This window comes from Durio zibethinus, chromosome 26 (genome assembly GCF_047325235.1).
Source record: "Durio zibethinus cultivar Kanyao isolate XHJ-2024 chromosome 26, ASM4732523v1, whole genome shotgun sequence".
NCBI lineage: Eukaryota > Viridiplantae > Streptophyta > Magnoliopsida > Malvales > Malvaceae > Durio > Durio zibethinus.
Window position 1 is genome coordinate 9,777,991 of NC_143187.1, and position 72,089 is coordinate 9,850,079.

The window sequence follows — 72,089 nt, forward strand, 5'->3', positions numbered from 1 at the left end:
TACTCCACCATTTGGGGTAAATTAGAAAAAATTTCTCATCTAGAAATTTTTTAAAAATTTACCATTTAAATTTCTAAAAATTTCATCATTAGATAATTAGTATTTATTCTTAAAATTTTTATTTTGTAAAAAAATATTTTAATTTTTTCTAAAATTTAATCATGCAAAAATACTTTAAAAAATAAATAAACAAATAAATTAAATAAATTAAAATTAAAAAAAATCTAAAATAAAAACGACTCAACTCAGTGGCTGGAATAGCTCGGTTGCAGAAAAAAAAATAGCTGGAATGGCTCAGCTGACTAATTGGCTCAGCTTGAGCCAAAGACTGGGATGTGGGTCAAAAACGGGTTAGCACTAGAGGTTGAATCTCTAAGTGATAAAACACACGGATCCTCAGCTGAGCTACAAAACAACGTCATTTTGGTGGGATATATAAAGGTGAAAATCCTCTTTTTCTTTAGATTTCTCATTCTTTTCTCTATCTTTTTTTCTTTTTTTTCTTTTTCTCTCTCTAAAAACTGATAAACATTAGTTGAATCTTCATCAAATTTTAGAAAATCTCATCGAAATCTGGGTTGAGTCATCAAAAATTGGTCAAAAAATTCAATCTTCCCCGGAATCTTTAACTGAATTCTAGAAAACTTACCGAAAAATTCAAATGTCATCGAAATCTTCACCAAAATTTGAAAAAAAATCACCGAAATTTGAGAATATTTTAGAAAAATTTCAAAAAAAAATCTTCTTTTTCAAAAAAAAAATCTTCAAAAAATCTCGTATTCTCTGCCTTCTTTTACATGTATTTTTTTCTTTGATTTTTTTTGTATGCTTTACTATTTAATGTGGATCTATATTTATAAAGTTTAAAATATGATAACCTTAAAATGGAAAGAAGTTTCGATTTCTTTTAAATTTAACCTGTAGATTTTCAGTCTAACCTAAACTTAGACAAACAATTTCATTTGAACTTAACCACTTGATTTCTTTTTTATTTGTCATTATTTAATTAACAAATAGAATCCCAGACAGATTGGGATGTTTACAACTGCCCCTCTTTGTGTATTTTCTGTGAAACAAGAATTGTGTAAAAACGTGGATAACCTAATCAAGAATAAAGTCGATACACTTTTTTTCTCTTTTTTAAAGCATACTCAGACTTTTTGAATAACATAAAAACTCTTATAAACAAAGGCTCCATAACTTTTGAGAAATAAGTAAAGCTCATTTAAGCAAAGGCTTAATGACTTTGAAAAGAAAATAAGGCTTTTCTAAACATAGGCTTAACAACTTTTAAAAATAAATAAACTCCTCTAAGCAGAAGCTCAACAACATTGAAAAGAAAATAAGGCTCCTCTAAACAGAAGCTCAATGACTTTTAAAAATAAATAAAGCTCTTCTAAACAAAAGCTTAATAACTTCTAAAAGTTAAATAAGACTCTTCTAAATAGAGGTTCACGACTTCTGAAAAATAAATAAGGTCCATTTAAATAGAGGGTCAACAACTTTTAAAAATAAATAAAGCTCTTCTAAGTAAAAACTTAACAAATTTGAAAAGTAAATAAGGCTCATCTAAACAGAGGCTCAACAACTTTAAAAACTAAATAAAGCTTCTTTAAGCAAAGTCTCAACAACTTTAAAAACTAAAAAAAGCTTATTCAAGTAATGACTCAACAACTTTTAAAACATAAATAAAGCTCCTTTAAATAGAGGCTCATAATTTTTGAAAAATAAATAAAGCTCCTCTAAATAGAGACTCATGACTTTTGAAAAATAAATAAGGCTCTTTTAAACAAAAGTTTAATGACTTTTAAAAATAAATAAAGCTCCTTGACAATCATGTCCAGAAGTTTTATAGATCATCAGAAGAAATCATAAGAGATTATGCTAAGAAGTCTTACAAATCATTCTTAAAATAAAAGAATGCTCCTTTGAGCAAAAGCTTCACAACTTTTATAATTATTTTTCTTGAAACATCATTTTTCAATGATCAAAATCTTACCTTAGAGGTCTTTTTTTTAATGAGAATTTAAAATTTTTTCATTGGAAAGTTTTCATATTTCTTTTTTTCAAGTGGGATCTTGAAGTATCCCTGTTTCATGCACTAGACATTTTTAAATGCAATGTACGTTATGTACTAAACATTCAAAAATGCAATGTATGTTATACAAATGTCAAGCTTTCCTTCAAAAGTTTAAAATCTTTTGTCATGAAAATTTTCAATCTTTCAATAAAGTCAAAACTTTGTAAAAAATATCATGATAATGATGCAAATGCTTTCTTAATGAAGCACATACAATAGTCTAGATTCTCACAATACTATAAAAGAATACATGAATCTTTTATAAACATTATCATTCATTAATTACCATTTCAAATTATGACAAATATAATACAATTATATATTTTCTCGATTTGTTCTGGAGATGCAAAAATAAGAAAGTATAAGGTGAATTGGGATAAAAGTATTCAATACAAGAATGAGTCTATACAAAATAAATGGGCAAAAGAACAAGTTCAAAGCATGTCATTATAAATGGTATTGAATGGTTCCACAATGTCTGAACAATGCATATTTAGATAATTCTTAACATTAATCCAGAATTTTTTTTCAAAAACTCATTCCATTGACTTTCAAAATCATTTTGAGCTCATTAAACTTTGTCCTAGCTTTGAAGAATCTTCAGATGTCTTTGATCTTCCATTAATTTGAACTGTCTTTTTAAATCTCAGCTTAGAGATTTTTCTACCCAAATCGTCGTTTCAAGTTTTCAATTTAAGTATTTTTTTCTCTCATCTTACATTTTTTTTATTTTTTTCATTTTAATATTTTTCATTTTTTTCATTTTTCTCTTCATTTTTCATTTTTTTTCATTTTTTCTTTTTTCATCCATTATTGATATCTTTCGCACATCAATCTCTAAAACAACATAGCATGATTTTATTATTCTATCACAAACATGCCTTAGCCCAACATCTGATCATTCAATTCGAGCATTCACATTTGATCAAAATAGATTTTTAAAGGTTGTAAGTAGGCTATGATGAGAGATCATAAAAGAAATAGATAAAATAGGCTCAAAATATATGTTTAAAAGGTTAAAACCAAAAGATCATTTCTAATTATTTGATGTAACTTGGCATTTTGCCCCATTCCACATCATTTCACTACTTTTTCTTTTTTCATTCATCTTATTCCTCACAAACAGATTCTTATTACTATGCCCTAACTCATTTGTGGCATTTATTTTTTTTATTGTGTAAAAGGGTTTTTTTTTTTTTTTTACTCTCTATCTTTAAGACCTTTTATGATCTTTTACCTCTTTTCTTTTTCAAGTATGTTCTTCTCACAATTTACCCCCCAATATGGAGGATGATCTTTGGTTAAGGTTCTTTAAAAAAAGGTCCTAATAGCTTAAAAAAGGTAGTAATTGATGGTTTTACGAATGGTAAAAAAATACGATTATTTTTCATCTCAAACGTGAATGATTTCTTTAAAAATCATCTATTAAACAAAAATAAACTCATGGATCTTTATAAAGGATTACATATTTTTAAGATATATCTATTTCATATCTACTAGTAGCTTACTTTTTTTGCTTAAATAGTCTTCACAGATTGAATAAGTTTTCAAAATTAAATCCCAAAATTATTATTATCATTGTCTAAACATTCATCATTTGAAATTTAAGAATGAGAATAAAAAGATATAACAAAACATAGAATAATGGTTTGAATGAAAGAGCAAATGTAATGAAATTCATCAACTTATCTTTTATTAAAATGATAAAAAAAAATTTATTGCATAAAAAAAATCCTAACATTATTCTAAAAGAATATCAAAATGACAAGCAACTTTCAACTAACCTTAACACCCTTGTCCTTTTCAAAATTATGCCCTCATGTGATCAAGTGAAGGGTTTATATTGACATCTGGCCCTCTTGATTCGTTGAAGCTCACCAAGCCTTTCCAGATCAAACACTTTCTTGATGCTCACTTAGAACATTGACATTGTAATTAGAAAAAAGATTACCACTAACATTAGGTGTTGATATCCATTATGTATCAAAATTTATCATTCCATTTTTTATCAATCATTACACCTTATGCTTTAAGACAGTGTAATTCTCTGTTAAATAACTAGTAATTTATAGTGGCAATCACAATGAGCTGTAAGATCATACCACTTGGATAGGGTGGCTTAAGCAGCTTTAGACAACTGAAGGTAATCAAGTGGTTGTTATAGAGCTCTCGATATAATTTCATATAAGTCATAGAGATTGGGTCAAATACGTATTTTCTTGAGTAATCCGTACCTCTCATGAACTAATTGTTGGGCTAGTAGGATAAATCTGAGATCTTATAGGAGGTTGAGTGTTAGGACTATACATGATAGCTTGAGGTTTGAAAGTGAGTTAATAAGTTAGTGGGTAAGATAGTTGTGGGGTAAGCTAATATAGGTAGGGTGAGGTATTATTCATTGTAGGATACTATAAAGAGTAACCTTATAGTGGATAAGATTGATAACCCCTGAACTATTACCTATCAAAGCTCATAGCTTAAGCTTCATTCTTTGGTGCTTTCTTGGTGAAAGTTTTTCCTCCTTTTAACTTACCATTCTTAATGGTATTTTCAATGATTTTGTCAAAAATCACCATGTCAACAAAATTTTTTATCGTATTTTCTATTAGCTTTCATAATAAGAAGATTTTAAAATATTCACAAATAGTACTATGATCTCTTTCTCAATTAAAGAAGGTTATACTTGAGTAGCTATATCTCTTCACCTCTGGACATACTCCTTAAATGATTCAGTTACCTTCTTTTTCATATTTTACAAAAAAAAAAAGACCATGAGCTAGATCTATAATATATCAGCATTGACTAATAAAGTCACGAGCCATATCATTCTAGGACTGATTATGAGTCCTATCTAATTGGACATATCACCTAGTAGTAGAGCCAGTAAGGTTATCTAGGAATACATATATTAATAGCTTCTCATTATTTGTATGGGTAGCTATTTTTTTACAATACATAGTAATGTAAATATTTGGGCACTTTGTACCATATATTTTTTAAACTTCGAAACCTTGAACTTTGGAGGAATAATGACATCTAGGACTAAATAGAGCTAAGCAGCATCCATGAAACCATAAAAACTAATTTTCTCTACTACTCGTAACCTTTTCTCGAGCATATGCATCTTCTTGTTAGCTATTGAGTCCTTGAGTGACTCGTCCTTTGGTTTTAATTTTTTTCTTTTTGGATCATCCAGATTAGGAACTTGGATTGGTTCTACTATCTTTTTAGTAAAAATAAAATTTATGTAGCTCTGGTAATGCCCTAGGTTTGAAACTGATGACATTTCAGGGTATGTACACCCAACAGGGTATATGAATTGTTGTGGTGGTGCATCTTGTATGGATTGGGCTTGATGCAGCCTATAACCAAGAGGATATAAAGGTTAGTTACCTTTTGTGATGGATGGTCTTGTTGGCTAGTATTTCTTCTATACCTTTGCCCGTATTCAATTTATTCAAAACCTCTAAAATCTTACTTAACTCCCCTTCAAGCTTTTCTTAAGCTCTCTCTATCTTTTCGAGATGATTGAAATTTTCTTGTTCTATTTGTCTGGCTCGAGCTCTTATATTGTATTGGTGAGTTGATCGTATGTGATTCTTGCTTGATGGAGTTATCATTGAATCTTGAGTACTATAATTATGTCATTATTAGAAATGTTATGCCTTATGTTTGATATTTTGATGCATGAATGTAATGTACTAATATTTTCCACATAACTTTCATTGATAAAAGAAATTTCAATTCAAAATTTTATAAAATTTTAAAACTACATCCTAACAAAGCCAAAACAATATTCTAAAGTCCTAAACGTCAATGTAATATTTCTTAAACATTACTCTAATGCCTCCTTATAAATTTTTTAACTTATTGGTAATGATCTTGTGCCTCATCTAGAAAGTCAAGTAATCGCTACCCATAAGCTCCTCTTGGTTGCACCATGGCCTTCAATTCTTCCATTTATTCTTTCATTTTTGACGCTTTATCTGTAACAATGCATAGTTGATCGAACAAATGCCTTAAATGTTTCTATTTTTTTGTGTACATGTCCTTCTATAGCTTACTCTATTTAGCATATTTCTTGCATTCATTAGTCAAGGCTTCTACATGTGTTATGCATTGATCCACTATCCCTTGTAGCATTTGGCTATGTCGGTGCACCCTAGCAGTGGCCTTTGTCTTTCTTCCACATTTACTTTCAATAATTCATTTTCTTTTAAGAGTCGGGCAAGTTTGGGTGTGACTGATAAATGTTTCTTGTCTAGATCATTAAATATGGCTTTCCACTTATTCTTTTGCTCATTGAGGCTCTAGATTTTCTATTCTTGCAGCTTCAAACTTTCTTCTATTTCTACCTTCAATCACTTATTTTCTTGTTTTAGCTTATCTTTCTCAATTTGGGATTTTCTTTTAGCCATTTCCACTTTGAGCAAAAGATCATGAGGAATCGACTTTGAGAATGGTCAACTATTTATTCTCGAGGAAGCACAATGTCTTTGCCCCTCATTATATGCCACATAATATATTCTGGGGTAACATTATAAGTAAGCCTCCCATGGTTAACCCTGATGGTTTGTTTTCATGCCTTTTTTATCATTTCAATCATTCTATACACTTTTTTTTCAATGAAAAAAATTTCACTAGTTAAGTCCATAGGTTTTCAGAATAAATTGCTCACATTCGGATTGTCTTCTTGCCAAAATTAGGGAATAAGTAACAATACCCCATAGGTCTAACAAAAAAACCCAAGGTTGATTCCCACAATTATATAATATTGTCTCATGATGCATCTAAGGTGCTCTTTAAATTATCTTTTAGCTATCAAGTGCACAAAAATATGAAACTCATTCTTCTTTCAACTTTACTTTAGGCCATGTGTTGCAACAAAACTTTTTTATTGAAACACTGAAACAAAGGTATGGTTTACGAAACTTGCTTTCTTCACATTCAATGTGACTCTTTTTCCATATATAAAGCAATTGTAAACACCTATTAAACTGACATTTACCATTTCTATGATAGTAGTTTAAAGATCGAATTATTTTTACTAAAATGGTTGGTATTGCATTAATTTTGTATTTTAACTGATCGACAAAGTCTATTATTGCAACATCAACATATCTAATGACTTTTGAAAAGATTATCGATCCATATAGAGCTATAACCATGGCTACTAACCCTTGATCATTATCTAAATGCCCCTAGATAAATCTCGTAAAAAACCCCATATGATAGCTTTACTTTCACCTTTTATCTTGACATATGCATCAACTTGAGGCAAGCTAAGTCCCAACATTTGGACAAGCTTCTTATGATAACCCACCTTATTTGATCAAAAAATCTTATCTGGGTTTGACAAATTAAAGCAAAGTAAGACCATGTACTATTCAGTTATTGGCACTATATCTGTTTCATTGAAAATGAAATATCTATAAAAAGGATCCCAAACTTGAAGGATGGCTCTGATCAGATTATTGTCCACATCCACTTGGAGCAGTGAAGCTATGTCTCTATATTTATTCTCAAATACTTTCTACCTTATTCTACTCATGCATCCCCAAATATTACTTAGGTCAATCAAGTCATTTTGTTAGAGATCAAGATGAACTTTTTTAGGCAATAATGAGATAAAACCCTCAGGCAAGCAATTACCCTATATTTTTTTTACTTTTCTCTAACTTGATTTTCAATTGATGAGGAGATTCATAACAAATTAATGTAGACTTTAATTGTATTTGGCTTTTCATGAATATATATAAGATCTGATTTATCAATGACTAATATGTGATAAATATTTCCTATATTAGAATGATGCAAATGAGAATGATAATATAATATTTAAAATGATGCAAATGCATAAAGTCAAACAAACAAAATGGTTAGATCATAAACTGTTCATTCTTGTGTTCTAATTTCAAGGTACATCTATCAAAGGGTAAGAATGGCTCTATCTTAAGGCTGACCTCTTAAATGTAAATTATATGCTGGGTTAAGTGACTGTGACCACTAAAAGTTCTCAAATTATTCCTTGCATCATTGTTCATTACAGACTAGTAAGGTATTCCATTCCTTACACATCATAAGTTACTAACAAAAATGATTTAATTTGAATGAGAGTATTTCACTAATCATTACAGAGATTATCATCTCATGAAAGCGTAGGTACTTTACTTCATTCTAAGAGAGACAAAAGCCCTGGTATAAAGCTAATGTAATGTTAATGCATGTGATAATATGTGTGAAAGAATATAAAATTTTCAACCCTTTTAAATTAAATGAGAGAAAAAAAGGAACAACGTTAGTAAACAAATAACATAATCATTGCACTTTAAAACCATTATATCATAGGATAAGATAAATTTTAAATTTATGGCCTGACTCTTTATTGCTTTCCTAGCAAAGTCGTCAAACTATCATAATATATAGATCCAAAAATCTATAGCTAGACTTAACTTAAAGAGTCACCACCAATATTTTTTAACTAGGTGTGATTGGTCACCTAATGAATCTATCCTTTTAAAGAGCTCCTAAGCTTGATTAAGGGTCTCTAAAAGAATAGGTTCTGATCTACTAATCAAAACAAAGTTTGGGAGTTCGGTTACATATGAAAAATGTTATAGCACCTCCACATGCCCATCTAAAGGATAGTACCATTTTATTTTAAATTATTCTAATGTCTTGATTGTAATAGTCTTAAATTTTAATGTTAAATATTAAAAATAATTCTTAAGATTTCTCTATTAATCTAATAGACTTCTTAAAAATATTTTCTCACCTCAAGAGTATTTAAGAGTCCTATTTATTTTCTTGAAAAGGTTTCATCGTCAAAAAAATATTTAATCATTTTTTGTTGTTTTATTGAAAATATTTCTAATTCATCCACCATTTTGACCAAAATTAAAAATATCTTCTCACCTAAAAATTTCTTAGATAATCAATCATTTGCGATTTCAAAGATTTTCATTCTCAAAATTTTTTTTTATTTTTTATTTTTATTTTTAAAATTTTCACCATTTAGGTCAATTTATAATTTTCTTTTTGATTTCTAAATTTTTCACAATTTGGATCTATTTAAAAAAATTTTTTATTTCTAAATTTTTCATCATTTAGATATATTTAGAAATTTTTTTTGTTTTTTTTATTTTTGGAAAGAAAATAATATGACAATTATTTTTTGAAGTTTCATTTAAATTCCTCTGCCATTTGGGATATATTTAAAGAAATTTCTCACTTAGAGATTTTTTAAAAAATTTACTATTTGAAATTTCTAAGAATCTCATCATTGGATAATTGTTAAATATTTTTAACCAAAAAATTTTGTTTGAAAAAGAATACAATTACTTTTATTGAAATTTTATCTAAATTATTCCACAATTTGGGACAAATTTAGAGAAATTTCTCACCTAGAGATTTTATAAAAATTTATCATTTTGAAATTTTTAAAAATCTCATCATTCGGTAATTAGTATTTAATTTCAAAATTTTTATTAAATTTTTTATTTTTTATTTTTTTGATTAAAAATAAATATTAATTATTATTATTGAAACTTTATCTAAATTATTCCACCATTTGAGATAAATTAGAAAAAATTTCTCACTAAGAATTTTATAGAAATTTACCATTTGAAATTTCTAAAAATTTTATCATTAGATAATTAGTATTTATTCTCAAAATTTTTTATTTTTGTAAAAAAAATTTTCTAATTTTTTCTAAAATTTAATCATGTAAAAATACTTTAAAAATAAATAAACAAATAAAATAAAAACTTTTTAAAAATTTTGAAAACAGAAACAACTCGACTAAGTGGCTGGAACGGTTCGACTGCAGAGAGGGAAAATAACTGGAATGACTCAGTTGCAGAGAGGGGAAACAGCTAGAATGGCTTAGCTGACAGCTTAACTCGGCTCGAGCCAAAAACTGGGATGCAGGTCAAAAAGGGTCAGTGTTACAGGTCGGACATGCAAGCGGTAAAACACGTGGATCCTGAATTGAGTGAAACACCAAAACGACGTCATTTTGGTAAGATATAAAGGGTGAAAATCCTCTTTTTCCTCAAATTTCTCTTTCCTCTTTCTTTTTCCTCTTCTTTTTTCTCTCCCTCTCTCTAAAAACTAATGAACGCTGTTTGAATCTTCACTGAATTATGAAAAATCTCATAGAAAACTAGGTTGAATCGTCGAAAGTTTATCGAAAAATTTAATCGTCGTTGAAATCTTCAACTAGATTATGGAAAACTTACCCAAAAATTCAAATGTCACTGGAATCTTTACAGAAATCTGAAAAAGTCACCGAAATCTAGAAATTTTTCAAAAAAATTTTCAAAAAAAAATCTCTTTTTTCAAACAAAAAAAATCTCCAAAAAAATCTCATATTCTCTGGCTTCCTTTGCGTGTATTTTTTTTTATTTCTCTCTGTATGCTTTTATTGTTTGATGTAGATCTATATTTATAGGGTTTAAATTTGAGAACCTTAAATTGGAAATGAGTGTCTATTCTTTTTAAATTCAACCTTCAGATTTTAAGTCTAATTCAAACCTAGACAAACAATTTTATTTGAACTCAACCACTTGATTTTTTTCATTTTTTCATTATTTAATTAACAAATAGAACTCCGGATAGATTAGAGTGTCTACAATCCTAAATTTTTTTTAATTGATGATATTTTATAAATAAAAATAACAATCATAATAATATTTGTTTCATTTTGCTGCTAAAGATATCATTTGTCATTTGGATATTTATTATTAATAACAACTAATGAAAAATTATCATAATATATGTCAAAGAAATTATAATAATTATTTAGTAATTAATATACGTAAATTCTCTTCATCTAAACAAGTGAATTTGAACACATGATGTCTAGGAGTATAATCGATCTAGTTCGAGCCAATACAATACTAAGCTCGAGCTTGACTCTAAATTTGATGTTCGAAACTTTATTCGAACTAGATTGAATTTTATTTTTTTAGCTCAAGCTCGATTCGAGATAGAAATCGAGTTATTCGAACTTGTTCAATTAGATTTGATTAGTATATAAAAATAAGTTATATTCTTATATTCGAAAACAGTTTAATTATTTGTGCTCGAGCTTGAACTTTATATTTTATCAATTAAAATAATTAAAATATAAAAATTCGATTAAGCTCGTGAATTACTTGAGTTATATATAAAAATATTCGAATTTCATTCGATCGATAAGTCAAATTACTCGAATTCAAATTTAACTCAATTATAATCGAATCAAATTTAAATTTTATTTAAATAGAATCTAAATAACTTATAAATATTAATGTATTATTTACATTCTTTCAAGTGCGGCTACTGGTGGACACTTTCACTAACGAATATACACTATGAATGGGGCGGCGTTTGCCCCCAACCTGTGGTTAGGATCAGAGCCTTAGGTTTGATGGGTCCTTACCACACAGCATTCATAATCGGACAAATTCCTCATCGAAACTTAGGCCTAAACCTAATTAAGCTTTATTTTTTTAATAGGTATAATAGCAGCCTATGAAGGAGACTCATTATACCTATTTTGTTCTTAATGAAATTATTTATCATGAGTTTATCCATAATTTTTTTAATTGTCTTTGTGAAAAAATATAAAATAAAGTTAATCATATTTTTTATATCTAAATTTTAAATATATATAATTTGGTATCTAAAAAAATTAAAATATATAATTTATGCTCTAAATTTTTAAATTATAAATCATGTTAGTCTAAACTTTAATCATACTAATCATATTAACTTATATATATATATGATATTTGATAAATATTATCAAATTATATATTTAACATACGTATTATTAATATTTTTTTAATATAAATTAAAAATTATTTTTTATATAAATTGTAAAAATTATCTAATATCGATGAATTATGGTTGTTATCAAACATCTATATAAAGTTTTTATAAAATATTTAATATTTTTATTTAATAAATAATATGTATATAATAAAATTATACTAATTAGATATTATATAAGTAAATTAAATTAATAGTATTATAATTTATATTAAAATTATATATAATTTTAAAGTTTATGGTGTAAAATTGTACATTCTAATTCTTTAGGTATTAAGTTGTATATTTTTCTAAGTTAGGTGCCAAAAGTGTAAATAACTCAATAAAATACTATAAAAGAATTGTTAGCTTTTATAGTATCGGAATCAGCTTCATAACAGAAGACATTGAATTCGAACCTCAATTGTAATAAAAAAAATAAAATACTTAGAACATATTAATAATACTAAATTTTTAATTTAAATGACCAGATTTAATATTTGAAAAGTTGGAAAGATTTTGAGAAAAAGGTCAATTGTGAATTAAATGATAAATATGAAGCATACATTCATCTTTGATAAAAGGATAAGCCACCAAGTAATAGTCATCCAACTTGCTTTGGCCAAAACAAAAAAACCTTGCTATCAGCCTTGTTTTGGTCAACTTACAGAAATTAAGAGCACATATTTTCCTTTTGGACGTTTCCTCTTTTACCTACAATATGGATAAGGGGGAATAAACCTAACTGGAAAAGAGCAAATCGAAACCAAATACCTTCACTATTTGTTGGCTAAATCAGAAAGTTGACTAACAATAAAAGCAAGCAAACTGTGCATGTTGAAAATGGCACAAAATCTAAAGGGATCATTCCCTGCAACTCCCCTATGCTTTATATCAGCTTTTGTTTGCTTTTATTATTATTTTTTCTTTTTATGCAAATTGAGATTTGAGAAGATTAAAAAAAAAAGGTCATGGGCCTCCAGGTCTTAAATATGGGTCTAACAAGGGGCCTACATCAAGAGTCCCATTCTGAGGACAATAGAAAATTTGGGCCAATTTCTTCAGTCCCAATCCAATGGCCAAGTAGCCCAATTGCTTCCGTCTCCATTCTTCATTGTATCTCTGCATGGCCTTTGTTTTTGGAGGTTGTTGGGGTCTTCCACCCTATGTTTAAAAAAGTATTGATGAAATCTGGAAACAGGAAAAGCTCGATCATAAGGACTAATCGGGCCTTTCAATTTCTATCCCAAGCCAAAATTTTAAATGATTTTTTTATTCTCATATATATTAAAAGAAATCAATTTTTTAATCCAAAAAGAAATCAAGATATAAGATTGTTTATTGGTAGTCCACGTTTTTTTGATAATGACCTATTTTGTTTTAAAGTCCAGGTTCAGTTACTCGCTTTGAGTTTTGTCCGGACAGTTCCTGAGTAAATTATACGTCACCTGATAAGAACATAAGCTGACTGTTGTGGAAGTAGCATAACATTCTGGCTAGCATTCAAAGGCAGATTGCAAATAGTTAAAGCATTTTTAGGAGAAGAAAGGTGTCACTGTCGTCCTCTGTCACTTAGCTGATGATAATATTTAGAACCTCTTCTAATGGACTTCCCTTACTCAGCTTGTATATTTGGCAACGATGGGATAATGCGGTGGTCTTGATTTTGCAGAATTATGGAGGCTTGCTTTTGCCTCAATTACCTCTACAGGATTTCAAGGGGAATGAATAATAGTAGCCTTCTAGGTTATCACTTATCATCATGGAAGATTATTAATGATGTGAATACGAGAGTTGGAGACAAGCTATCTGGTGATAACGGAAGGAAGACAGGTTTGGAGCTTTCTTTGACAAATGGACACTCGAAATTCTGTTTGTTATCATGACTATGAAAGCTAGCTAGGCTATTGCTTTTAATGGGATGGACGACGAGTCATCAGCTGCTCTGTTGCAGCTACAGCTTTACTAATTTTTATACTGTTTTAATCCTTTTTCTATAGAACAATATTAATGGATTCGAGGGAAAATCCATTAGACTCCAGAAATTTGGGGCCAAATTGTTCGCCCAAAGAAACTTTAAGCCCAACAAACAAGGGCAGAAAGCGAGATCCAACCAAGAACAATATTACCCCAATCTTGCACTGCAATATTCTGCAATCAATATTCAAGAGTTCCTTTTATTTTCTGAACAAAAAAAAGAAGATGCAAGCCATGTCAAAATGGTGCTAAAAATCTAAAATCAGTTACAAAAATCTTCTACCTCACGCCTTGCGAGGTATACTTTGTAAATTATAGTTCCTGAACTTGGACAGGATCATGAAATATAACCTTGGATCAAATTTTACTCATCCTAAAGACAGGCGCAATTAAAGAACTCAACATTGGGTAGGTAAGAAAACACCAAATATCTGCACTATTGGCTAACTCAATGCCATATGAGGAAGCAAGAGGGAAAAAAGATTATTTTGGTGGAAATAATTAGGTAGATTTCCAATATCGCATAAGTAATAGTGGATCAAACCCTGTTTCAACTCATCCTAGTCATCACTAAAACCGATATTTTGTGTAAATAAGTTGATGCAGAGAGGATTCTAAAGAATACTGTTGAGCTCACCCAAAACGCAGCAGCATGAGCTAAGCTGGTTTAGTGCTTGGGCCTGTAATAGTAAACCGGAGGAAATAAAAAAGAGTAATGAAAACACAAAAAAGTTTTAGGTGCACCAGCCGGGAATCGAACCCGGGTCTGTACCGTGGCAGGGTACTATTCTACCACTAGACCACTGGTGCTAGTGGTTCCACAGGGTTTCTATTTAATTTTATTGTAAGATTATTTGGGGACTCGTATAAACTACTGATGTTCATGGATCAGGGGCAATCATTTCATTTATAGGCCATAGCCGGTGAGCAGAATCATTTTAGAGCATCATTTCCTTGCAAAGGAATACCAATATTGTGGTGGTGGGTGGCAGTTGGATAAGGACAACTTGACTTCTATGATAATGAGTTTTAACTGCAAAAGCACTGCATCACCAAAATTCCCAAGTCCAAAAGGGGATGAGGATCTTCTATGCTATCCAGTATAGCTTCTTGGCGGGGTAGATTGTACTAAGAGAAACAACATACAGGGAGGAATTTCATGATTGACATAATAATCTAAAACTCATCCTTTAATCATCACAATGAGGGTTTTAAGTTGAACTTTGACATACATAAGTACAATTACATGCCTAGCATTTACAAATTTAACAGAAAAAAAAAATCTCTTCTATAAGACCCAACCTCAACGGACATGAAAGAATGCAAAAAGAAAAAAAAAACTAATATAAAGGTGCAAAAACAACAAAGAAAAGGCCCTCCCCACCTAATGATGATGTTCTTTCATCTCGCATTCTTTCCAGAGCATGATTCATTATTGTCCAAATCTGCTATCCAAGGTGCATCAAAATCAGTACAAGCAAAAGTGGCTCTCATTGTAGAAATGATGCAGGATTATCTACCTTCCACTATAGTATTCGTCCAAGAGAGAGACATGGAAGAGTAATGTGACTGCCGAATATCATCGAATGTGGGGTGTGATGCATTGCCAAAATTTTGAGCGTAATTAGCCCACATATCCCTGGACTTCACCTTTGCCAGCAAATATGCTTCCATATCCTCGGTTTCTGATTCAAATGGCTCATTCTTCCCCTCTAAGACTTTGACTACTTGCCTTATGGTTGGCCTCGAATCAGGATGAGGATATGAGCACAACAAGCCTAAATGCAGCACCTTCTCCACCTCTTCCTCGTCAAATCCTCCACTAGCCCTTAACCTTGCATCTACTGCGGCAAGTAATTCCCCTTGCACCATCAACTGCCATACCCAATCTACCAAAGGTGGCTTCCCTTCCTCTATAGGCCTCCTCCCACACATGACCTCCAAAATCAAGACCCCAAAACCAAATACATCAGTTTTTGTTGATGCTCGTCCACTCCTAACCACCTCAGGGGCCAAGTAACCAACGGTTCCAACCACACGCGTTGTGCTAGCCACTTGGCTGTGCCCATGCATCCGGGCTAATCCGAAATCTCCTAACCTTCCATTCATATCCTTATCAAGCAATACATTGCTGGCCTTAATATCCCTGTGTAGAACCTTAGCTTCCCATCCCTCATGTAAATATAATAATGCTGAGGCAACATCCTTCAAGATTCTAATTCTGTCCTCATAACTCAACATCTTGCTCTCATCACAGTCATAATAAACCCTCTTGTCCAAACTTCCGTTTTCCATATAATCATAGATCAACATGAATGTCCCTTTTTCTTTCTTGCACCAACCTTTCAAACCCACCAAGCTCCTGTGCTTTAGCCGACCAAGACTTGAAATCTCTGCCAAGAATTCTCTCATTCCATCATTTTCATGTGAAACGCGCTTTACGGCAATCTCAGTCCCTCCTGATAAAACACCCTTATAGACCTTTCCATTTCCTCCAACTCCAATCACATTTTCCTCCAAAAATCCCTTGGTAGCTGCATCAATTTCTTGAAATGTCATCTTATGTGGCCAATACTCAAATTCCCAGTCTTCCATTTCTGCTCTGTCCCTTGCTCTCCTCCTTTCCCTCTTAATCAAAAACAGAGAAAACAGACCAATAAAAACAAGACTAAAGAAACTTCCCAGTGTTATTCCTGCAATAAAAGATCTATGCTTATAAAATGGAGTCCTCGGAATAGCAAATGACGGTAAACCAGTAGTGATCAAGCTTTCACTTAATGAAAAATTTGAGTTACTAAAACTCCAAGCCAAAATCCTATGACTTTCAACCAGTCTTCCAGTTGATGAAGTGAATCCAACATACATTTCATCCTCAAAAACATCAGATAAATTCAAAGAAACATTCAACAACGGGCGCTTAGGCCTTTTACTTTCTACCGGGGCAATAGTAACATTAATAACAGAATCAGCATAGTCAATCCAAACTTGATAGTTCTTACCACTATTCAGCTTCACTACCTTAAAAGCCTGCTCATCACCATTACTATTATTGCTGTTGCTGCTGCTCTTTATGTTGTCAGGCCAATAACCAGCCGTGTGGGAGCTTTCCGACTTGAGGGAGTTAATGTCAATTCCTACATGGTTGTCATCTATGTCATCAAATTCTTGGTTAGCAAAAACATCGAATTCGACACCAAAGACATGATTTTTAGGATTGCCGTTGTTGGTGAGGTTGAAAAGGCCTAGATGTTGAGATGAGCTTGTTCCATTGATGCCTGTATTTGGTGTAAAGATAAAAACTAGGCCGTGCCCTGGAAGAGTATCCTTGTTCCTGGAAGGAGCCATGGAGAAGATAAAAGAAGTAGAAAAAGGAAGGGCACGAGAAGAATTTGGAGCTTTTGTTGGGATTTTTGATCTGTAAAGAGCTCGACCAACTACAAAAGATGTCTCATTCGTGAGTGTAAGAATTCTGGAATCTATATTGGCAATACCATAGAGTAAAAGATTAGTTGAATTGAATCCGTTGAAGACAAAATCAACAGATAAAACAGACTGAGAAAACAGGATTATGAACAAAAGAATAAAAAAGAGAGGCTTTGGTTGTTTCTTCATTGCAGCAAAAGCAAAAACCTGAAGAGCCTCTCTATCATGGGAGAATTCAGGTTTGATAAGTTACATGAAACAGGGTGGGGATTTGGATTTGGGAAGGTAAGGAAGAAGAACAAAGAAAAATTCAGGTTAGCTGACATGTGAGGTTTTGAATGTATTCCATAGTCAAACCTTTTGGATGTGATCAAGTTTTATGGTTTGCCCCTCAGATGATTAAGATATTGCAAAACTAGTATTGGGTTTGAAAATCTAGGCGGATGGCTGTACTATACAAGTTGTCGGACTTTCTTATTCAAGCCGACGATGGGAACTTCTTGAAAACCTCAGCGTGCGAAATAAATTGCCATACTTAAGTGTTAGTTGAGAAAAAAAGAAAATTTAAAAAGTAAAAAGCAAGAAATTTCTCAAAAAAATATGTGCCAATATTTAAATGTTTGCAAAGGCAATTTCTTATACTACCAGCAAGAAATACATTGATATTTTTTTTTCTTTCTTTGGTTTCACATCAGACACAGCAGAAAAGTGAACCATCCTGGATTTCTCTCCAGGCTCCAACGAAGGAGACAAAAGGGTCCATTAGTGGCTTTCAGCTAATCAATTATCAAAATAGAATGATATCTTTTTTTTTTAATTTTGGTTTTGCTAAAGTGATAGATGTCATAATATTTTTATAGTTCCATTCCTCGTTTATCACTCAGGGTTTACATGGTAGGATCCGATACACTAGTAACTTAATATATGTATATATATATATAAACCATTCAAGCATATGAAGACAAAAGCCGATAATAGAACTTTAATATATAGTAATCAAATAAAAATATGGGATTTTTTTTAATATTGAAATGTCAAAATGACAGATCATAATTCTGATTTCTGAAAGCGACCCAGCCTAAAGTGGACGCCCTTGAAGTTGATAAGTCAGGGAGGGGTACTTTTACTAATATATATAATATTTATCAGAAAGAAATACTAGTAGATTTATACCAGCGGCCGGCCGTTCCAGAAAAATCTGGGTTAGATATTGGGCACAACAAGTTCTTTTGACTCAAAAAATCTTCAACCGGCATTTATTACGGGTACCATTTGTTTTTGTACGGAATCAACGATCAACCGTCACATATAACGGCCTAAGAAATGAGTTGCTTGACTGCTTTAATACATTGAATGAATTAAACTCACCTTACGGAGAAAATTTGGACCTAAATCCCAGGCCAAATGTGGGTTGATTTTTTCATACTCATCATTTATGTCTTCTAATGAAAATTCTGAATACACATGTATGTTGTTGACTTTATAACAAGAAATCATTTCAAAAGGGTTTATAAGAAGTTACATTAAAATTTGAAATTTCAATTTAAAGACATGAAATTCGAATTTTGATATAAAATAAAATTACTTTATTATTGTGCAATCCAAAATGTAAGGCATGAAAAAAGAAATTTATTTTTTATAAGATAAGAGTGATTAAACTATTTCATTTATATATAAGAGTGTTAATTAATTTTTTTTTATGACAAACCAAACACACGAATTAAAACCATGATAATTACTTTTAAATACTTAATTAATTGAGTGGCACATGGATGAAATACAGACACCCTCTTATTCCAATTTCAGTTATTTGCTTTTTTAAACAAGCTTTTTCAACCAATCAGCCTCTACGGGTAGTTTGAAACTCAAAAACTATTGAGAGAAATTGGCGACAAAGCACAGCACTTGGAGGCTCATGAAGTAGACAATGAAGAAATGTAAAGAGAAAGAGGACAGAACATTTTTCTACCGCCTTGGTAACATCTTTCGAATAAACTAAAAGAAAGGGGAAAGTTCCAGGCAGGTAATCTCTCATGGTCAGGGACCCATCTTAAGTCTTTGTTTACAAATGAATGAAAGGATGTTGCCATGATTAAGAGTGCTAAAATTGGAATTCGTCCACCACATGACAAGCAATAATTTGTCATGATTGAAGCATTCAATCTTGTAATAACGTGGAATAAAAAACATTGCTATGAACATGTTATTTGACATGTCTTCTACTTTCTGATTCAAGAAGAGGAAGATGTTATTTTCTTCCTCTCAAAATTACATATTTTTATTGTTGACTAATCCATGCTTGAAATAACAACTAAAACATTACTCATCTCTTCACTTTGGTTAAAATGTAAAACAAACGTTTATTCTTCAGTCAATTTTGAAGTTTGAATACATATTTTTACCATTCAAAGACAAGTTTTTTACTTTTAATTATCTTTTGCCATATAAGAAAAATAAAAATATCTAGGATTTTTTTCCATATGGATAACTGGAACGTAACTTGCTTGGTGCGACATCCATGAAAGTGACAGAGGATGCAGATCGAACATTTCTACACATATTCTCGTCATTGTGTATTTGAAGTGCAAGTAATCTATCTGTTCATAATCTGAAACAAATACAATGAATCTACATTTTTCATGCTCTAATTAAAAGGTGTTAGCATATACTTTTATGAATTATGATGGTGATTATAAATTAAATACCAAAACAAACAGCTGACAGGACATAATTTAGACCATCATATTTAGCAGGTGAGAAATAATATCTGATAGGCTTTGCATTACGACTCTAAAATGTTTGCGCACGTTTTTTGAGGCTGCTTTTTTTAAGATCATTGATGAAAAATCAATTCCCTACCAAATCCCGGAAGAAGCCATTAGTCAATTTTGTTAGCCTTTTCCCTTGAATGTTTTAAGTACCTTGGATGCAAGTGTTCTTCCTTGCATAAAAAATATGTTATAGAAATCACAGAGCAAGGCAAAAGCAGCTGCTTTGGCAATGGCTGCCTGCTCATGCCCTGCTCTGTGATCAAATTAGCTCATCCCAACAGTAAGCCAAACGATCTTGACACATTCATTCATCAAATGAAACAGTAACGCAGACAATCAACCACTTAATCAACAATTCCATCAGATGACAAATTTACAATATGTTTCTGTTGTATGTATCAGATTTTATACAAAACAAGGAAAAGTGAAGAAAGTGTCCATATTACTTGATTTCTTTCACATATAACTTCATTTATATATAGTCCATGCTTATTTGGTTTTTGGCCAAGCTCTCATCTGTTAAATTGAAAATAAATGATCCTAAGAGATAACAGACCTACTTCAAAATCTCTTCTTTAATTCGCAGCACTATGAAGACAATTGAGGCTGTTCCTTTTAGTCAAGTAGGATCTAATTTTTCTAAATGGACAGTCAAATCTAAGAAGAGATAACATCTTTAGTTTGGCAGCTTTTTCTTAAATTAATAGCTCCAAAAGTTTTTGCATTACATGCAATTTCTTCCTTGTAAGAAAAGCATTCTGTTGAGCAGATGGCACGGCACCCATTGGGCCATTTTTAATCAGGAGGCTAAACACAGTCCTAAGCATAACAAATGCAAGAAGGAAATAGCAGAAGATAAGAGCAAACAGATGATGCAATCTCTTCCTTAAAAGATAAATTTGAAGAGAAAATTTGGACTTTGGCTGAGTTTGTATTTACTTAAATTGTCAACTGAATAATAACTTGAGTTTGATTGAAAACTTGGACTGATGAATCTCCAGAACAAGCAAATTATCATTGTTGTAGAGAGGTTATTGCCTGATTAGATGACTATTTTTGAAGTACAAAAGTAGAAGAAAAAAGTTTTATCAATTTGGACATTGAACTGATGGCTAACAAAGATAGAGGAACACATCCAGAAACTACCAAATTGAACCTGATTTTAATTTTGCTTCTTTCAAACATGGTACCATTAACATGAATAACTATTCAAAAAAGGTCAAACACAAAAACAAAATAATCACGAAAGTGCTAGAAGAAAATTTAATGGGACTTTTTTTTACACACAGATCAAAAAGTAGATGCAGAACAGGAATTATGCTATTAGCGAGCTCTGCTCTTTAACATGAAAATTCAAAGGCCCATTTCCCTATTAATGCTTACCCATGCCCACTGATCAAGATTGAAGATGACCAATCCCTCTAATATTGCAAAAACTTGTGCTATAAATGCTTAGCCCATGCCCACTGATTCTTGTTCTTTTCTTGATATATATGAACATTTGTAATCATAAAAGATTTTTAGTCTAAATTTTTTTAGATTTGCCGCCTACATCTACAAGGATATATAAAAATCAATTGACCAATTTCTTTTCTCTTCTTTTTTTTTTTTTTTTAAATTAAACAGTAAATAAATAATTAAAATATTAATATTGCCTCTCTTCTAAGTCTGCTGCATACAATACATTCATCCTCTGGCCACCTCACGAAAGCACTACGACAGCATTATTATAGATCACTTCAATGGTTTCTTAAGCTAAAAAAATATACTATATAATTTATTCTATCATTATCAATTTAATTATCATTCACTATACATTCCCTTCCATATTTCTTATTTTTATTAATATCATAAACATCAATTAAAAAATACAATGATGGAAATATATAACATGTTTAAAAACCATGGAGAGAGAGAAGCAATATCTGACAAAGATGGACTTTTTTTTTTTTTTTTACCCATAGACAAAGCCATAGAATTCAATTCCATTAAATCGATAATTTTAAGCAAAATTTATTTCTGACGAACCATTTTTCAATTGCCAATCCGCTATTGTCAAAGTCAAATTGTATGAAGAAAAGTTTAAAAGTGGTCAACAAAAAGTTGGCGCGGAATTTCAATTTGTGCACTTGCACTGCAAATCCACGTCTCAGAAGCAGGTTTAAGCCAGCAACTAGATTAAAACCTACTGCCTTTGATAAGTAATATTTTAAGCTTTTTTTTACAACCTAAAATTAAAAACCTAAATAAATATTCTTATTGAATCAATAAAATAATTCAAAATCTGGAGGCACCTTGCCTCTTTGTCTTTGATCTTAATAAAAAATAATTAAACCATTGAAATAAGCCTCCCAGATGGCTTTTCATGAGAAGAATATGCGTGGATGGTCCCTGTGAAATTCATGCCTGAAAAATGAAAACACCACGTAAAATTTTATGACATGTGAACAAGCTGAAACAATGGCAGTAGATCAAAAGAAAAAAAAAAAAGACGAACTTTTTTTCTCGTTTTTCAGCCCAACAAAACCACAAACTTTAATATGTTCAATCTGTTTACCAAATAAATGCATGGCATTTGGCAATTGGGTAATAATAATTATCCTTAAAATCACTTGTCTTATCACTTTCTTTTTCCTTCAATTTAATCTCTTCTTACATATATAAAAAGGAATAATTATGTCTTAGAGGAGATTTAAAAAAAAAAAAGAAAGAAAAAAGACATGCTTGTCGATTCACATTCTGTTGTCTTATGTTTTAATCCAAACCGAAAATTTTATGAATATTTTAAAATTTTAAGAATTTGTTTGACAATTGTCTTGCTTAAGTTTACGGCAGACTTTATTTTATTAGAGAAGCCAAATACAACCATCACCGTCCGATTATTTGACATCATATGCACATGGTGCAGATTAACCTGTCAGGATTTAATTATAAGTCATATTCACGTAATAAATTCGTCATGTATAAATGTACTTTGAATTTTCCCCATTTTTGCAATATCCAACAGCTTGTAATAAGAAATATATGAGTAACTCGAAAATTGTGATCTGAGATTTGTCAAAAGCCCACTTCCCTCGATTTCACAAAACACTTATCAGCCAATCAAAAACTGAAAAACCCTGATTCATTTTTCTTAAAATATTTATACTTTTTGATTGTTGAACTGCATTTCACTTCAGTTTGAGTGCTGCCGCTCCAAGTTTTGTGGGGGGCTTGTTCTTTTTTAAAATGGGATTTTTTTGTTGTTGAGTAGTTTTTAAGTAATGAAGTTGTAGTTTTTGATTATTTTGGTTGGGTTGGTCTGTTTATAGAGTTAAAGTAATGTTTGATGATATGGGTGAGTTGGGGTTGTTAATAAAGAGACAATGACTGGAGGGTCATCGGGGATTCGTTCTGGGAGTTATTGGTTCTTTGGATAAACAGTTGCAAAACGGTGTTTTGCCAATTCAAGCGCCTTCAGCAACAAGAACTAAGCCTTCTAAAATGTTTAAGGAAAAGGAGAAATTGGTTCATTGGATCTGTAAGTTTGCTGGCCGTAAAAAGGTTCGAATGCTGCTCTTTTGTGTCATCTCTGCTGCCGTTTTTGTTTCGGTCTTATATGTTGGCAAAGGTTGGTTTTTTCTTTATTTCTCTTCGTCATTGGATTGTTTATAGTGAATTTTACTGATGAGGTGATAGTGAATTAGTGATTCTTAGGCACGTTGTTGTGATATTTTGATGAAAGAAGTGGGGAAAAACTATGTTTACCAGTGTAGTAACGTTGGTGTTGCGGTATTGGTTAGGGTGTTTGAATTGAGAAATGGGCATCTAGAGGTTTGCTCACTGAACTCAATTGAGTTGAGAATATAGTGCTTGCCCCCTCTGAGGAGGAGAATAATGTTAATGATCAATTGAATTGCTTTCCCTTGTTGTCAACCTTGGAATGTACTTCTAATTTTTTTATTTTTTTTTTATTTACTATTTCTTATGGATTTTTTTAGTTCTTGATGAAGGTTAGATTCAAGTTCAATTTAGTTTGCTCCCCTCCTTGTTTTGGTTTTGGATAATCGGCCTGTAGCAGAAGCCGGTTTCATTTTATTGTTATATTGGACTTCTAGCTGCCAACTGGCCTTAGTTGTGTGAGGATATGATATGCGAATTTGAATGGATTGTGGCTTGTTTACAGGTGAAGATCAGGTAAGTGACAATGTTCGTAAGGTAAATGACAGCTTGCCTCTTAATAATTCTGGATCTCCCCTGATTAATGAAGTGCAAAGTGTCGGAATACACAATCGAACTTCTTTACCAGTCAGTGTGGAAGGAACTGAAGTTAGGGTCAAGCTCCCTCCTCCTCCTTCATATTTTCTGGGCTACAGTCTTCCTCCAGGGCATCCGTGCAACATTTTCAATATATCCCCTCCATCAGCATACATAAAAAGAACAGTTCCACATCGTAAGTTTTCTTTTGTTTTGTATTTTTTTTCTCAATTTATTTATTTTGGATTTAGCATTTTGACATTACTAGTTCAGGTTTACACTCATTGAAATATAGTTTCTGAGTTTTCTTGCTTGTTTATGACACAGCTTGTCCTGTATGTTACCTTCCTGTGGAGGAAGCCAGTGCCTTGATGCCAAAAATCCCATCATTTTCTCCAGTAGTTAAGAATTTAACATATATTTCTGAGGAAAACTTAAATAAAGAGACAGAATTTGGAGGTTCAGACTTTGGTGGGTATCCTACTTTGAAGCAGCGTGATGATTCATATGACATAAGAAAGTCGATGAATGTGCACTGTGGGTATGGTTCACCTCTTTTTTTTTTGAGTTAAAATTTTTAAAGAGAACATTATTTGGCACCTTAATCTTTTAAATTATATTTGCTAGTTTGTCAACTTAGTGTTTTGATTGATGTGTTTTGGGCATTTGCTAGATTTGTCAAAGGAAGCAAACCTGGCCGTGGCACAGGATTTGACATCAATGACAATAATCTTCTTGAGATGGAGCAATGTCATGGAGTGGTTGTTGCATCGGCCGTATTTGGTACCTAAACTGTACTATTTTTTATTTATTGCTCAATTCCTATGTTTGAGTAAATGGATTTGTATTGAATAATTCAATTTTTTTCAGGAGCTTTTGATACCATACATCAGCCAAGGTATATTAGTGAATATTCCAAGCAAACTGTCTGCTTCTATATGTTTGTCGATGAAGAAACAGAAGCTGATTTGAAATCTCATCGTGGTCTGGGTGAGAGTAAGAAGTTTGGAGTATGGAGAATTGTTGTTGTGCGTAATCTTCCTTACACCGATGGAAGGCGCAATGGAAAGGTAAATGCTTAAAATATGGATGATATTCCCTTTGAGTTTAGATCAGAGTTAGGGAATCCAGAGTTTAGTAGATGACAATAAATAAGGTCCACATTGCTTGATTTAGTCTATGAGAATGGGACCAAGAAGTTTTATTTGGTTTGGGTATGACCTTGCAGAAAAGAAATTGGGATAAGGCATCAATTTGATCCCACAGCATCCTTCTATATTTTAAAATGCATATAAAAGAAGTTTTATCCCTTCTGACTCATGTTATGCATGTAACAGATCCCAAAGCTTCTACCACATAGGCTATTTCCGAATGCTCGTTTTTCTTTGTGGATTGATGGGAAACTTGAGCTTGTTGCTGATCCATATCAAATTCTTGAGAGGTGCTTTGGAATTCTGTCCAGCTACCAAATTTTATAAGATTCTTAAATCTTATGTGTTGAAGTTAAACTAGGTTAAATAATATCTGGATATGAATCTAAACTACTTGGTCAATACTACCATGAATACTGTGTTTGTTAAAAGTTTTGGCCCCTGTTCGATTTTTTTTGCCAACTTAGGAGTTTAGCTTTTCTTGTGTCTTTTAGTTTCGCTGGTTTCAGGGCCAATGTTTGTTTATTCTAACTCTCTGAAGTCTTCCTTTAGGTTCTTGTGGAGAAAAAATACTACTTTTGCAATTTCTAGGCATTTTCTACACTTTGATGTGTTTGATGAAGCTGAGGCAAATAAAGCTGCTGGCAAATATGATAATGCCTCCATTGACTTTCAGGTTGACTTTTATGAAAAGGAGGGTTTGACCCCATATTCTGAGGCTAAACTTCCTATTACAAGTGGTAAGGTGCAAGATACTTGCTCATGTGTTATTGTTTCTGATTGTGCCTCTTTCAGCTTTAATGAAGTTTGCTTTAAATGGCTGGCTCTGCAGATGTTCCTGAAGGATGTGTAATAATAAGGGAGCATGTTCCTATTAGCAACCTCTTTACTTGTCTTTGGTTCAACGAAGTTGACCGTTTTACTTCTAGAGACCAAATTAGTTTTTCAACGGTAAGGGATAAGATTGCGGTGAAGACAAATTGGACTGTGAATATGTTCTTGGACTGTGAAAGGCGCGACTTTGTTGTTCAGGTATTTGTTTTTTCTGTTTTTATTTTACATTCTGCATTCTGAAATATGCTTAAGTAAATGCTGGAAATTTAACAAATGGACTCCCTTTTTCAGTTAGTAATAATTTGTTACTGTTTAGTTTCAAATTTCCTACAATGCAATTATGTACTTTTTTACTTAAGAGATTTTCCGAAATTCTGTGTATATCAAAGAGCACTTCACTGTCTCTTTAACCTAAATGATTTGTTTGTTGGTATTTTCTTTGATGAATAATTACTGCTTTAAGTTGGCCTTTGCTGGCAATGGCAGCATCTGTATATGTAGCAGCTACTATCTCTCCATGATAATGAAGCTATAGAATCCTCATTGATACTCCAAGACTTTGGTTGCTTGATTTCTTAATTGAAGGATTAAAATCTTTTTTTTTTTTTTTTTTTGTTAAAGAAGATATAAAATCCTCATTGAATCTCCAAAATTTCTAGCTTTGTTATGCCTCACAATTGATAAACTGAGTTTCAAACATGCTTCCATTATAATACTTGATGACTGATTCTTTTTCCTTGTGGATGATTTGGAAGTTGGTACCACTCTCATTACATCCATTTTAGGCCAGGATGCATTTCTTGCACATCTGTAAGATTGTGGCATGAGCAGACCATGGTCGAATCTGCTTGAACCGCTATCTACCCATCAAATTTTACATTGAATATAAATATTCAATTCTCTTGAGCAACCTAGTTTGGTTTGACTTTTTGACTTGACCTCTCCCCTCTCTCTTATGTATTTATCTTTGCCCTATTTGTTATTTGCAGAAACGCCATAAGAAAGTTCGTGCCCATTTGGCTCAGATGGCTCCTCCTGCCATTTATCCTCCACCGCCACCACTATATTTGGCCAAAGATCCGCCTCGGCTATTTACACTTGAAACTTCAGATGAAAGTATCGTTAGGGCTCCACTCAGGAAGGTCTTGCCAAGACATGGAAGAGATAGGAGGTCAGGTGCTAGGCGTCATCGCAAAGTTGTCAAGGAAATAATTTCAAGTTAAATGTTTGTTGAGGCAAGTTACCATTCTTTTCCCTCCCCACTTTCAGAAACGTTCATCTTGGGGTTGTTGGGAGATCATGCAAGATTGTTGTTGTTCTATTCCATAAAACCTACGGTCCATCCTTTTTTTTTTTTTTTTTTTAACTTTGACAATTGTCTATTTTCATTCGTTTTTTTTTTTTTTTTTTATATATATAAAAGTATAGTCCCAAAAGTACTACTAATATATATGGGTTACCACCAAAATCCTCTGGTGGTAACCCATTTTGTTGTTTTATTATGGTAGTAGCAATGTATTTGGGACTCAAATTATTCAATACTCCTTCTTATATGTTCTCTCTTCATTGAAAGTTAATAAAATCAATGAAATTCACTTTTGAGTATTCTCCTTCTTCACTTGGTTCCCTCTTGTTTGATCAATTTACTGCATTTTTTTGTTTGGTAGATGGATTTTAACCGCCTTGCCATAATCACATGCTCCCATAGAATAGAATTATCAATCTTCCAAACTTAGAGTTGATTCAAGAACAATCCCGATTCTTGTTTCTTAGAAGGATACTTGATACTTGACGTTTCCATTTCCATTTCCATTTAAAAATGGGGTAAAAAAGTAGGCATGAAACAGATGCTTGCTTTATTTGTCAAATTAAAGCAACTGTTCTGCCCCCTAACAGTGCCACAACAATGAACCGCAAACCACCATAATTTCGACATTCTGACTGGCACAACCAACAATCAGTCGAGACTATCCAATAACAACAAAATTAAAGGGCTTTAAATTCTTTGAAGCGCGACCTAACTAACCAATACTACTAGTTTGACAGAAAAATGTCCCGACGAATTCTAGCGGTCGGCACTACTTAGAATCCGCCACGTGTCAATAAAAGGACAATCAGATTATTTCATGCCTTAAAGAGGGTCCCACCAGATCCTTATCTTCAGTAATATCCCAACTCGGTACTCGGCAGAATCTTCAAAAATAAAATCACCATAAAACTACCGAAAATCCTTTATCATCATCATCTTCTTCTTCTTCTTCTTAAAATGAGCTTAGGGTGAGGGTTTTATTCCACTACAACCATGTCTATTTTAACTAACCCCTAATAACTGTCCCATTGAATTTAGAAAGAAAAACCAAAACCCACGAAAATGTCAACATCATCAGCCTTCATGGTGATCTGTCTCCTCCACTCGGTGATCGCCTTATCAAGCGGCGCGCTCATGATGTTCAACATGAAGGAAATCTACACCTTCACGCACGGGATAGAGACCGCCACGAAACTCCTGGGCTCGACCCCTCATGATCAGCTCTTGATCCGGACCTCCGATTCTTTCTCGGGTTTGCTCTTATTCGCTATTGGGTTTTTTCTTTTCATGGTCTCTTTTGTTAAAGACAAGGAGTTTCAATCCTTCTTTGCCAAAGGCTGCACGATTTTGCATGTTTTCGTGGCGATCTGGAGGTTCTGTTTCGAGAGAATAGTGGAGGATTTGGCTTGGGATTGGCTTAGACAGACAGTTGGCGATATTTTGTTAGCTCTTTCTTGGGTATTCTTTTTGGTTTACTCTTGGAGAGAAAAGTATGATTAGATTTAATTTTTCTGTTTAAATTTACATTTTCTTTTCAGCTGTTTCTTTTTTTTTCTTTTTTTTTTTCCTAAACAGTTGGTATTTTTTAATTTTTATTTTGTAAGTTGGAGGTGTATATTTTGTGAAGTTCAGAAATGTGGGTTCTTTTGAAATGTAGTGTAAGATTATTGGGTATGAGTCAGAATTTGAGAAAATTCTCACCTTTGTGTTTTATTTACACTTGCAATGATACATTTGCTATTTGTAAATCTTTCTTTCTTGGTATTTTTTTTGGGATGATTTTGGCAAACTATACAATGTGAAAATTGTGATTTGTCAATCAAAATTCGAGCCAAACCCTTTTGTATTTCTATGTGTTATGGAGTTGTGAATATGCACTTAGAGCAATTGGAGGTTTTTCTTTTTTTCCTTTTTCTTTCTATCCTTGAGAAGCTGAAATAAGTGCTCCTTTTATTTAGTTGCTGAGGAAGAATAACAGTGAAAGAGGTGAGGGTGCAGTGGAGGTATACTATGTCTTTCTATTGGGTTTATAAATTGGTAGCAAATGATTTTGGATATCATCTCTAAAGAGTTGTTTCTTTTGTTTGCTATTACTTTGGGGACCAGATAGTGTTTAAAAACTATTAAGTTGCAGGAGTTATGTAGAAATATGTTTTGATTATTAAAAAAAAAACATAGCCATAGCTTGCCCGTGTACCTTTTAACATCTGCTTGAGGACATATGTGAAATCTTGATCTGGATTTGGATATATAATCTGAAAGCAGCATGATGTTGAGGAAATTGCCAAGTTGAATGTCAATCTTGGATTCTTGGTAGCTAGAAAAGGAGTGGCAGGAGGCTCCCCTGATACTGAATTTTGAGCTGCAGAGTTCAACTGAAGCCAGTGTCTCTGATAATTCTAGGCATTTTCTTCCATATTAGCAATTTTTTATTACCATTAAATCTAAATACATAAACTTTTACTCATTGATGATCCGCTTGTTCTGTAGTGAACATATATGTTGATATTTTGTGAAATGACATGATTATTACTTCTATTATTCTTGCTCTGGTCACGGTGCTAAACTATTTATCTTTATTCTTGCTCTGGTCACGGTGCTAAACTATTTATCTTTTATTCCCGTTGGGTTTGTCATATGCTATTTGATCTCAATTCTACTGGACAAACTTCCTTTTAACGTGTAGTATAGGTTTTCAACGAAATTCTCCTCCATTAGTGCTGCATTAAAAGGTCGTTTCTTCTTTATGCTAACATCTCTGATATCTACTGCCCTCTGTTTGTCCGAGTTCTTCATGGTTCAAGGTTTGATTGAAAGTGACCAAGTAGGTGAGGATTGCTGAATAATCCGTTGCTACATTTCTATAATGATGTTTTCTTTTGGCTGTGCTTGGTGATGATGTTGAATTTAAACAAGAAAACTTTAAGCAATAGAGTAGGCCATGCATGGGGCTTTGCATTGTTTGTATCTCTCAGAAAACCAAAAAATGTATTCAAGGGGCAGATATGATCTCTTTGCCGTTTCTAGGCAGCCTAATGATCTCTTAGGCTTGCTTTCCTTGTAATGATTTTTGCAGGCTGTATGCCTTTTTAATGAACAAGAAAGGGACAAGTATGATGCTGATCATCCGCTCGTCTCCTACCTTGCTTGTTTATCAAGTCAAATTTTTACACTTGGGATCATTGTATGGCCCCTTGGGCTCATGGGAAGTTCAATGTGCTAAGCTGGGCCTGATGCAAGGCCAAGAAAGGTGCTTAGTGGAAAGGCAAGTATCATCTGGAGGCTCAAGCCTGAAGTGGAAAAATCTAGTCCAGTTTACCAACAACTTTGGGCCTCTGGCATAGTTGTTAGCAGGATGGGTCATAATTGTAACTTGGATAGGTGCTTCCGTTGGATAAAAGTTTATAACGGCCCTAAGATATATCTATTTCTATTCTCTCTATCAGAGGCCTGATATGAGGTCACAGGCTTTATCTAATACCTTTCTTCTGGAAGAACGATTTATCAGATTTAGTATCATGGGTAAAACCTTTATCTAATACCTTTCTTCTGGCAGAATGACAGTGTAATTCACTTGCAATGGAAGAATCTAATACAAGATCAACTACCAGCTGACATATAATATAGTAAACACTCTATACGTTAGACACTACTGATGTTCACACAACTCGAATGGTAAGCTACTTTTCAACTATAGCTTGTATTGGTTGGGTCCAAAAAATTGTAAGTATTATTCTACTGCTGCAAAAAAAGTTCCCAAGATTTAGGATGAATGTTGATTCTATTGAATTTCCCATTTCATATCGATATGCTGTTAGGCACTCCTTTGCAAGTAACTCCAGGTCCTGAGGATGGCACGAGCAGTTCATAAGGAGAAACCCCAGCCCCACATCTATTTCTAAGCTTTGGGTTGGCATTTCTCTTTTCTATCTCTTTCTCCACCATTCTCATATCCATTGAAAATCTGTAGAATGCCTCAATAATCTCTGGTTCCCCTGCCCATGCTGCAAGGTCTTTCCTCTCTCCTAAATACTCTTCATCCGGTGAATGTGTGGATAGAATATCAAGCACAGACATCAAAAATGTCATTTCTCGTAAACTTGGCAATGATGATAAGAAGTACCCCTCTGGATCCGCAAGGAAAGTTGCGTACTCTGGATCGTGCTCATTTGGCACTAATCGCCGCATATATGATGGACGTACGGGGACATATCCACCATAATGATACTGTCCGAAGTTCAGAGCAGCATGTTCTGCTGATGCAATCCAAATAATGGTAGTTAGAATGGAGACGAGGTCCTCTGGTGTTGAAAGCCTAGGCCACCAGCTTTCATGGCGAATATCGGCATGGCCTACATTGATGGATTCATAATACCAGGCGCTGAGTTCTGGATCAGATCGAACACTACTTGAGTCTGGGTAGTAATATTTCACAAAATCCCTAACCAGTTTCTCAATGGCGGACCATATAAGCAACCCATCATTGGCGTATGGGTAGTCTTCGATTAGTAGTTTTAGGCCATGTGGTTCAGTGGGGTCCGCTTCTGCAATTCCTCTGCACAGAAGGAAAGAAAAAAGGAAATTCAAGTTAGATTTGTTTGAAAGTAAAAGAGTTCTAATCATGTGGAACATCTATAACCGGGGAAACATAGTGTGCATATATCAAATTATATATACGATATAGTACCTTCGAATAAGGTCTGCAGGGAGGCTTTCCATGTCAAATCGCCAATTTTTATAAGCGAAAGAAGTGATCTCCATGGAACATTCTTTAGTGGAGAAGAGGGACTCAATTATTCCGCCGGCACTAATGAGAAGCTCACGAGCCCGCGCATTTATCTCCATTGTGTATCGCATGTGAGGATGAAGAAGCTTGTGAATTGGATGCATTACACTCAAATGCCGCCGTGCTGATATGATAAATGGTTCCATGCATGCATGAGTCCTCAACCAATGCTGAATCAGTTCATGAGCTCCAGAATCGTTTGAGCAGACATGGGCTTTAGCCAGTTGCCATTGCCAGCAGGTTGTAGCATCAACTGGAGGGGTGAAAACCTGTTTTGAAGGAGTATAAGGGTTTATTGGTGGAAGGCTGAGCTCAATAGCAATTGGCTTCAGAGTTCCCATTTGGGTCAAGAAAAAAATTGTCCGAGTTGCATAGGCTTTTCGATCAGGGTGAGCATTTATGCTGTTGACGAATGGAAAGTAAGTATCGTGATAGTCCAGTATGAACAGCTTATTCTCTTCTATTGCCTGCAGCAATTAAAAGAATTTCAAAAACAAAAACGTAAGATCCATTTATTGAAGGAATCCAATAATTCATATTTGAAATCAAACTCAACATGGTCACTTGCAATCGATGATGTTCGATTGACAGTGGTCCATGCTAATGTCATCAAGTTTATTACGTAACATAAAAAGGAACAACACATTCTTCTTATAATCTAACTAGGCAGAAACAAGGCACTACGGACACGGGAAGAAAAATATGTACATAGTATAATTTCTATAAAAAAAAACATGACTCTTCTATATTTACATCTGAGATTTCAAAAAATGTCATTGCGACTTGCACACTTAATCAAGTAAGGTTTCGTTTTGAATCAGCTGGATCTCCAGCGAAAGGTCAATTACTATGAAATTTTGTGTCAACTGGGCCTCGCACCTGTCTGAATGTTTAACATTTACTGCGTTTTGTGACTTTTAATCACCGATGAGTAAACCTCCAGTGGCCAACTGACCACTTTTTTTTTCTTTATTTCATTTTTACCCTTTATATAATATTATAATTACTAAAATATCTTTTCTTAATAATTTTTCTTTTTTCATTCTTTTTTCAATTTCATTTTTTATTTAGAAATAGTAAATAATTTTATTAATGTAATATAATAAAAATATTATTTGATACACTATTATTTTTATTATTCTTTAATTAGTTATCAATAAAATTATTATTTGGTATAAAAATAATTTTTTAATTATTTATTAATTTTATAAATATGAAATCATGTAAAATTTTTGTTACGTATAATTTTTATTTTAAGTTTTTAATAATTATTTTTTATTTTTAATATAATTCACCTCACTTCTATGATTACTTTTTACATTTAAATATATATATATATATATATCTTATTACTGATTTTAATCTCATTAAAATTAATTTTAATTTTAGCGCTGGTTCAAATGAACTGTAAGTAAACTTCTTAGCTTTTGCGTTTCTCCTCACCTGATTTATGGACATCCCATCAAGATGACAGATGATATGTTCTTCTCCAAACGCTGACTCCTGTGGACCATAGATGGATGGATCTAGTTTGCTTACAGGTGGAAAAACCTGAAACCAAACAAGTTACGTCTAGTTAAAATGTTTCTATATGTTCCCATCGAGTTGATTTTCATATTCTGATTAGTCGCAAAGAAATGAACCTACCTTTAGCCTTTCTATGCTTATGGGGTTCATGCCAGCAAGTGTTAGACGACCAAATTCATCATCTCGTAAACAACATGAAGCATCCCCTGAAATGAGAGCAGTGTTTTCGTCAGAATCTGATATCCAATTTCATTAAAGTTATTTCTTCTCAAATAATTAAAGAGCAAGAATTTTTGTTCTTACTGGATACGATGTTTGGCGGGTTGAACTTGAAGGCATCTGATGTGGAATCTTTTATCATCTTATTAAGCTTGACTGGGAAACGTGTGTTCTTCCGAGATTCTTGCCAATCTGACTCATTGAAAGGATTCTCTTTGTAGAGTTCATTGATATCAGAGAACGAGTTTACAACCTCACCCTTAGTTGAGGAATCTTTAAGGAAAGGAAAAAAATTATTGACCATGCCTTTCCAGCCTCCTGCATCGACTGTTTGTCTCTTTACATCTCCAAATGATTCATCTCTTGGTACATACATTGGCATGGATTCATTTGCCGGTGCCTCTGACTTCGGATCTGTTCCATTTTAACAAAATCAACATTTCAGTCAGATTGCGTTCGTTCCAAATTGGCCCTTCACATAATTATGACAAACTAATACACTCTCAAATATGAACACCTCACCTGACTTCGTGGAAGGGCGTCCAGTTCGGCACCGTCTTGGATAAGGACGGTGTTGTCCCCCTAAAATTGGCCGTGCATATTCGGTTCCTTTATCTGGATTTCCCAAGTCATTGTAGACATCATAGTCATAAATTCGGTCTGATAACGCCCTAACACCCTCTTCATTGCCCCTCAGTTGCCTTAATTCTTTTTTTCTCAATTCTTTGAGTCCTATTGGAGTTTCACTTGGTAAGAATGCCTGCCATAATTTGCAAAAACACGTAATTCCATGCCATTTAAGAATCGTGACAACTTCAAAATATATATGTAAAAGAATTTTATAAAAAAGGGTGCTAACCTTATTAGAGAAGAAGATTCTTTTCTCCGGATGGAGTTTCTCCGGTTGAACCCAAGAGTGGCACTTAAAATGAACAAGTCCTTCAATGATGATGCTTTCTAAATAGAACTCCTTTTGGTTTTTGTTGCTCACAAGGACAGCTCCGGGGACTCCAAAGTTTGCATCTACTAGAAATTGCACTTCGTGACTGACTTTGTCGGCATTCATGTTTATGTCTCTGGACCAGTCTAATATAGCGTCCTTGCTCACCTTTGGCTCTCCCGTCCCTTCATTGATTCAAAAAGAGCAGCAATTAGATTGATCAGTAAACAAACTTCATGCTTTAAGAGTAATTTTAGAACCAAATTTGGGTACAAGAGCGTGCGCTTGTAGTTGTTTCAAATGTCTACTCATGTGAAACCCGAATTAAAGGTAATTGCACCCGGATATTTTGCCAAATATGATTCGAGGGATAACCATCTTAGCATTAGCTATGTAAACAAAATGTGGTGGAGAGTAGTTTGTTTTTCTTCAATTCTATTTTGGACAGATGTGAAGACATGAAAAGACGTTAATGTCCAAGTAAAAACATTTCTGCCTCGTTTAGTCGCTTTGTGATCTGAAATTGATTGAAAAGCAAAGGTAAGAAGGTAGTTGCCTTGTGTTTACAAAGACTATATGCTAGCCTTACCTTCACCTTCCACATTAGAATTCCTGAAATTGAGTTTTTTAACTTTTGTGCTACAATATTAAGGTTGATAAACATTAATGTAAATGGAGGAATATCAGTGCTTACTTGGATCAACATCAGTGCTAACAAGCTGAAGAAAAACACCCCTCTGAGCAGTATTGGCACCAGAATTCCACCAATGAAACATCAGCTCCTTCATATTTTCCTTGGCATCATACTTAACCGTTACCAGAGCTGTGACCGCTAATTGCACTGGGATTGCTGGGATAGCCATGATGGAATCAAGCTGAATGAGCTGAGTCGCCATGGGAACAGCAGCAGCTGCAACAACCTTTCTCAATTGTACTATTCTTCTCTTGCACGAATTGAACAAGGAGGTAGAATGAGAAAGACTGTACTTTTGCCGCTGATGATGAGAAAAGTTATAGTAATTACGAAGCAAATATTTTGAATTAAACGTGTCCATTGTAGTTGAACACAAAATTTCCTTGGTTCCTGCCATTGTTGAAGTAATAGTTTTTACTCTTGATCTGATCTCTTTTTGCTTTAAGGGCGACCAAGCTAAGCAGAGACGATACTGTTGCTGGCTACTTCCAAGCAAACATGGAATGACCCTTTTTATAGGGAGATGGAACCGAAGTGGTTAGAAGAATCTTCGGTTTCACCTTCCATTAGAGAAATATTAAATTGTGAATCACGTGTCCCTGCCACACGCTTTATGTCGTTTTATAACTTACTCGGATCAATTGAAACTTTTTTTTTTTTTTGTCTCTTTTCTCGCTAGTCCATACAATGAACTCGTTTCAATCCAGCTTTGACCATCATCTAAGAATGCAACGTGTCACTCTGTTTTTTTTATTTAACCATTTGAATTAAAAAAAGAAGAAACAAAATTTTTCCCTTACCTACCATACTCATTTTATTCTTCCTTTCTTCAATCTTTTACGTTACCTCCTACTTTTTTTAGTTTTTTTTTAATCTATGAAATTTTTTTTGAAATTCATCAACAAAAAAAAAGAACAAACCAACTTCCCAAAGCTCCAATTTGGGGTTCAATCGGTTTGAAATCTTTGAGATTTACCAACGATTATATGATTTTTTTTCATATTTTTTTTTTGTTTTTTGAGATATTTCTTTTTTATTAATTTCATTTATTTAAAAATAAATAAAATTTTTTGCGTTGATGTATAAAATGAGAGTTTGTAACTTTTTACATCTTAAGTTAATTTTAAGTGAAAAAATATTGGAAATTTGATAAGGGTTTTTGGGTTACTTTTATTATCTAAGAATTGGGAGAATAGAGTTGAAATTTTTATCGGTTCAAATTTTGATTGAATTGAAGTTTAATTATGGAAAAATAATAATATAATTGAGTACCCAAAAATTATAAAAAGAAAAAGAAAATAAGGGTAATGTAATTTGATTTGGTTATACAATTGGTTAAAATGCTCAAAGTTTGTCTTTACTAATATGCTTAAATTTTTAAAATTTTAACAATTCATAAATTTTGTTCTATAATTGGGATGTTACTTTAAAAAAAAAAAAAACATTATTTGGCTTTATTTTCAAAGGGAGGTGGGTTTGAGGTTGAAAGGGTTGTTGCTATCATTTAATTAGTTTTTGAGTTATTTTGTAGAACTTAGAATTAGAGATGCATATGTTTGTATTAAAATTTGCTACCACAAGATAAAAACTCATAAATACCTAAATTCTTGATGGATGTAGTAAATCGACTCTTAAAGATGGTGGAGTCAAGAATTCACACAATAATATATACATAGAATTTTTTCGAGTTTGGTTTGCTCATAAGAAGATTAGAGAATTTGGTTGATGAGTGTTAAGATACTTGACAATAAACTTTTAATAATATTTTTTTTAAAGTTTGCTTATGATTCCATCTGTCATCTATTTTTTTATTTATTTATTTTGACAAATTTGGTTGAATATTTTATGCTATTATCTTAATTTTGATTTTCAGTTCATATTTGCCTATTATATTTTGTGTGTTTTTAGTAAGGTCATTTATTGCTTACAATTAAAAATATATGTTTATATATAGTTTTGATTTGCTATTTTATACATTTTGGAGATATTATTTTATTATTTTATTAATTTTAAAGTTTTAAACGTAATTAATATTAGATTTAATTGATAAATTAATGTAAAGTTAATATTTATATTTTTTCTTGATACTTTTTTTATTAAACTATATGATAAGCTATGACAGAAATTATTTTGGGTTTAATGTTTTTTATTAGTTTTGTTTAATGATTGATCAATGTATTGATGTGTAGACTATTATTTTTTAATTTTGTTGTTATTTATATGTTAAATTCTCATAGATACAATTATGGAATTGTTTCAACAAGAACGATATTAGTATTTGTATTTTTATATCATTTTTGTATGCATCTATAATTTTTTAACACTTATTATATATAATTATTTAATAGGATTTTTTATTCTCACTTCTCAAGTCTAAGGCTCTTCGATCATGAAAGATGAGATGATATGATTTTTATACAATATATTTCTTGTTTGCATATGATATTTAATAGCATCAATTTAATTTTTTTGTAATTTTTTTTCAAGTTTTAAAATAGTTTGATATAAATCTTCCATCATAAAATTACTCAGATCAATTGAAACTTTTTTTTAATCTCTTTTCTCACTAAAAATTGCAATGGAAAATATGAGCTATAGATTTTGATTTGGTGACTCATGCTCCTACTATAAATCGGAACGTCTGCATAGACTTCTAAAACCTTTGGTTCCTACAGTGGTTTGAGTGGTTTATAGTGTACTTCATTTTCAGTAATAATAAAGAAAACCGACTTCGTTTTCCATTGTTTTTTTAAGGTACTTTAAGATTTTTAGTTCAGTTACATATTAGGGTATTTATTAGGACTTCGTGATTAATATTTTTTGCTCTATCTTTTGTTTTCAATTCTTTTTTTTTTTTTGCAAAAAAAAAAAAACCAATAAAATGAAATATAATTAGTTAGTTGTAATAAATTTATCATTTCACACCAAATTATTTTATTTATACTGTACAAGAAAGCGACATCTGACAGCCCTGCTTTAAGCAATTCTTCGCTTTAAAACTGACATACACCTATTTAGGTCCATTGCTACAATCCTATCTAAGTATATGATTCAAATTTTAAAATATTAAATAAAAATGAAGATTTATTTTTTAAAATTATAATTTCAAAATAAAAAATTTATAAATATTAAATTTTAAAATTTAAAATTTAAAATTACTTAAAGGCAGCATTTAAAATAATTATAAATCAATTAAATTAAATATTAAATTAAAAAATAAAATCGAAATAATCCCTTTCTCCAATAAAAAAATTTGAGAGGAATTATTTGATCTTGTTTGTTTTATTTTTGAAAAGTAGTAATTATAAGCAAATTTGTTTTCTTTCTATCTTATTCAAAAATCAAATTGACAAAATCAAACCATGGACTGATGGCCAAGCCATCCTTTAGATATTTTTTTGCATTGACCACGTTTTTTTGGCAGCCTGGTTGATGCAATTTTGAAGCCACAAAGAAAAATTTTGTTTTTGAACGAACTTTAACCAGAAACCAACTTGATATTAGTGACCGAACAGACCATCAATCAAATCCATCTACTTCTAATTATAACATTTAAAAAACAAGGATAATTAGAATTTTCATATAGTAGTCACAATTATTAAGACGGCAAAGAAAAGATTAAAAAAAAAAGCAAAGAAAAAAATTTCATATGGTAACGAATTTTTTTTTTTTGAAAATTTTAATTTATTCTGAATTTTTTTTATTCTACTATTTATCTGTTTAAAAAAATTAGACATATAAATTTTTTTTGAATCTATAATTTTTAAATATCAAAATTTAATAATATATCAATTAAATAAAAAAAAATCAATAATAACAAATTAATTAATGCATATGACAACCAAACAGGAAATTGCAAATTAACCACAAGGTAAGCATTTCATGCGCAAATTAAAAGAATACACTTTTCCACGTGACCTTAATTTTCTTCGAAAAAAAAAATGGTGTCAATCACTATTCCTACGCAGTTTGTTTCAATCGAAACTTCGTATGTAGTGCTGCTCATCAATCTTGTTTTTTTTTCTTTTAACAGCGATTTGCTGTTCAAAGAGACGAATTCGAAGTTTTTTTTTTTTTTTTTAGGAATAAAAATGAAATCATATTAAGAAATTCAAATAACTACAAATCATTGCCTCCTCTGAAACTGTGGGAGCGTAAATTTCGTTATATTTTGAAACTCACGCAAAAATAAAAGGTAAAAATTCTTTTTTTTTTTTGCCACAAAAGAAAGTTCATTTTTTATATATGGAAAGTTAATTATATATATTTATATATAAAGACTGACACATATTTTATTTTATTAATTAATTTTTTTAATTTTAAAATATAATATATGTATTATTCTACTAATTTTGCTTATAAAATTTAACAATTTAACCGATAGTAGAAGTGAAATAATATTTTAAAATATATATTATAACTCCTATATATTTGTAGATATCTTATGTTATTTGAAATTTAAATTTTTTTAAAATTTTAAGTTTCAAAATGTTTTTTATATCTTATTTTATTTGAAATTTAAATTTTTTTAAAATTTTAAGTTTCAAAATGTTTTTTGATATCTTATTTTATTTGAAATTTAAATTTTTTTAAAAATTTTAAGTTTCAAAATGTTTTTTGATATCTTATTTTATTTGAAATTTAATTTTTTTAAAAATTTTAAGTTTCAAAATGTTTTTTGATTTTGGATTGCGCATTGAGTTTGGTTTGGATCTTAAACCCAATATTTGTCTAATTCTCTTTTATTTTTTTAATTTTTTATTTTCTAAAAAATGAAAATTTGAAAAAGAGGAAAATTTTGGAAGAATTATAAATTGATCTGAATTGTAATTCTCTTGGGATATAGATTTTTCGATTTGAATCAAAGACCAAAATTTCAGAAAAAACAACAATTTGAGATCTTTTGGAATCAAAAGTCTTTCCGATTTAAATTTCTTTAAAGTTCTGCCAATTTGGAATCGAGCCCTTATAAAATAATCAATCAATACACAAAACAGTTAAGGAAAAGAGAGAGAGAAAGACAAACTGGAAGACAATGTCAGACGAAACGGGACTATCTCGCGAAGAAAAGGAAGAACTACAACGTAGCGTCAAGAAGATTAAGGATTCACACCCTGAGACAAGGGAAACCCAGGCAGAAAGCTCAACAGCAGCAATACAAAGGAAAAGTGTTTCGTATCGTGACTCCCTTCTAGTCGCTGCTTATGGAGTTCAAATCCAGCCGCTGTGCGAGCCAGAAGAGGAGGTTATGGAAACAGACTCGGAGGAAGACAACCAGGAGCAGAAAGACATGGAAGATGATGGGAAGTTAACATCACCCTCAGTTTGGAGGACAAAAAATGAATCCGAGACAAGTGGACAAAAACCCTTATAATCAATGTAATAATGTTTAAGTTAAAAAATCTATCTATTGGACTCAAAAATTATAAAATTACTGCCAATTTTTTTATTTGGTCACTATATAAATCTATCATTTTTTTTTAATTTTTTAAAAAAATAGGTTCTGATCGATAATAAAACTAAAATTCAAGAGCTGATTATGTGTAGAGAAGATATTAGTATCTCTTTACTCTCAAAATTAGTAGTAAACTAATTATGAGTTATCTTGCTTAAGCTTTAATCAAATATAATTTTTTTATGTAAATCAAAATTAATTTCAATCTTTTTATTTATTTTAAAAACATGATGGTATAAAAATTTTATCACAATATCAAGTAATCATGCAATCATGCAATAAATATTAAATCATATTATGTAAAAATTATCATATAAATTTATTATAAATCATACTAAATATTATGTAATAATATCATGCCTATATCATGCTAAATTATTTATTAAAGAATATCATGCAAATATATTAATTATTATGCAATAATAATAATAATAATGTAAATATAATATATAATCATGAAATCAAATATAATCACACATATATATTATGTATAATCATGCAACAATAAATATAGAAACATGCAATTAAATATCATTCAAATATAATATTAATCATGTAATAATATTATATTACGCAATAAATATAAAATCATTGAATAATAAATAAATAACTATGCAAATAAATATATTAATAATCATACAATCACACAAATAAATAAATTAATAATCATGCAAATAGACATGCAATAAATATATAATTATGCAATTAATAATGTAAATCATGCAATTAAACAAATAATTAAATATATAATCATGCAAATAAAAATATATAAATCATGCAAATAAATATGTAATTAAATATATAATCATGCAACTGATAATACATAAATCATACTAATAAATATGCAATTAAATATATAATCATGCAAATAATAGTATATAAATCATGCAATCATATAAATAATAATATATAAATTATGCAAAATATGCAATTAAATGTTACGCAAAAATCACAAAAATAAAGAAAGCAAACATTACCTCAATAGATCACGGGTTTCAACAATTTTTTACCTTTAAAAAATTGATGCTTCATATTATAAATCTTAGCCTTCTTTCCAAAAACTCTAATTGAATCTTCTTACAAAATTTTTTTTGCTTGATTGCTTTTTTCATGTTGATTCAAAATTTTGTCCAAATTTTTTCTCTTTTCAATGATCTTTATTTTATCTTAAAGTGAATTATTGTTGTGAAGCCCCCTTTTGATCTTAGATTCAAAGTCTTTTATATAGGGATTGAATTCCTTTCGATTTGGAAGCAATTAATTCAACCGACTCTAAGATTTCTTTCCAAATTTTATTCTTTGTGTAATTTTCCCATTTTCAATATATTGAATCCTAAATCTTTCCAAAATTATTCAACCATTAAAGTTAAAATCTAAAATAAATTCCAATAATTGAATTGAATCTAAGATTTTTCATGCAAAATCTCACTTTTTTTTTTAATTTTACCCATTTTTTTATTTTTTTAAGACTCTTTTGACAAAAAAAATAAAAGTTAAACAAAAAATTAAACTAAAAAAAATTAAAATATAAATAAAATTTATGGCTTAATTTTTAGGCCCAAAATTTACTTTCTACTTAAGACCAAATTGTACAATCATAATCAAAATTTGAAGCCCAATAAATTTCAAAAAATCCCCAAACAAAATAGGATATCTATAGTTATCCATCTTTGTGCATTTTTCTGTAAAATAGGAATTGTACAAAAACAAAAGATATTTATTTTATTCAGGTCAAGAAAATCAAAAAAGAAAATATTAAAAACTCTCCCATAATTGAGGCTTCGAAACTTTTGGAAAAGAAAATACTCCCCCATAACTAAGGCTTGAAACTTTAAATAAAAGTACTCATTTATCGGGGCTTCAATTTTGAGAAAATAAAGAACTCCTCCATCGAGGCTTCAACTTTGAAAAATAAAGAATTCCTCTATCGAGGCTTCAACTTAGAACTTTTAAAAAATAAAATGCTCTCCCACAACTGAGGTTTTGTAACTTTGAAAAAATAAAATACTCCCCCATAACTAAGGCTTTGAAACTTTGAAAAATAAAATGCTCATCCACAACTAAGGCTTTAAAACTTTTAAAAAATAAAATAAGATCATTCTTACATTTGAAAAAACTCGTCCCTAGGCATTGAAACTTAAAAAAATATTATCTTAAATTGAGTTTTTGCATATTATCTGAATCATCATTAATTGCCATCCAATGTTTTTTCTCAAAATTATTTTCTCATATAGTTTTTCATTCTTACTTTCCTAACATACGCAATGAATGAAAAGATTCTCCATAATTATCAAATTCAATTTCAAGATTCAAACTTTAATTTTTTTTCCTTTCAAACATGCATTATGCATGGGTTAAATATGATGAACACAATGTATGCATACAATGAATGCATGAGCCAAAGATTTTTCAAAATTTCATCATAATTTCACAACTCAAACTTTAATCTTTTATTTCTAAACATGAAGTACATGGGTGCAATAAATGCGATGATATATCCAATATGTAATGAATGTAGTGAATACAACCATGAATGCAATGAATGCAAAATTTCAACCTAATTTCAAACTTTAAACTTTTTTCTTTTTCAAATATGCATTACGAATGCCATGAATGAGTGCAATATTCTCAGCATGATGCATCAATGTAATGTATATGGTGAATGCAATGTATGCTATACAATTTATTTATCTTTTTAATTGTGGTAAATCAAAGGGTTTTCAAAACTCTTGATTTATCTTTTCACTCCTTTTAACTTATCAACATTTGTGATTTTTAACATGAGCTATCATACATCATCAAGTAGTCTCATCCATTATACCATTTAAATCCAAAGTTTTCTTTTTTTAATGTGATCTTAAGAGTCCTTTTCATATCTTCTTTTTTGCTTCTCATCATGTTTTTTTTTAACTTTTTTGTAATTGGTCAGCAATGTATCAACTGATTTGTGACCCAAATTTTTTTTTCATTAGCTTTATCATTTGATTTCAACATTTAAAATGTTTCTTTTCGTTTATATGCCACAAGGATCAACTTCATTTTAAACTTTTTTCATCTTTCACATTTCATTTTCAATATGCCTCAAACACTTTCAACCTTTTGGAAATAACGCAAAAATCTTTCATCACAGTCATTTATTTATTCATCATCATTTCAATTCAATGCTAAATGTAATCCATCACATTTCTTTAATTCATTATAGGAAGAAATAAATAGTGAAGAACAAGAAAAATTAAAGAAAAAGTATTTATTATAAGAACAAGTCTGGTAATGAATAAATAAGCAAAGAAATCATTTTAGGATAAATTGTTAAGATAAATACTGAGAATGATGTACAACATCAAAGATAATGAATATTTAAACAATTCTAAACAAATTAATTCAAAATTCTTTTTCAAAAGCTCATTTCATTGATATTCTTGATGTTTCACTAATTTAAACATTTTTCTTATTTCTTGAGGATCCTTATCAAGGCTATTTTTTTAAGTTTTCTTTTTGTTACTTAAATTGTTCTTTCGGGTTTTCAGTTTAAGTTTTTTTTTTCATTCTTTTTGTTTTTTGTTTTTTATTTTTTTTGACACATCATTTCATTCTTATTTCTCTTAATCTCTTAGTGATATTTCGATCAAAATTTTTAATATTTTTCATTACAAGTTTATCTTAGTTCAATTCATGATTATCCACTTCAGATATTCACATTCGATCAAAATAAACTTTTAAAAGATGTAACATATTTAGGATGAGGTATTATGAAAGAAATAGATAAAATAGATCCAAAATTAATTCGAAGGGTTATAAACCAAATGATCATTTATTATCATATGAAGTAGCTTGGCTTTTTGCTTCATTCTTCATCAATTCTTTCTCTTTTTTTTTTCACATTTTTTTGATTTGCACCTTTGATCTTTTTTTAGGAAAGATCTGAGCATAAAATAGGTTTTTTTTTTTTGCCCTTAAAGTCATTATAGACTTTCACTTTCACTTTCTTTTTTCTTCATTTTAATCCATCATAAAAAATCACACACTACATCACTTTTCCTTGAATAAACGAAATCCCATGCTAGTTTTATTTCATTAAATGTGCCATATTTTACTTCAATGATCCCAACAGATTAAGAGTATCAACTTATTAATTCTATCAATATGAATTATGCTTTCAAAATTGAATTCTAAATTATTATCATAATTGCTTGAATATTCATTATTTAGAATATGAGAGTGAGTGAAATATTAAAGGCATGTATATAAAAAAATGGAATAAATGAGAAAATATAATGAAAATACATTTATCACTTTATCGAAATTATGAAAGACAAATAAAAGACTGACATAAAAGACCCAAATATTCCAAACTTACATTATTTCTTAAAGTTTCTAAAGTGCCAGACATTTATAAAAAATTTTTCAAAATTATGTCCCAATGTGGTTAAGCAAAAAGTTCTTGATGACAAATGTTCCTGCTTCTTGATCAAAATTCACCAATATTTTTTACCAAACTTTGCACTTTAGACTTTAATGCTATATAATTTTTTGTAAAATGGCTAGCAATCCTAAAATGATAATTACAAGTAGCATTAGCATATACCACTTGGGATAGGCAGGCTTTATAGGTTTTGAATAAATTGGTGTGATCAAATGTTCTTAATGAGTTAAGGGAGTAGCTCAATATATATCACAGAAATTAGATCTATATGAGCTATTTTTCTTTTTATCTAATTGTTAGGTTGAGTTATCGGTCAAGAGTTGAGTGATTGTATGACTGGTTGATAAGCATAAGGATTTGGGAAGACATTGTTAATGGTTGAGTAGTAAGGTTGATACATCAGAAAAGGATAATATGGGGTGAAACTTTCAACATATTGCCCTTTATTAATTACAACTTGAGCATTTCTTCTTTTTTTTTTTAGCACAGCTTCTTTCTTTGCATCACCACCTTTAAGCTTTCCATTCTTGATGGTATTTTCAATAATCTCTCTAGAAATTACTATATCATTATAATTTTTAATGGCATTTTTAGTTATCCTTTAATAATAAGAAGCCTTAAGAGTATTGACAAATAAGATTGTGATCTCTTTTTTAGTGAATGATAGTTAAACTTGGACAGCAATATCTTTTCATTTCTGGGCATATTCTTTGAAACTTTCAATATCCTTCTTTTACATGCTTTGTAAAGACATGCGATTTGGTGCTAAATTTATAATATGTTTGTATTGTACAATAAAAACCCTTGTAAGTTCTTTTCACCCACGAATACAAGATCTATCTAGTTGCACATACCATCTAGCAGTTGAAATTAGTAAAATTATCTTAGAAAACATGGATGAATAACTTTTCATTATGAGCATATGCAGTTATCTTGTGATAATCATCATAACATGTGTAATAAGGCATTAGCTCCCATTATATTTTTTGAACTCAAGCACTTTAAACTTTGGTGGAATCATGACATCAAGAACTAGGCATAATCTAGTAGCATCCATTAACCTATAAAAGTATGTTTCTTCAATGCCTCTAGGCCTCTCTTTAATGATATCTATCTTTTGGGTTTTAGAGCTTTATTTAATTTCAACAGGGCCAATTTTTAGTTTTTCTTGCTCTTTGGGATAATAAAGATTTGGAACTTTTGTAAGATCAAATAACTTGATGTTAAGAACAGGGGTAAAGGTAATAGGAGCAGCAATTATCGGCATATCAGTCTACACATAAGGCTAGTTTGTAATGAATGGCTTTGGTGCTAGGCTTATTGAGATACATGTGTTGAATATAAGCCCAACTAAAGGGATATAATTGATCAATCTCATTTTGTATCACCGCCTCTTCCACCACTTTCTTTCTCTTACTCATGTTTTCTCTTTTTTTTTAGACGAATATAGCATTCAATGACTTTTTTTTTCATAAATAGCTGACGAAAACTAACGTCATAAAAAAAAATAGGGTGACGTTTTATTTATTGTCACAATAGATTTACAATAGGTGATGATATTTTGCTATCGTCATATTAGACCTTTAGCGATGGTGCAAACGTAACGAACATCATGACATTTAATTTTTTTGTCATGAAATATATAAAATGATGAAAAACAAATATTTAATGACATTATTCTATGCGCCACTTATGACCAAATTTGTTGTAGTGAATGCCTAATATATAGAATAAATGAGGAACTAGCCGTTTGAGGATGGTTTGGAGTTGAAAATACCCTTTGAAGCTTGAAAAACTAGCTGCTAAAGCATTCTGGGCAAGAGGGGATGATTGGGTCAATTAAAAAACAAGCAGCTTTACGCATGAAAAGGCACAACCAATTGATCCCTTTTTGGTGCCAATCGATCCCTTTTTAAGTGATTGATCCCTTAGTTTGAGTGATTAATCCATTTTCAAATCTTGAAGCAAAATTTTCATTCTGGATAAAAAAACCAATCAACCCCTTTTTGAGGGAATCATATCCACAAAATCCTAAAACCAATCGATCCATATAAAGTAAGGGCAAGATCCAGTTAAGCTAGGAAGTTGTCTCATGTTTTGTACTCTACTCACTAATTTGATCATATCTTAAGTTATACAATTTCAAATCAGAAATCATTTAAAGATTTAGAAACTATACTTAAAGGACTTTTCTATCCATATAAAATTTATCACCTAATTCATTGTATACAAATTATAGTGAATTTTCAAATATACATTTTGTGTAATTTTTAGACAACTATAAAGTGTCTAGTAAAAATTCAAAATCTTTTCTTCAAAAATTTGAATTTTGATTTTGTTTGATCTATTAGAAAGTAGAGTCAAAGAGCTTTTCAACACCATATAAAATTCAAATGTTAAAAATTTGTGAATTAATACAAAGAAATAAAACAAGTTTAATGTTGAAAAATTTTGTTCTTGTAAAACAACTTCTCAAGTTAATCTATTTTTTAAAACCAATATTATCAAAATTGCATCAAGTCTAAAATGAATAAGTTCATTTTAAAATCAATAATTAAACTTCCATTTAAACTGAAATAAATAATGTCTAAAGATACCTTTGATTTGAGAAATAAGAACATATAAAAAAATGTTTGTTTAAAATTTAAAAATTATATTATTTATTTAATATTAAAATAACAAAAATTAAGAACTTGTACTAAATAATTTTTTTTAATTTTAATCAAATTTATTTAATTTAATGTTTTATTATTTTAAAATAAAAATCAATTCAAAATTATCATAACTAATCCTAGCGGTGCTTGGGTTATCGAGAGAGAAGGAATCAAATGAACAGTGGACTTTTATGCAACATTGTACCTAACCTTAAATTATATGGAAGTCAGTCCCTGAAATTCCAAACTTCAGGTGGGCTATACAAGCGAGGAAGTTAATATCTTTCAGGCCCCCATCTTTGAGCCTGAGAAACAAAAGGCCCTATGGTCGATGAAGCCCTATAAGGCCCAGAGACCAGACGGCCTCTACCCCATCTTCTTCTAATATTGTTGGCCCAAGATGAAGGACAAAGTTTGCAAGGCTAGCTTGGAAGTGTTTGAATCCTGTTAACTCCCTGAGAGCATGAATGAGACCCTGATAACCTTCATTCCGAAGAACTAGTCACCTACCCAAGTTTCTCACTTCCAACCAATCAACTTACTCAATACTACCTACGAGATCATCACTAAGCTGTTGGTGCAGAGACTAAGGCCATTGCTGGACAAACTTATCTCCCTCTACAAGAAAGTTTTATCCTAAGAAGACAAGTAATGGACTGTGCCATCATTGTTCAGGAAGTGATCCACTCCATGAGAAAGAAGAAAGGAAAACACAGAGCAATGATTCTGAAACTTGATTTGGAAAAGGAGTACGACAAGCTTGAATGGGGATTCATAAAAAAATTTCTCACGTTCTTTAACTTTCTCGAAGATCATGTGCTGCATCTCCACATCTAGTCTTACCATTTTGGTCAATAGGGGCAAGCTCAAAAAACTCTTTTCTACCAAGGGAATTAAACAAGGAGACCCTTTGTCCCTATATATCTTCATCCTTTGCATGGAGTACCTTAACCTCTTCATCCAAGATGCCCGCGAGAGAAAATGCTCGTCCCCTATCTAAGTTTCTAGAAGATGAACCCCTTATCCTATCTATTGTTCGCTGATGATGTTATTCTATTCTTCAGAACTAACAAAAAATCTACAGGGACCATCAAAAAAGTGCTTGACTCCTTCATGGCAGAATCGGGCCCAAAGGTCAATTTTGATAAGTCAAGAATCCTCTTCTCAAGGAACATAGACCAGGACCAGAGAGATTGGATCACAACCAGCCTTAACATGTATTGAAAACCTCGGAAAGTATCTCGATTTCCCTCTACATTATGGTAGACCAAAAAAATAAGACTTTGCCTTTATAATTGATAAAGTGAGGTCAAAACTTACAAGGTGGAAATTGAAACTCCTCTTCCCAGTAGGTCGGATGGTTTTCTTATAGTCTACTATGGCATCTATCCCTACTAACTACATACAATGTAAAGCCCTACCAGCTTCAACATACGATGAGTTGGATGAAATTAATCGAAAGTTCCCTTGGAGACGAGGAGAAAACTCCAATACTCTCCACAAAATCAATTAGCAAGAAGTGACAAAACTGAAAGAGGAGGGGGGACTGGGCCTCAAGAAAAGTATACATCGAAACCAAGCTCTATTAACTAAACTCCGCTAGAGAATGGCGCACAACCAAAAAGACCTTTGGGTGCAAGTCCTTATAGCTAAATACATGCGTGGTCTGGAGAGTGCTACCAAGTGTGCGGATGTCTCTAATACTTGGAGAGCCATGAGGAACTTCCACCACCTAATGGAGAAAGGATTCGGTGGATCATCCATGATGGGGCAAGAACAAACTTTTGGTTTGATAATTGGACTGGGTTAGGAAGTCGAAGATTGTTTATAGTGGGGCCCCTCCAACTCAAGGAAGACAAAGTTCTGTTAGACACGCTAAGCAATGGTTTGACAACTCTAAGCAATCCCTTCCCTCTTTCGACTTCCCCGAAGACATCATCCAATCCATAGCCAGTATCCCTTTCACATTTACGGATGCTGAAATTGACACTGTCTGTTGGAACTTCTCCAGTTCATGGGAGTTTACCTTGGGCAGTGCTTACAAGTTGGTTACGGGTCTGATCACCCAAAACTCCACGTCTGAAAAAGAGAGGTGATCTTGGATATGGAAACAGAAAGTCTTGTCCAAGCTTCAATTCTTCACTTGGGAATGTGTCCGACAAATCTTACAAACGAGAACATTCCTTATCAAGAGGTGGATGACCATACAAATTACTTGGCCTCTGTACAACACGTGTGATGAAACGTACCACATTTGTTTGCAGAGTGTCAAGTTGTCCAAAGCTGGTGGAATCAATTGAAACTACCAGTTCCCTATTGTGCCTCTAACTGGGAACTATGGCTTAAAACTAATGCTACAAGCAAATGTTGGCTTGATAGGCATGCTATCCCATGGAAGACTGTCTTGATTTTTATGTTATGGGAGATCTGGACGACTAGGAACTCAATAATCTTCAAAGGCAAGAAAGTGCCTAACACGGCAGTGGAACGAGCCAGATAGTATCGTGCTATCACTGGGCAAGTTAAAAAAAAACCATTCCCACACCATCATAGGGGTCCAATGGAAGCCACCTCCTCAAGGGTGGTGCAAGTTGAACACTGATGGATCCTCCATAGGCAATCCGGGGAAGATAGGAGCAGGAGTAGTGCTAAGGAAGCACGATGGTCATTGGATCGCCGGAACCTAGAGGCATATTCTTAAAGCTATTAGTGTCGAAACAGAAGTTTGGGCACTCAGGGATAGGTTAAACCTTGCTTGGCAGCATGGGGCTAGAAACTTGAAAATTGAAGTTGATGCCACTATGGTAATTAACTTGATTAACAGTCATACTATTCTTAACCAGTTTCTTAACACTCTTATATATATATATATATATGACTGCTGGACTCTTTTAAGAAGGTTCCAACAGACAACAATGAAACATATTTTTCGTGAGGGAAACTGTTGTACGGATGCCTTGGCTAGGCGAGGAATCGACACACACGATTATGATGTTGTCTCTAATGCTTTTTATTTTGAACTATTTAATGTTGCCCCTTCTTTTGTGTCTCCTCTTGTTGTTGTTGAGACTTATGGGGCTGTGATGTATCGTATTCTATTTTAATCTATGATATTTCCTTTTTCTGACAAAAAAAAAAAAAAAGAAAAACACAAAACAGAGGCAGAAAACAATTGAGCAACAAACAATAACTGAAACCTAGCCTAGTGTCACCCAAATCCTCATTCACATAGACTTAGCAAGCTTGAATTAGTTTCACCACCAATAGTCAGCAATTACACAATAAACACAATAGCAGAAAACAATCAAAAACATAAAAATCAAGCAAGCAATACAGCAAGCTTTTGGTGAAAAGATTTTTAGGGCAGATAGTCTTTTGAGAGCTTTCGGGTTTCTTAGGTTGTGGGATTTGTGCTAAAAGGGGAAAAAGTTTTTGGTTTTGTTGCAAGAAAGTATCAACAGTTAAGGGTTTTGAGTTGAAGTTTTTGGATTGAAAGCTTGTAGTGTTTGTTGGGGATTTGGGATTAGAACCAAGGGAAAGCTATGAGAATAGGATCGGATATTGGAAGGTGAACTTGGTGATAGAAAGGGTGGAAATCCGAAGTTAAAAATCTAGATTTAGATTGTTTTATAGGAATTTGGTAGATTTCTATTTAAGAAAGTGAAAGATGAGAAAAAGAGGTTTGTTTTTGGAAATTTTGGTGGGTTCTGATGTCTGGCATACGGCGTAGTACGACGAAAGACGATTTTTAGAATCTTAGAACATCGCAGATAACTGGGTTTGTTTGAAGATTCTGGCGGGCATTCATATTATTTTAGAGAACGAAAGAGAGGAAATGAGGAATAGAAAGGAAGTGGGAAGGAGAAAATTGAGAGAAATTTGAAATTTTAATATTTTATAGGCTGACCGAAACGACTGCAATTTGCGTGTTGGCCTTACCTGACCCGTAGTCTGCACAACTGATCCGCACCACTAAGCTGCAAGCCTGCAACCGAGTCGAGAGATGTTTTTATTTGTTGACCAAGATGATTTTTGAGCTGCTAATTGAGTTGAGCCATTGACCAAGCCGATAACCAAGCAGAAAATTTTGATATTTTTTAAAATTTATTTATTTATTTGATTATTATTTAATTTGTTTGGGTTAAAAATTTTTCAAATAAATTGATTTTGAAAATCTTAAAGAAAGAGTAGATATATCAATTTTTTTTTGAAATAAAGTTTTTTTAAATATTAAGAAAAAAATTGAAATATTAATTTTTTTGAAATAAAATTAAATATTTGAAAATGATAAGAAAGAGTTGAAAAATCAAATTTTTCTAAAAATGAATTTATTTTAAGAATTTAAGAAAAAAATTAAAATATCAAATTTTCTTTAAGATGAAGTTGTTTTAAAAAGATGTTAAGAAAAAAGTTAAAATTTTTTCTAAAATTTTTAAAAAAATAAAATTAAGTTTTAAACCTAGAGTCTTTTAAAAGTAAATAAAAGTGTTTTTAAATATTTTTGAGGTGATAAAATATTTTAAAATTTTTGTCAAAATATTAAAGCTATTTAATAATAATTTTTAATAAATAAATTATTTTTAAAAAATTTTAAAAATTTTTAAAACTTAATAAATAACATAAAATCAACTAATATCATTTTTTGGATGGACATCATATAATTGTTATAATTTTTTTTACACGTAATAGTACTTTCAAAATCAATTTTAATTTTATAAAGTATAATTTATTTTTTAAAAAATCTTTAATCAAATTTAAGAATTTAAAAAAATAAATTTATTTAATTAATTAATCACACTTAAAATAAAATTCACAATGATTATATTATATTTAAGGATCATGTTTTGAAACTTATATGTTATAACAATATTCGGATGTTCCCTCAAAAATAAAATTGTCAGGCTCTCATTTTCTATGCAACGGAGAAGATGAAGACAGAATTTCGTTTTACTCCGTGGCCAATTTGACCATCCTTGCTTGCTCTTAGCCTTAGGTGTAGCGCATGCACAGGAAAGTTCAACTTTTTCGAGTAAAAAGTCAAAAGTCAAACAAATTGTTTGCACGTGATCAGAATTTCACGACAAAATGATCGCTTGTATCAGTTAAGGTTGTGGTTTAAAAATAATAATAATAAAAAACTCCAACAAATGTAAGAAAACGTTGTTGTTATTTTTATATATTATGTCATCACTCTCCAATTTCAAAAAGAGTTAATTTAATCTTTGGATTCAAACATTTGGAAATTCAATCATAAAACATGTTTTAATATGGTGAAAAATTCTAATCAAATCTTAAATGGATTCTTGATTTTTTATTCTTTAATTAGTTAAAATAATTAAGAGTTCATTTAAATGAACGATAAGATCAATTTTAATGAAATTAAAAATAACGATAAAAATAAGATTAATTATTGTAATAATTAAATTAAAATCAGTAATATAATATATATATATATTATATTACAACATATAAAATTATATGATAAAAATTATTTATTTGGATGCTTAGGTGAATAATTTCTTTTAATAACACATAAGATAATACTTATATTATTTTATTTATCAAATAATTTTTTAATAATTCTTTTAAATTGAATATTTTGGATAATTATTTAAATTGAAAGCAATCTATCTAAGATTGAAATTTTGTATAAAATTTGAATTCAAATATATTAAATCATAATTTATCTTTTCTTTTTAAATTTAATGATAATTCCAAATATATGTACTTAATAAAATTTTATTTTCTATCAAATAATTTTATTTAATAAATTATTTAAATTTAATATTTTTAGATAATTATTTAAATTCAAATAAAAATCTATCAAAGATTGAAAATTATTTAATAGATTATTTAAATTTAATATTTTAAGATAAGTTAATGAATTATTGACTAGAAAGTATGTATTTTTAAAGTAATAAGAGTTTACATTTTTATACAAAAATGTGAGATATTTGAATGATGATAAAAAAAATTAGATAAAAATATGTTTTTGTTTTGAAAACAAATATAATGTTTTATTTATGTTCTAATTCAAATATTTTTATATTATATGTTTGGTTAATTTATTTGTTTCTTTTTAATCCATAATTTTTTTAAATTTTGCTTAGATTGATTATAACTAACTTTTCATATTATATTTTTTTGTGTTATTCATTTCTTCAATGTTTTCATTCTCAGTTAATTTATTAACATATTTGCTCCTATTATTGTATATCTTTAATTTTGACAAATTGAAATGTAAATTTATATTCTCTATTTTCTTTTACTATATTTTTTATTATTAAATTTTTTTATCTACAATAGATGGTATGAAAAGAATGATGATCACCATCATATCTAACCCACAAAACTAATTATGTTAAAAATGATTAAAAGTAAAAAAAATATATTTCAAAAAAAAAGTTTTTAAGCATAACATAAAGAATCATTGTTTTCTTTTTATCTAAAATATAACTTTATTTTGTTGACATATAAAAAAATAATTGTTAGTCCAATATATTTGTGTAATAATTATTTTAAGTATGTCAAAAATAAGAACTAATAAAAAGCAAATATTTATGACTAAATTAATAATTGTGATTTATTACTCAATCAAATATATATATATATATATATATATATATAAATCAAACAAGAAAAAAAGGGTAGCAAAATTTTTAGTAAAAACAATTATTATATATATATATATATATATATCTCAACATTATCATAAAAAAAATTATTAATCTTAACTATTTAACTATTTGATTCTTAATTTTTTATCAAACAAGAAAAAATGATAGCAAAATTTTTAATATTTACCAAATGAATTGAAAAAAATATTTTTTTATAAAAAAGAAATGATTTTTATAATTTTTAAAAATTTATAAAAATTTAAACTTCTTTTAGATTAATCATATCATTCATAATATATTATGTATAAGTTGTCATTTAATTGTAATTTAGCATTTATAAATATATGATTATATATTAGAACAATAATGAAAAAATAAATTTAAAATTATAAAAATTTTAATATAAAATCATGTGCATTGTACGAGTTAAAAAGTTAATTAAATATGTATTTGGATACAAAATATATAATAAGAAGATAAATTAATTTGTATTTAGCGAGATGAATTGTAATAAAAAATAAATTAACTATTAAAAATATTAAATTAAAATATGTATATGATTAAAATTTTTAATTATTTAATATTTATAAAATTTATTTATTATATAATAGTTACTAATAAATAATAAAATTTATTTATGATATTAAATTAACAAAAAAACATTTTAAGATTTTAAAATAAAAATCAATAAAAAAAATCATAGAGATATTTTAGATATTACAATATAATTTAAAAAATAAAACTAAAAAAACTTGTGGCCGGTCATCGACTAGACCAAAAATGTTAGTTTGATGACTGACATTTTAGCAAACGCACTATTATATCATTTAAAAAAAAAATTTCCAAATGGCACATTTTTTATGATAATTTAAGAGTGTAAATGATATATTAATATTCGTAAATTATTTGAGTTTGATTCAAATAAAATTTAAATTCGATTCGATTATTATCGAGTTAAATTCGAATTCGAGTAATTCGATTTATCGATCGAATCGAGTTTGAATATTTTTATATTTGATTAGAGTAGTTTATGAGTCTAATCGAATTTTTATATTTAAATATATTTTTATTATTTTAATTAATAAAATACTTCAAATTTAAGTTTAAATTCAAGTATAAATAATCAAACTCTTATCAAATATACGAATCAAACTTATTTTTATATATAATCAAATTTAATCGAATGAGTTCGAATAACTTAATTTCGATTATGAATCGAATTTAAACTAAAAAAAATAAAATTCAATCAAATTTAAATCAAATATTAAATCGTAAATTAAAAATCAAACTCAAATTTAAACTTTATCATTTTTACTTGATTTAATTATACCTATATGACAAGTACACTTCACCGATCTCCAGTTGCTTCCAAAGGGGCCTAAAAGTGAAGTCAAAATATCTATCCTACATTGACCTCGTAGATTTACTAATTAGAGTCGAAACTATTTTTAGGTCAAAATTGAGGCAAAGAAAACATTTTTTTAACAATAAAATTCAATTTGATTGGTATTTATTAGATAAAATTAAAAAGTTTTAGAACCCTTATGCTAAGTAAAACTCATAACTTCAGTCAAATTAAAAAAGAATTTTGAATATCAAGAATAGGCAAAAAAAAAAAAAAAGAAGTTTGTTAATTATTAAAAACCCCATAATTCTATTTCATTGCCCATTGTTAGTCCATTTACTATATTTATCGTCCTATCAAATATAATAAATATATAAAAGTTCAAAGCTTTTTATAAAATGGTAATTGTCTTATGTAATGTGAAATATTTTAGCCAAGCGTAATGTGTATTTCAATTAATAATTTTAATTTGATTTTTATTTGATATAAATAAATTCACAGATATTTTGAATAATTTATTATATTTATTTCTTTTTAAGTTTTCAATATTCTTATTTCCATTTTAATTATAGTCAACTTTTCAAATTCAAAATTTGAAATTGCAAATTTTTATAACTAATTGTCCAAATTACAATTACAAAATAGTGATATTCCTTTTACGTGTTCAACATTCTTTATTTCACGAATGCTTTTGAGATTTTAGATTTATATTCAGGCGATCGAGCACATTTCTTTGGCTCTTCTATTGGCTTGTTCATAATAATTATTCTGAATGAAAATATATGGTGTAATTATTAAGGTTTCATTCATTTGCTTACAATTGGGTTGTCAAAGGCAAACTGCAACATATGCATTTTCTTGTAACTAATCAAGTAAATAATGAAGGAAAATGTTAACACCTTGCAACACATTTTACAGGAGAAAGAATTATTATATATAAAGTTGAAAATCTTGTAGGTATTCTAAACTCTTAAAAAAAAGAAAAGAAAAGAGATTATAAGATATAACATTTTTTGTGTTTTTAAGTCGTTGCAAGTAATAATAAATAGGATGTTGAAACCTGAAAGACTTGTGTGTGATGCGATAAATCCAGGGTACAAGAAATTTGACTTTATTTTTTTATACATTATGTTATTAAAGATTGAATCCTCATTATTAAAATTAAGATTTCAACAGTTAATCAATAGACTGCACAATTGTATCACTAATATTTTTTTTTTCAAACTATTGTATTTTAGTTGTAGAGGTATAAATATTTATGAACTGAACTGGATGGGTCCAGTTCTTTAGAATTTTTTTTTTCTCAAAAAAAGTTTTTTCTTATCTAATCAAGCTCAGTATGTCCAGAATCAAAATTGAAGTCGGGCAAGGCCAGCCTTGGTTGGTTCAGCTTGGTATTTACTAGTACTAAGTACTAACCCTGTCTACAATTATAACGCGGAAGAAATGCAAATGAAACAGGAAATAATTATACAATTAATACTATTAATTATTTATTGGCCAAAATATAATACTGATTCAAGCCAGTAACTTTCTACTTGCATATACATTCATTGATATGACATGTTCCCTTAAATTGTCTTTTATTGTCAACAATTTCAAAGATTAATCATGGAGCTTCCCCTTCACGTTGTTATACTGTTAGGCACTCCTTTGCTAGTAACTCCTGGTCCTGAGGATGGAATGAGCAGCTCATATGGTGAAACCCCGGCCCCACATCTATTTCTAAGATTTGGATCAGCATTTCTTCTTTCTATCTCTTTTTCTATCCTTCTCATCTCCATTGAAAATTTGTAGAAGGCCTCAATTATTTCAGGGTCTCCTCTCCAAGTTGAAAGGTCTTTTCTATCTCCTAAATACTCTTCATCAGCTGAATGTGTCGAGACTATGTCAAGAACAGACATGAAATATGTTGTTTCTCGCAAACTTGGCAATGATGACAGGAAATACCCCTCTGGATCTGCAAGGAAAGTCGCATACTCCGGATCATTCTCATTTGGCACTAGTCGTCGCATGTGTGGTGGACGCACTGGGACATATCCACCATAATGATACTGCCCGAAGTTCAGAGCGGCGTGTTTTGCTGATGCAACCCAGATTATGATGGTGAGTATGGAGACAAGATCATCTGGAGTTGAGAGTTTAGGCCACCAGCTCGCATGACAGATATCAGGATGGCCTAAATTGATTGATTCATAATACCAAGCGTTGAGTTCTGAGTCTGATTGAATACTAATTTCCTCACGGTAGTAGTAGTTCACATAAGTTTGAACAAGTTCCTCAATGGCAGACCATATGAGCAACCCATCATTGGCATATGGGTAGTCTTCAATAAGTAGTTTAAGTCCATGTGGCTGGGTTTGATCTGGCACTGCAATCCCTCTAAACAGATAAAAGATGAAATCTTATACTCAATTCCTGAATTTTAGAGTATCTACTTTTGAATCCAACCAAAAATTTCAGGTCGAACATACCTTCTGATGAGGTCTGCAGGGAGGCTTTCCATGTCAAAGCGCCACCAATTTTGATAAGCTGAAGCAGTAATCTCCATAGAACATTCTGCTGTGGAGAAGAAGGACTCGATTATTCCTCCAGCATTGATGAGATCCTCGCGAGCCTGTGCATTTGTTGCCAATGTGTATCGCATGTGAGGATGAAGAAGCTTGTAAATTGGATGCATTATGCTTAGTTGTCGATGCGCTGCTATGATAAATGGTTCCATACATGCATGAATTCTCAGCCTGTCATTTTAGTTTAACTTGAATCTTAGTTGATCATCTAAATATATTTCAATTGTTTTAATTCATTTTTGCTAAAATCAATTTAATTATGTTTGCGTGTACCAATGATGAATGAGTTGATGACAGCCGACATCATTTGAGCAGACATGGGCTTTACCAAGTTGCCACAACCAGCTGCTAGTGGCATCAGATGGAGGGGTGAGAACCTGCTTTGGAGGTGAATTTGGATTTGTGGGTGGTAGGCTGAGCTCAATAGCAATTGGCTTCAAAGTTCCCATTTGTGTCAAGAGGAAAATAGTTCGAGTTGCAAAGGCTTTTCGATCTTCATGAGCATTTATGCGGTTAAGATATGGAAGGTACACATCATGGTAGTCGAGTATGAACAACTTTTTCTCTTCTAGTGCCTGAAAAACAAGTTCAAACGTAAAAACTGCAGTAAGTTTTATAAATTGAAAAACAAAATTCGATCTGATATGTTTGTTTTAAGCATATCAGTGATCTGCCATATTTCTTCCCATGTTTGAGTTTAATCTTTTTCAAACCTGTTGTACGGACATCCCATTAAGGTGGCATGTGATGTGTTCTTCTCTTATTGCTGACTGTTTTGGACCGTAGATGGAGGGATCCAGATTGCTAACGGGCGGAAAAGTCTGCAAGGCAAACTTGTCTTCAATAAAAATTACTTAAAATTTTCAGTTATCACTAAAAAAAAGAAATTATTGTGGTCACCTTTAGCCTTTCTATGCTTAAGGGGTTCATCCCGGCAAGTGTCAAACGACCCAATTCATCATCTCGTACACAACATGATGAATCCCCTGAAATTAGAGCAGATTTTTTTTTTTCAAGGATTACTCAAGTTTCACCAATGTTTTCAAGTTTTCATTTTTCACTGTGACACATTAGTTAAAGAGCAAGAAACTGATGCTTACTGGAGATGATGTTTGGAGGATCGAACTTGAAAATGTTTCCACTAGATTCTTTGATCATCTTATTAATCATTATTGGAAATTGAAGTTTCTCCCTAAATCCATTTTGTTTATGTAACTTGATTTCAAGGAAAGGGCTTTCTTTATAGAGATCAAAGATTTCGGAGAACGTTTTAATAGCATCATTATCAGTTGAAACATCTTTTAGCCATGGAACCAAGTTATTAAGCATTCCCTTCCTCTTTCCTGCTGCGATTGTTTCTCTCTTCAATTCCTCATATGCTTCATCTCTTGGCACATACATCGGTACCATCTCGCTTACAGGGGACTCTGCATTGACATCTGAGACATATGCAAGTTAACTTGATTTGTTCAAAATTTTATAGATAAAATTTTCAATATACATATAAGATTAAGTTTTTTCAATAGTCGCATGGTCCATTGGTAGAGTACTGGACTATTAATTTTAGTTCAAGATTCAAATCCTTGATCTAGAAAATATGATATGTGATACTCTAAAGGATCACCTGTATTTGTTGGAGGGCGTCCAGTCCTACACCGTCGTGGATAAGGACAATTTTCGCCACCTAAAATTAGCCTTACATATTCAATACCTTGATCAGGATGTCCTAAATCATGGTAAACATCGTAGTCATATATTCTATCTGAAAATGTCCTGACACCCTCTCCATTGCCCCTTAATTGCTTTAGTTCCTTTTCTCTTAGCTCTTTCAGTCCCACCGGTGTTTCACCAGGTAAGTATGCCTGCCATCATATTATAACATCAGTCAATTGTTCCTTTGTATAAATTATTGAATGAGATCTTTAAATTTTGATCATTTGCTAGCAATATTAAAGAAAACAAGACGTTGACCTTGTCAGAAAAGAACACCCTTTTCTCTGCTTGGAGCTTATGTGGTTGAACCCAAGAGTTGCAAGCAAAATGGACAAGTCCTTCAACGGCGATGGTTTCCAGATAGAACTCCTTGTGACAATTGTTAGTCACGATGATGGCTCCTGGTACCCCAAAGTTTGCATCCACCAGAAATTGAACTTTGTGACGACTAAATTTATCAGAATCTTGTTTCAGGGTTCTGGACCAATTTATTATAGCTTCCTTGCTCGTCTTTGGCCTTCGGGTAACTTCATTGATTTAAAGGATGGAATTAGAGTAGTCAAGATCACAAACAATAATGTATGAATTGAAAACATTATATATCTTTCATTAGAGGACGATGATCAATGCTTACTTAGATCAATTTCCGTGCTAACAAGCTGAAGAATGACAGACTTTTTACTTATGCTACCTTGATCAGAATCTAACCAACGAAACATAAAACCCTTCATGTTTTCCTTGATGTCATACTTGACTGTCACCAGAGCTGTCACCTTGATCAGTTGCACTGGAATTTCTGCTAGAGCTTTGACCGATTCAGCCTCAATCAAAGCTGCCATGGGGGTTGCCAGCACTTTCCTTGCTCGCATTATTAATCTTCTCTTGCCTAAAGAAGAAGAAGAAGAAGAAAAACTACTTTTACGGCTGAAAAGATGGCTGGAAACAAGAGATTTTAAAGGGAATAATAATCTATCAATTGCCAGTGAACAAAAGATTTCCCCTGTTCCTGCCATATGAGATACCAAGTGCTGATATTATTTTTGTTTCTCTGAGGTGATAATTGAGTTTAACTCAATCAGTTTCCCTTTTATAGAGTGAATAAGGGTCACCAAAAATCAATTCAAACCGATTTAATTAATTGAAATTGATGAAATATGGTCAAGTCGATTTAGTTTATTTGATTTTAATTATAATCAACTTTTTAGATTGATTAAATTGATTAAATCAATCAATTTTTTATTTTTAAAATTGATTATCGAATTGATAAAATTAATTAATTTTTTAATAAAAATAAAAAAATTAAAATAAGTATTTTTATTTTATTTATAAAATATTATTAAAATTATTAAATTTTTTAATAATTTAATTTAAATGATATTTGAATTTAAATTTTATTATATTAAATTTATGACTAAATAATTATTCATAATAAAAAAATGATAAAAATTTAATTATTTAATCGAATTAATCAAATTAAATTACTTTTAATCAATTCAATTATAATTAATAATTTTAAAATTTTTTATCAATTTAATTTTTATTAAATAAAAATTAATTAATTCAATTATTAATTTCTCAAATTGAAACCACGTAACCTATCAAATTTTCACCTTTAATGAATCAATATATGATGCTGTTGCTGGCCGCACTAAAATTATGTAAAACGTGTAAAATGTAAATATAGCCACCGGTGGCTTTTCACACCATTCAGATAATGTGCCAAACGAAATATTAATGTTAAATAAATCAATTTGGAAAACCTTTTTCTTCCTGTTAATTACTTATCTGATTTTATAAAAGACTTTAAACGCCAAATTTTAATACCATCGCATATTTGGACTACTCAGATTGATCAAAGTTGGACTTCAGCATAAGTATTAATAAAAGTTGAACCTAGTATCTGTGGTCTATCAACAATCAATTGTTAGAGATAAATGGAGGCGGAACGTAAGATTGTAACAAGCTACTTAGATTTTATTCGATGAATATTTAAGTTTGACTTGGTGATTATGAAATCAATTATAATCGTTCATTATCTTCGACAAGGTGTTCCCATTTTTTTTTCCAATATTTAGAGTTAAACTAGTTAAGGTATCTTCCTGTTCTACACTGTAAAATGTTAATGGCTCTAATTGGTTTTTTGAACAGGTAGCGGCTCTAATTAGTTTATTGTCGATAAATACTACAGTAGTAGATTCCAGTAGATGTGGTCCTGCTGTTTCATCTTTGTAGATGGACAATGAATATGGTCAAGAATTTTTTTCTTTTCTTTTCAGAATTATTGAATGTACGAATGGCTGAGCAGCAACGAATCACACCTAAAGATATTGACAAACCAAGTGAAGATAATGGTATTTTAATCATAACAAAAGAGGAAACGGTGAAACACGTGAAGATAATGGTATTTCAATCATAACTAAAGAGATAACAGTAAAACACGAGCCCCTCCTACTTATTTAATCCAGTCTATATTTATATCTATACAATATATCTATTTCTATATCTATATTTATACTCTTTATTAAAATAATTCTTTAGAGGACATTTAATTCATAAAGTCTTAAATTTTGAAAAAAAAATAATATTTTAAAAACGTATAATACTCAATATTTTATTTGATTTTTATAATATCTCATATTTAAATTTATTTATTGATTGTGGAGAATCCATGTATATTAATTTTTATATAATTATCATAATCTTTTTTATAAATTTACAACAACTTTTTATTTTATTTTATTAATAATAAATATCCAAGTGACGAATTATCCCTTTAACAATAAAAGAAAACAAATATTTTAATTGATTATTGTTTTAATTTATAAAATATCATCAATTAAGACATTTACTAATATGAACACTTCAATTGAGGCGTTTGTTACTTTGAATGTCTTAATTGATACATTTCATAATGTTAACATATCATCAATTAAGGGGGTTAGGTAAATGCCTTAATTGATCCTTTTTTTTATAATTTATAAAGCATATCAATTAAGGTGTTTGTGTTGAGAAATACCTTAATTGATCTTAAGGTATTTTTTAACATAAACGTCTTAATTGATTATTTTAAAAGATTCATTCCTTATTTTTGAACTTTGAAAAACTAAATAGCTAATATAGTTGAATGATAAAAGCTGAAATGCATGTATTTTCCTAAACCTATCAACCCATTTACTTGGCACTTTGGTTTTTTCATCTCCTCCTTCGCTGTTGACTGTGAACTATTCAACACTATCGCACATTTCTTTAAGTTGGCATATGCAAATTTAATCTTTTTGTACAATGTTTATTCATCTATGTATGTCGTTTTTTTTTCTTCTTTACTATATATTTGTATATTTATTTATATAAGCATTTACCACTATCACTAACGTTATACACCCTCTCTGCATTGCATGCATGGTGTTTTCTTTATTGTTTGGTTTGAGTATTATAGTTTGCCGAATGGTTTTATGAAAAATAATTGTAATATTTTTTCTCATTTGTTTTGTATGGAACTCTTATGATATGATGAAACATAGTATGCTCCTACCCTGTATAATATTATTGGTTTTGTTTTGTATAATGTATATTGGTATATTTACTGTATTGATTTTGGTTGTTTTTACTATATTGGATATTGGTTGTTTTTACTATGTAGGATATATAGAGAGACAATTTAGTGTATTTCATGTAATTTTGATCAAAATCGCTGGCATTATGACTTCCAAAGAATATATGTCTCCTTCTATTAAACATGAAGAAAACACGCCAACCTTGAGAAAAAAAAAATCAAGGGGACCTTGTAAATAAATTAAAGTCAATGGGACAAAAATTCACATGGGGTTTAATCAAGATGGACAGCCTATTTTAAGTGGAGGTGCAAAGTTGGCTAGCCACATTGGAGCTGTCATTTGGCAAAGTATACCTATTACCTACCTTAATTGGTGGATGGTTCCTGATGATAAAAATGACAATATAAGGGATTTGATTGTGGTATGTTTATTCAACAATATCCAAAATTTTTTTAATTGTTAATGGAATTGAATTACTGTGTTGAGTTTATTTAATTTATTCATTTTTTTAGGAACTATTTGACTTTTCAACTATAAAAAATTTATGTTGCAATCGGTTGAGAAAGCATTTAGAGACTTTAAGAAAAGATTGACAATCCAATATAGTTTACCATAGGTTGCTAATTCTGAATTGTTAGCTGATTTTCCAATGGCATATGCAATGTTATCAATTATGAAAAGTGTTCACAGTTTGTTCAAGATCGTCTATCAGATGAATTCTCGGTATATATACCTAGTTTATTAATTGTTTATAATATTTTCTTTAATATTTTTTTATGTTAATATGTGATTTATCTTTTTTTTTTCAAAAAATCAAATAACAACAAAAGAACATTTGGACCCAACAATAATATCACCATCGAAAATCGAGAAAGGGTTATGCAAATGTCAAGCATAATCTTGTAAGTATTCAAGCACTTGTTTTATACTCTTATATGAATATTTATGAAATGTAAACGGAAATGTGAAACTTATAATGATTCATAATTTTAAAAATCATCTAGCTCTGAAACTGAAGTTTCTAGATGTATGTTTAGCAAAAATGACATTTGTGTAAAGATGGATCATTCGCAAATGAAGCAACTGAAGAAATACCTAAAAAGATTATAAGTTCATTTCGTTTTTATATCACGTATGATGAAAATGCTTTTATGCATGACTATATATTGTATTTGGTTAGTTACGCACCATCATTTTATGTTTCAGGATGAATTTGCTATGAGATATGAATCCAGTGACTTGTGAACTGATTATGGTGAAGATTCATTGTCCTTAACTTTAGAATCCAAAAATAGACATGATTGAATTCAAGGGATTGGTAGATTTGTGTTGCCATCACAGTTATTCAAGAATCAACTCAAACCCCGCGTAATGAAAAATGTAAAATATGAAGCAATCATTTAGTAACAATAGTAAAGACATTGTGAGTAAGAGTAATGCCTTAATAAATAGTAGCAATGACTTGCAATTTTGGAGGCAATGTTGGCAGCAATGCAACCTAACATACTTTAAAAGTAATTTGTTATCGATATTATAATAGATAGATCTGTAAACCTATAATTAAACATTGACTTAAAGAGTTGCCACCAATTTTTTTTTGTTTAGATGCAATTAGCCTCATAACTAAATCTATCTCATTTTAAAAAGATGTCCCAAGCTTGACTAAGTATCTTTAAAAAATAGATTCACATCTACAAAACTAGAACTAGGTCCGGGAGTATGGTTACATATAAGGAAGGTTATAATACCCTCACAATGCCCATCCGAAGGATGATACTAGTTTGATTTTATATTGTCCAAGCCTTAAAATGTGTTTGTAAATTTACCAAGTAAATTTAATAATGAAAATTGATTTTAAAATTACTCTAATCATTTGGTAGCAATTTAAAATAATTTTTTCACCTTAAGAATATTCGTGGAGACTCGTGTTCTACTCTAAAGAGGCTCCGTAGTCAGATTCATTAATGCAATTTTCATGAATTAATTGTTCTTAAAAATAATCAATTAAATCCTCCAATCATTTGGTAAGATTTTATATCGATGTATATCCTCAATTTTTTGTGGATTTTTACTTAAAAACCTTTTTTATGAAAATTTTTAAAAAATGGTCATTAAATTTTCTAATAGTTCAGTAAGATTTAATTTAAAAATTTAAATCCTTCAATCAATTAGTAGGATTGAAATTTTATTTTATTTTTAACAAAATTTATTATGAAATTCTCCAATCATTTGGTAGAATTCATAATTCAATATTTAAATCTTCTAATCATTTGGTAGGATTGAAATTTTTTTTTTCACAAAATTTCGTTATGAAATTCTCCAATCATTTGGTAGAATTCATAACTCAAAATTTAAAATCTTCCAATCATTTGGTAGGATTAAAATTTATATTTTTTTATGTAACTTTTGTTATGAATTTTTTCAATAGTTTGGTAGAATTCATATTTTAAAAATTCCTAAACTAGTGAAAAATCCCCTGATCATTTGGTAGGATTTATGGATTTATTTTGAAAAATTCTTTTTTTAAAAAAATTATCAATTAAAAAAATAAAATTTACATTACCAAAATAAAATAATAAGATAATAAAAATTCACTAATTAAAATCAACTAAAATGAAAAAAAAGAAAACAATAAAAAATAATTTAAAAAATCAAAATAGGACTAGCTTGGCTCAGCTTAAGCTAGGCTTGGCTATAGAGAGAATATCCAATTAGAACAGCTAGGAACGACTCTAAATTTAGCTCGGCTCGACTCATAAGTGTTTGAAGGATCGGGTCACAAACTAGGTTGTGACTGGGTTAGATCCATAAGTGGTAAAATGTGCGAGTCAACCAAGTTAAGAAACCTTTAAATGACACATTTTCAAGCAATATAAAAAGTTAAAATTTTGGTTTTTTTTTTTAAGAATTTGCTTCCTCTTTCTTTCTATTCCCTTGTTCTATGTTGCTTTTTTCTCTAAAAGAGAAGAACATCAATGATTAGCTATCCAAATTTCACTAGATTCTAGGTTATAACATTGGGTCTATGCTGGAGTTTGGTCAGAATTTGGGTCTCATCGTTAGATTCGGGAATTTGTAATTGCCGTAAAAAAACTTGAATCTTGCTAGGAAGTTCAAAGTCCAACTGCATCCATAGAGTCATAAAAGTCAATTCCCTTCACGGCTTGTAACATTTCATCAAGTAGATTCATCTTTTGTTCAAACTTTGAGCCTTTTAAAGACTCGACTACCTTTAGCTTTAGTTTTTTTTTTCTTTTTTGGATCATCTAAGTTAGGGACTTGGACTGACTTTAAGATAGGGTTACCATAACTCTAAAAATACCTCTGAGTTGATGCGAAAGGCATTTTAAAAATAAGTATATCCTATTAGGAATGAGAATTTATGTGAAGGAATACCTTGGATAAACTAGGCCTGATATGGGCCATAACTAGAAAGATAAAGAGGATCAACAACATCTTGTGATAAATGGTCTTATGGGCTAACATCTTCTTCTATAGCCTTTCTTTTGTTCAATTTGTTTAGGGTTTTTTAAATTTTACTTAACCATCCCTTAAGTTTTTCTTAGGCCTTCTCTATTTTTTCCAAATGATTTGTATTTTTTTGTTTCATTTGTCTAGCTCAGGCTCTAATATTATATTAATGGAGTGTAGTTTAAGCACGGTTCTTAGACAGTCGAGCTATTATTAGCCTTACGTATCACAAGTTAAGATTAAAATGATGTCTAGCTACAAATTTATTGCAAAAAGAACTTATGAATGAATGAATGGATAGATTCTCACATAATAAAAAAAGGGAGAGAAAAATATTTAATTAAAAATTAAAAATTGTTCTAATAGGAATATAAAAACATTCCTAAAGAAAATCCTAAAATCTATTGCCTGGTCCTATACTTCAACTTTAAAATCATGGTGCTGTTGTGGATAAATTCTTCAGCCATTATGATTAGGTAATAACGTCTTAACAATTTTAGGCTTTCCATCTTTCTCAAAACTCAAAAGCCAATTTTAATCAAACATTGCACTTTATGTTTGAAGGCAAAGTAATTTTCTATCGTATGGCTTGTATTTTCGAAGTGATAATCACACTGAGCCTCAGCATTATACCACTTAGAATAAGAAAATTTTAATGGCTCTAAAAAAACTAGTGCGATTAAATAGTTTTGGAAAAGTAGTGGGAATAACTCACTATAGGTTATAGAGATTGGATCAATGATGGCTTTCTCTTTTTTACTCAATGATTTCTGATTGTATTAAAATTTTAGTATTTTTATGCTCATTTTTAGTATAATTTAATTCATATTTTGGCTTGTTCCTTAGAATTTTCGGTAAAATTGCTCTTAAAGGGAGAAAATAAGGAATTTTAGTTAATTTGGATACATTTTAGAGGATTTTTTGTGCAAATAGTGAAAATAACCTAAAACTAATGTCATTAAGTTGATTGCTTTGAAGGAGTTTTCTTAAACATTTATTCCATAAATTTATTTTAGAATTATTTCTAACATTTTTCTAATGATTTTATTATTAATTTTGCTCATGAAATACTTGAATTTTTTGCGACAAAAAAAGTGAAAACATACATGCATACAAGAGGCTTAATAAGGAAAAGATGGTAAATTGGTGGCATGGAATGCAACCTTCATTTGCATGAAAATTGGGTATCACATTTTGGCATTCAAAGGAAGACTTCAAAAGGTGATGACATGGCATATTGGAGAGCTTTCATTGGCATAACTTGGACTTTTTAGAAATAGGAAAACACATGAGGAGGGCTTGCAATTGAGGAAGAACAAAGAAGCTTATAAACAACCATGCACTAAGTGTAGAAGTAAGGAGGAAAAAAGTCTCTAGAAACTCACCTCATTGTAGATATTTAGAGAGGTTTTTTGTGGATCCATTCACCACTCACCTGCTTATAAATAAGAGTGGTTCTAGCCATTTTAGAAAGATTTTAACTTAGGATTTTATTTTATTTTTTTGTTTTTTTAATTTTTACACTTTCCTTTATTGCATTTTATTTTCTTAGCAACCAAAAGCCCTTGATCTTCATGTTTTCTATTAATTTTGATTGCAATTTTACATTTTCTCAAGTATTTTTCAGTGTTCTTTACTATTTTGGCAGTAAAACTTACAGATTTTATTGATTTCTAGCTCAAATCCATTAATTTTCATTGCTACTCAAATCTGTTTTTGAATCTATCAATTCTTACCTACCTGTGGTTTGTTGATGATATCTCATTCAAATCTTATTTGGTTTTACTCAAAATTTTTTTTCATAGTTTCCTAATTCAATTAGCTAAAACATATTAAAAATTCAGCTTCAAACTCACAGAACAACATTATAGATCAAGCTTGAAAGATTCATTTGGATATAGGTGACAAATACATGTCTGATGTGATCAATCAAGTTTGGCATAGAACTACTCTCTCCTTGGTGAGTTGTTTGCTTTATTTTCACTCTAAATCCTTAGTTTTATTGTTTACTTATTGATTCTTACTTGATTCAGTTTATTTCTTTACACTTCTTTGTTGTTTGGTTAATTTTCTTAGGTGATATTTTGTTTTTCCAGAATTGTGTGCTATTTAAAGTTTTAGTTCAATGAGATAGAATTCTCGTTTTTGAAGCAATTTCTTTCTTGAATCATGTAGTAAACTTGTTGATTTAGCTTACCTTAACTCAGTTTTAGTTTATTCTTTCTAGAAAATTTTAAATCTAATTTTTTTCTCATTTGAATTGGCAAATACTACTGTGAACTTAGTTTCAATTCTGATTTTTCTAGTTAATTCTTGCACTTTCTTTTCACTATTGTTCTTTAAATTAGTTTCTCACATTGCACCTTTAATGTTCTCTTAATTCCAATTCATATTCCATTTTTTTTGTGCAAATTAAGTCTAGATTTTTAGTTTAAAGTTTGGTTTCCAGATTTACAACTACTTTTGATTTTCAACCTTTTGCTTGGATTTTACAATTTTCTTCCATTACTTGCATTTAATTTTTGTTGTTATTTCAGAGCATTAATTGCCTTTTTTTTAAAGTTTGATTTCATGAAATTTGTTAACATTTAGAACTAGGCTTGATTCTTAGAGTCATAGTTTTTCTATTGTAGCTTTACATTTTCGGTTTTGCAAGTTTTACAAGTTTAGTTGTATTTTACATTTCCATTACTTCAATTTTACTTCAAATTTGTTTTTGCCTTGATTTAGCTACTGTATTTTACATTTTATAGCATGCATTTACTTTTTATTCTTATTCATTTTCTCATTTACTTAGCTTTGTATTTTTTATGCTTTATTCACTTTTGTTTTCAAAGTTAGTTTTTATTTCAAAGTTAGTTTTTATGTTCATTTGTTGATCAAGCCAACTATAAAAGGGTATGGGGATAATAGGTACTTAGCTTAAGAATGTCTTTAACTAATCCTTGTGAGATCGACATCTAGACTTTTATAATCTTTATTATTACTTGAATGGTCTGTATGCTTGCAAAGTTTCCCCAATCAATTTCTTGGGTTAAGCCATGGGTGAACTTATAGGTACAGGTCTTAGAGTATAAATGGGTATATAGGGCTAAAGGTTTATTAAAAAAATTTATTACTGGATAGGCTAATAAGCATTGTTCATAATTGGGCCATAGTATAGGTTTGGCCTAATCCGTGGGGGTTGAATGGGAATAGGTCTTGTTTGAGGTGCCGAAAAGGGTTGTTGAGGTTAGGGATAAGGATTTAGGTATAGGCCAATCGATGGGGTTGGCACAAAGTTAGAATGGTCTATCTCTTTTTTGACTTGATCTTTTTTTGAGCCATCAGATGTACTAGTATAACTTAGACCAGTATTAGCATTGTGAGAGGCTTTTTAATCTTTGCAAATCATTTATCAGGAGGAGACGTCATTGTTATTAAGGGAGAGTATGAATTATTTGATTATCCATCAATATGTTACATTAAGTGGTCAGAGATTGAGGCATTTTGTATCATGGATAAGATATCAACTTTTGATATTGTTGCATATATGAGGTTAGCTTATCAATTAATTTAAATATATTATGTCAATATCAATTATCTTATCTAATATGGTATTATTAAATGATAATGTTGATTGTCATCATGCAATCTCCTATATAAATGGATCAAGGAGAGACAAATGACCCATAGATTCAGATTCATTGACCCAAATTTGATTAGTCATTTAAATGGCACTATCGCTAATTGTGGTCGTCATATGGGTTAATGCATGCAAAAACCATTCGAATATTATCCAGTGCCTTATAATTCCTCGTAAGTTTTATTTGTAGTAATAATTGTATCATTTATGACATCTAATACATTTTGTATAAGTGTATGCTGAATTTATGTTTTTCATCGTATACATTATAAATTAATATCATGCCTATTATTTTGTAGGGGTCATTGGCGGTTTTTGTAATTGAGATTAATATGTGGACTATTTACTTATTTAACTCCACACAACCGGTGACAATGCCTCTATTCGATATTGCCAAGTTAATAAAGAGGTATTACATTTTATGAATAAGTGATAATTAGATTAAATTATGTTTTTGTGTAATGACTATTATTTATATTTACTATGGTTTTTATGTTCAATTTAAGGGAATTGCTGCAGTTCATAAAAATAGAAAGTTCAATTAGGTTTCATTACTGGTAACTATAAAATATATTCTTTTATGCTGAGTTTATTTAGATAAATATTTACTAACTCATTCAATTTTATTTTTAGGTTCCTCGTCAACCAAGAGTTACCAAATGTAGATATTATGTCATTCGTTTTATGAAAGAGATTGTTTTGTATAATCTTATGAGCACATCATTAAAAATTAGTATTAATACCATATAATAGTAATATCTTTCAATTAAACTTATATAATATTGTGTAAGTTGATTACCATTGACTTCCTATTTTTCAAGGAAAATTTCACGTAAAAATAAATTGATGAAGTCCGTAAAGAATGGTATGATTACGTATCCATTTTTGGTAAACCTTAATGTTGGATGACCAAATTGGTT

General features: G+C 30.5%; 5 protein-coding genes and 1 non-coding gene across 6 annotated transcripts; 2 read left to right on the forward strand and 4 right to left on the reverse strand.

The window, feature by feature from the left end:
• Positions 1-14,591: 14,591 nt before the first annotated feature.
• Positions 14,592-14,662, reverse strand: TRNAG-GCC (transfer RNA glycine (anticodon GCC)). The gene has a single exon. It is a non-coding gene; the product is annotated as a tRNA-Gly (tRNA).
• A 353-nt stretch (positions 14,663-15,015) lies between these two features.
• LOC111275044 (L-type lectin-domain containing receptor kinase VII.1-like) lies at positions 15,016-18,173 on the reverse strand. Its single transcript, XM_022860136.2, has one exon. It carries the CDS (start codon positions 17,462-17,464, stop codon positions 15,365-15,367), a length of 2,100 nt encoding a protein of 699 aa, XP_022715871.2. The 5' UTR covers positions 17,465-18,173; the 3' UTR covers positions 15,016-15,364.
• A 4,868-nt stretch (positions 18,174-23,041) lies between these two features.
• Positions 23,042-27,871, forward strand: LOC111318742 (putative hexosyltransferase MUCI70). Its single transcript, XM_089754943.1, has 9 exons — positions 23,042-23,656; positions 24,212-24,478; positions 24,610-24,823; positions 24,956-25,065; positions 25,153-25,352; positions 25,620-25,723; positions 25,986-26,173; positions 26,266-26,465; positions 27,257-27,871. Exons 1-9 carry the CDS (start codon positions 23,530-23,532, stop codon positions 27,488-27,490), a joined length of 1,644 nt encoding a protein of 547 aa, XP_089611069.1. The 5' UTR covers positions 23,042-23,529; the 3' UTR covers positions 27,491-27,871.
• A 631-nt stretch (positions 27,872-28,502) lies between these two features.
• LOC111275047 (uncharacterized) lies at positions 28,503-29,324 on the forward strand. Its single transcript, XM_022860141.2, has one exon. It carries the CDS (start codon positions 28,639-28,641, stop codon positions 29,074-29,076), a length of 438 nt encoding a protein of 145 aa, XP_022715876.2. The 5' UTR covers positions 28,503-28,638; the 3' UTR covers positions 29,077-29,324.
• A 1,795-nt stretch (positions 29,325-31,119) lies between these two features.
• On the reverse strand, positions 31,120-36,221 carry LOC111275045 (linoleate 13S-lipoxygenase 3-1, chloroplastic-like). Its single transcript, XM_022860139.2, has 8 exons — positions 35,743-36,221; positions 34,968-35,233; positions 34,631-34,868; positions 34,193-34,522; positions 34,010-34,095; positions 33,806-33,913; positions 32,264-32,829; positions 31,120-32,131 (listed from the first exon to the last, which is right to left on the reverse strand). The coding sequence occupies exons 1-8, from the start codon at positions 36,137-36,139 to the stop codon at positions 31,375-31,377; spliced, it is 2,748 nt and encodes a 915-aa protein (XP_022715874.2). The 5' UTR covers positions 36,140-36,221; the 3' UTR covers positions 31,120-31,374.
• Positions 36,222-57,707: 21,486 nt separating this feature from the next.
• LOC111318743 (linoleate 13S-lipoxygenase 3-1, chloroplastic-like) lies at positions 57,708-61,581 on the reverse strand. Its single transcript, XM_022921618.2, has 9 exons — positions 61,154-61,581; positions 60,778-61,046; positions 60,431-60,668; positions 59,907-60,245; positions 59,707-59,792; positions 59,520-59,627; positions 59,080-59,381; positions 58,711-58,977; positions 57,708-58,618 (listed from the first exon to the last, which is right to left on the reverse strand). The coding sequence occupies exons 1-9, from the start codon at positions 61,530-61,532 to the stop codon at positions 57,862-57,864; spliced, it is 2,745 nt and encodes a 914-aa protein (XP_022777353.2). The 5' UTR covers positions 61,533-61,581; the 3' UTR covers positions 57,708-57,861.
• Between the last annotated feature and the right edge of the window lie 10,508 nt (positions 61,582-72,089).

Excerpts from the sequence above, each read along its gene's own strand:
- LOC111275044 (XM_022860136.2), bottom strand. The coding sequence starts at position 17,464 with ATGAAGAAACAACCAAAGCCTCTCTTTTTTATTCTTTTGTTCATAATC.
- LOC111318742 (XM_089754943.1), top strand. The coding sequence starts at position 23,530 with ATGTTTAAGGAAAAGGAGAAATTGGTTCATTGGATCTGTAAGTTTGCT. Across the intron at positions 23,657-24,211 it reads GGTCTTATATGTTGGCAAAG|GTGAAGATCAGGTAAGTGAC; the intron begins GTTGGTTTTTTC and ends GCTTGTTTACAG. Across the intron at positions 24,479-24,609 it reads AAAAAGAACAGTTCCACATC|CTTGTCCTGTATGTTACCTT; the intron begins GTAAGTTTTCTT and ends TTTATGACACAG.
- LOC111275047 (XM_022860141.2), top strand. The coding sequence starts at position 28,639 with ATGTCAACATCATCAGCCTTCATGGTGATCTGTCTCCTCCACTCGGTG.
- LOC111275045 (XM_022860139.2), bottom strand. The coding sequence starts at position 36,139 with ATGGCAGGAACCAAGGAAATTTTGTGTTCAACTACAATGGACACGTTT. Across the intron at positions 35,234-35,742 it reads TAGCACTGATGTTGATCCAA|GGACGGGAGAGCCAAAGGTG; the intron begins GTAAGCACTGAT and ends GAATCAATGAAG. Across the intron at positions 32,830-33,805 it reads ATGGGATGTCCATAAATCAG|GCAATAGAAGAGAATAAGCT; the intron begins GTGAGGAGAAAC and ends TAATTGCTGCAG.
- LOC111318743 (XM_022921618.2), bottom strand. The coding sequence starts at position 61,532 with ATGGCAGGAACAGGGGAAATCTTTTGTTCACTGGCAATTGATAGATTA. Across the intron at positions 61,047-61,153 it reads TAGCACGGAAATTGATCTAA|TTACCCGAAGGCCAAAGACG; the intron begins GTAAGCATTGAT and ends AAATCAATGAAG. Across the intron at positions 59,382-59,519 it reads ATGGGATGTCCGTACAACAG|GCACTAGAAGAGAAAAAGTT; the intron begins GTTTGAAAAAGA and ends CTTGTTTTTCAG.